This window comes from Moschus berezovskii, chromosome 19 (assembly GCF_049115385.1).
Source record: "Moschus berezovskii isolate FMDL1 chromosome 19, NW_MosBer_1.0, whole genome shotgun sequence".
In the NCBI taxonomy this organism is placed as follows: Eukaryota; Metazoa; Chordata; class Mammalia; order Artiodactyla; family Moschidae; genus Moschus; species Moschus berezovskii.
Genome location: NC_142478.1, coordinates 25,390,861 through 25,462,949, shown reverse-complemented (window position 1 = coordinate 25,462,949; position 72,089 = coordinate 25,390,861).

Here is a 72,089-nt window from a genome sequence, read left to right as displayed (position 1 = left end):
AATAGCTCAACTGGAATTCCATCACCACCACTAGCTTTGTTCGTAGTGATGCTTTCTAAGGCCCACTTGACTTCACATTCCAAGACGTCTGGCTCTAGGTCAGTGATCACGTTATTGTGACTATCTTGGTCGTGAAGATCTTTTTTGTACAATTCTTCTGTGTATTCTTGCCACCTCTTCTTCATATTTTCTGCTTCTGTTAGGCCCATACAATTTCTGTCCTTTATCGAGCCCATCTTTGCATGAAATGTTCCCTTGGAATCTCTAAATTTCTTGAAGAGATCTCTTGTTTTTCCTTTTCTGTTGTTTTCCTCTATTTCTTTGCATTGATCACTGAGGAAGGCTTTCTTATCTCTCCTTGCTATTCTTTGGAACTCTGCATTCAGATGCTTATATGTTTCCTTTTCTCCTTTGCTTTTCGCTTCTCTTCTTTTCACAGCTATTTGTAAGGCCTCCTCAGACAGCCATTTCGCTTTTTTGCATTTCTTTTCCATGGGGATGGTCTTGGTCCTTGTCTCCTGTACAATGTCACGAACCTCCGTCCAAAGTTCATCAGGCACTCTATCTATCAGATCTAGTCCCTTAAATCTATTCCTCACTTTGACTGTATAATCATAAGGGATTTGATTTAGGTCATATCTGAATGGTCTAGTGGTTTTCCCTACTTTCTTTAATTTAAGTCTGACTTTGGCAATAAGGAGTTCATGATCTGAGCCACAGTCAGCTCCTGGTCTTGTTATATATCATGTATATGTATGTATATATATACATATATATATATGTATACACACACACACACAGGAGTGCTTGTTGAATAAAAGCCACCCATTAAATATTAACTGAGTAAATTGCTAACTCAATGAATGGATAGATATGGCTCTCCTTGAAGCAAGTTTGTTACTCTAGGAAGTGTAGAAGCTTCACCATAAAAAACTAATTTAGAGCAAGATGTAATATATGAACATGGTAATCATGACAATTAAGGATTTAAACAAGACTCTACACCAGAATGTGCTAAACTCAAATATATATATTAATGTTTCATTATGCCCAGATTGTCAGGAAGAGGTAATAGGATTAGACTACCAAAAGTCAGAACACATTCTTACTCATAGTTCACCAAGAATATTCTTCAGATTTGAAGGATAGAGCAAATAGTAACTCACAGTTCTTGGTACATGTCCTTCCAATTGGTGCCATGGGTCTTACACAGTCATGCAGAAATTCTCTCCCAGGTCTCCTTGCCTTTTACTTTTCCAATCAGCTTTACCTTGTGTTTTAGTTTAATTACTGTGACGTTACCTGTTTTCCAGTATATATTGTTTTCCAGCTCACCTCCCAAGTTCATGTACTAGCAAGTCTGTTTTAGATGTTCATATTCTTCAATCTGGGAAAATCACACGATAAGCAATCTTTTATCCTGATAATGTTAATGGCTCCCACCTAAATTATTCCTTCTCTGTCATCAGTTTTAGCTGGGGTTTATTAACTTTTATCTATTTAACTATAATTGACAATTACCAGAATGCTTAACTTCCTGACACTTTGAAATATGTCCATGGATACTTCCATAGCAACAAAGCCTCAAAATATCTCCCTTGTCAGAATGGACATGAGAACTGGGTTTCAAAATCTGAAATTTTACCCATAGACCCATGCCCTCTGTATAGTCTTTCTGATATATGATAAGATTTGCCTATCAAGTCAACAAAAGGCTCAGTTCAGTTCAGTTCAGTTCATTTCAGTCGCTCAGTCGTGTCCGACTCTCCGCGACCCCATGAATCACAGCACGCCAGGCCTCCCTGTCCATCACCAACACCCAGAGTACACTCAAACTCATGTCCACAGAGTCGGTGATGCCATCCAGCCATCTCATTCTCCGTCGTCCCCTTCTCCTATAGCCCCCAACCTTTCCCAGCATCAGAGTCTTTTCCAGTGAGTCAACTCGTCGCATGAGGTGGCCAAAGTATTGCAGTTTCAGCTTCAGCATCAGTCCCTCCAATGAACATCCAGGATTGATCTCTAGAATGGACTGGTTGGATCTCTTTGCAGTATAAGGGACTCTCAAGAGTCTTCTCCAACACCACAGTTCAAAAACATCGATTCTTCGGCGATCAGCTTTCTTCACAGTCCAACTCTCACATCCATACATGACCACGGGAAAAACCATTGCCTTGACTAGATGGACCTGTGTTGGCAAAGTAATGTCTCTGCTTTTTAATATACTATCAAGGTTGGTCATAACTTTCCTTCCAAGTATCAAGCAAAAGGCTCAGGTACCATCAAATGTGTTACCTAGATTTTATTATTGATTTATCAGTCAGTCAGTTGAGTCAGTCAGTTCAGTCACTCAGTCGTGTCCGATTCTTTGCGACCCCATGAATCACAGCACGCCAGGCCTCCCTGTCCATCACCAACTCCCGGAGTTCACTCAAACTCACATCCACAGAGTTGGTGATACCATACAGCCATCTCATTCTCTGTCGTCCCCTTCTCCTCCTGCCCCAATCCCTCCCAGCATCAGAGTCTTTTCCAGTGAGTCAACTCTTCACATGAGGTGGCCAAAGTATTGGAGCTTCAGCTTTAGCATCAATCCTTCTAATGAACACCCAGGACTGATCTCCTTTAGAATGGACTGGTTGGATCTCCAAAAGCATCAATTCTTCGGCACTCAGCTTTCTTCACAGTCCAACTCTCACATCCATACACGACCACTGGAAAAACCATAGCCTTGACTAGATGAACCTTGGTTGGCAAAGTAATGTCTCTGCTTTTTAATATGCTATCTAGGTTGGTCATAACTTTCCTTCCAAGGAGTAAGCGTCTTTTAATTTCCTGGCTGCAATCAGCATCTGCAGTGATTTTGGAGCCCCAAAAATAAAAGTCTGACACTGTTTCCACTGTTTCCCCATCTATTTCCCATGAAGTAATGGGACCAGATGCCATGATCTTAGTTTTCTGAATGTTGAGCTTAAGCCAACTTTTTCACTCTCCTCTTTCACTTTCATCAAGAGGCTTTTGAGTTCCTCTTCACTTTCTGCATAACAGTGGTGTCATCTGCATATCTGAGGTTATTGATATTTCTCTCGGCAATCTTGATTCCAGCCTGTGCTTCTTCCAGTTCAGCGTTCCTCATGATGTACTCTGCATATAAGTTAAATAAGCAGGGTTATAATATACAACCTTGACGTACTCCTTTTCCTATTTGGATCCAATCCGTTGTTCCATGTCCGGTTCTAACTGTTGATTCCTGACCTGCATACAGGTTTCTCAAGAGGCAGGTCAGGTGGTCTGGTATTCCCATCTCTTTCAGAATTTTCCAGTTTGTTATGATCCACACAGTCAAAGGCTTTGGCATAGTCAATGAAGCAGAAATAGATGTTTTTCTTGAACTCTCTTGCTTTTTCCATGATCCAGCAGATGTACACAACAAAAATAATACATACGTTATCAGAAGAAAAATTGCTTCTTATCAGTCTGACTAAGACTGTCTTAATTGATAATCTTCTGCATCCTGAATATATCAGATGGAAAAATCATATAGTTCTGCCATGGTTCTGCATCTATAATCTATATCAAGATGCAGCTGCTGTGACAAATTATCACAAACTGGGTGGCTTAAAAGCAACAGAAACACCGTATCTCACAGTTCTGAATGCAGAAGAACAAAATCAGTGTTAACGGGCCAAAATCAAGGTGTTGGCAGGACTGTGCTCATGTTGGAGGCTCTAGAGGAGAGACTGTTCTTGCCTCTTCTAACTTCTGCTGACAATCATTGGCTTATGGTCGCATCACTCCAGCCTCTACCTCCATCTTCACATCAACTTCTTCTCTGTTTGTGTGTATCTATATCTATGCTCTAGAACATTATACGGTTTTACATAATACTTAATAAATTGGGCATACTCTCTGTTTTTTCTAGAGTAGGATTTTTCTCTGTTTACAGAGTAGGATAAACTGCATAATTTTTGCTACTGTGCTATTCCTTCTTCTCTCAGTATCTCTAAAGCAATCTCTTGAGTTGAAACATTTATTTATCTTCACAGACCACCTAGTTTAGAGTTCTGGTAATCCTAAAATACTTGGGTGTGGCCTAAATAGCTGATGCTAGACTGCTGTCCATAACTTTCGCTTTGAAGGAAGTGACCTATTACCTGCAATGCCTTCTTTTACTACAAATGATGTCAGGAGAGTTATACCTACAGGATGTAACATTTATATCACTTTTGCTTAACCAAAATTTGCATTTTTATATACAAATGACATATATGGACCAATGACATAGCAACTCCATGCTATCTTATAGTCTCCATCTTGTGGTTTATCGAATTATTTATTACCTTCCATCTATCAAAGGATCTGCCATATCCTTAAAGATTTATTTATACTAGCTTACTTCAATGCTGAATCTGTGACCTTGATATTATTAAGGAAATAATAGAATTAGATAGATTTATATTGACAAATACTATGACACTTTTTCTATAGTAGTCTTCCTGATATATTATTTTACTAAGGCCTGGTAAGCATAAAGGATTTCAAAGATACTTTTTGTATTCTATTTCTTCAGCTGAGTGATGAGTAATTTAGTATTTATTTTATTTTTATTTTTTCCCTGTACATAGGCAGTGTATCTTATTTCATATGTATAATATCTGTCATAATTTAGTAAAATAAATTTAATAAACAGTTTTAAAAGGTACATTAACTAGCCTTATTGTCATAGGAAAAAGCCCAGCAATCTTGATGGACCCAACAGTCTCACCTTTATTAAACATTCCTGAGGATACAGAACTCTGTGGGGATTCTCAACACTGTCAGCTCTGACAGCTTAGACACTTTTTAACAGTAGTTCCTGTCAGATTTTTTTCCATGGCTTTTTCATCTTTTCCTGTGATGATTCTTTGTTTAAACTGTTTCTTTTATGCCTATTCTCTCATTTCTTTAAAAAAAATTCATGAAAATCAAGCTGAAGGAAAAGAGTAAACAATCACTGTTAGAAATGTGTGAAAAACTTCTATGTGTATCTCAGGTAGGGCAGAGGAACAGCTTTCATGGGCTGTTTTTTTCTATTTAATAATGTCTCAGTAATATGGATTTCTATTCATTTTAGTGGTCAAGTAACTATGAATAGAAAATCAATATTGCTGAGATCTAAATGTTCATTTTTGATGTGTTAATATTTCTAAACAAATATATTGGAAACTTTGAAAAGTTGAAAAAACTTATTGAATTTAGTTTAAAAACTATGAAAGATTTTAAATCATATCTCTCTTTTTCATAATGTTTAGGGGCATTTATCCAGAATTTTATTCTTGATAACATTTTGAGGTTAAGAAACAGTAAATACTATTCAAGAAATAATGTCTCTATTAGCAAAGAGAGGTAAACTCTTTTGAGAAGAATGCATCTGTGGCAGAAAAAGGGCTAGAGAAAATTTTATCAAAAAGTTTCCCTTCTAAAGAAGAAAAGAAACTGAGATACTATATAGCATTTTAAATAATTAAAAAAAAATTTTATGTGAAAGGAAATAAAAACTTTGCTTCTCTTTCAGCTTTTTGCTATATTTCTTACTCTTAATCTTTACAAAGATGAAGTATATGATATATGAATAAAGTTACTTTTATGTTTGTTGGAAGCTGTATCAGATTGAGATTTAGCATGGTATGATGAATTTTAATTAAAAGATTATAGTTGGGTGATCAGTTATGCTATTGAGGAATTATAGAATATGGACCAGTCTTTCTGGGTTAGGTCCTACTATCTCTACTTGCCAACTTACGAGTGGTAAGGAAATAAAAAATATGAAAATCATCTGTTCTTGTTTTCTTCATTTGTTAAATAATGATGATAATTGTTAATACTCTGTAACTGGAACAGGACTTACAGAGTCAATGAGATAATATATTTTCTTTTTACCTTTATAGAAATTCCACATGAAGTTAAAAAAAAAATTGTTACATTACGGATTAGAATTTACATAGAATTGAACAGAAATTTCCTAAAGTGTTGATCATTAAGTTTTTAATCAGTAATATTTATTTCTGCCAACACGTGCTCTTGAGTTAATATTACCTACAAAGAAGAGAAAATTTGATCTCCAGGTGTAAAAAGTCTTTTTCTATTTATGTAGAAAGTCTCTCTCTCTATATATATATATATACACACACACACATATAATGTAATACATAAATGGATGCACAGAATACTCTTGGCATTAAAATTTGATGAGATATTGTTAGTAAGAAATGTCTGAAGAGGCACCTTGTAGGGAGAGTGATATTGAAAAAAGGTTGAGAACCACAAGTGTAACACAAGACAAAGTAAAGAAATAGTAAATTTTTAGAACTGGATGTATAAAAGGTAAAACTTCTATTTTTATTAATTATTCAGTATAAACAATACACTAGTGAGTAAGATGAGTCTTCAGAATTCTGCACATTTTTCAAACAGAAGGGGACTGTTTTTTAATATCTATTCAATAGTGTATATACAGTGAAGAGCCTTAGAATAGAGAGTGTCTCCCTTCCAAACAAAGGACCAATACATTCGTTTCAAGTCCCTCCCCTGTCCTGCAGCCTACTGTATGTGCATGCGTCACCTGGTAATTTTGGTTTCATTCTGTAAGTATTGGGGCACAAAAATTGGTACCATTTAAGAGATGGCTGATTCTATAGCTATTGCTGTTACTTTGAGTAATAAAACCCTTTTTTCTTTGACACAGATGTCTCATGTCTTCTGCCAGCATCCATAATTTTGGGGCAAACTCATTAGCTTATATGTATAGTAAAATTTCAAACCTTTTAATTCTTAACAAGTTTAAGAATTAATTCTAGAAATTTGCTTTGAAATTGCCTGTAATGTGAAAAATCAAGTATATTTTGTTTCTTAAATGTATGTAATTTATTTTGTTAATATAGATCTTAGCATCATGTTGTTTTCCACTATTTTAGGTACAAGAAGAATTGATAGTTTGAACATTGCAGTCTTTGTATCACAGACCAATATTTTTAATACTTCAATTGTCTCATATTTGAAGAAAAATTTTAAACTAGTCTGTAACTTCTATGCAGGTTATCTCTGACATTCAGTTCAGTTCAGTCGCTCAATCGTGTCTGACTCTTTGCGACCCCATGAGTCACAGCATGCCAGGCCTCCCTGTCCATCACCAACTCCTGGAGTTCACTCAAACTCATCTCCACTGAGTCAGTAATGCCATCCAGCCATCTCATTCTCGGTCGTCCCCTTCTCCTCCTGCCCCCAATCCCTCCCAGCATCAGAGTCTTTTCCAGTGAGTCAACTCTTCACATGAGGTGGCCAGAGTATTGGAGCTTCAGCTTCAGCATCAGTCCTTCCAATGAACACCCAGGACTGATCTCCTTTAGAATGGACTGGTTGGATCTCCTTGCAGTCCAAGGGACTCTCAAGAGTCTTCTCCAACACCAGGATTGCTTAAAATTATTGTAAGGAATTGTTTTATTGTTTAACAATACATTATTCAGATATAACATCACACTTTTAAATATATTGGTGATTATTCCAGCTCATTGTGTATTTTATCACATACATGATTATTCTAGCAAACTGAAGTAAAAATTTTAAGTACTCTAATAATAATTTCTTATATATATGACTCAGTTCAGTTCAGTTCAGTCAGTCGTGTCCGACTCTTTGTGACCCCATGAACCACAGCACGCCATGTCTCCCTGTCCATTACCAACTCCCGGAGTTCACTCAAACTCATGTCCATAGAGTCAGTGATACAATCCAACCATCTCATCCTCTGTCATCCCCTTCTCCTCCTACCCTCAGTCTTTTCCAGCATCAGGGTCTTTTCAAATGAATCAGCTCTTCACATCAGGTGGACAAAGTATTGGAGTTTCAGCTTCAACATCAGTCCTTCTAATGAACACCCAGGACTGATCTCCTTTTAGGATGGACTGTTTGGATATCCTTGCAGTCCAAGGGACTATCAAGAGTCTTCTCTTCTCAAGAGTCTTCTCACCATTATTCAAAAGCATCAATTCTTCGGCATTCAGCTTTCTTTCCAACTCTCACATCCATACATGACTACTGGAAAAACCATAGCCTTGACTAGATGGACCTGTGTTGGCAAAGTAATGTCTCTGCTTTTTAATATGCTATCTAGGTTGGTCATAACTTTCCTTCCAAGGAGTAAGTGTCTTTTAATTTCATGGCTGCAATCACCATCTGTAGTGATTTTGGAGTCCCAAAAAATAAAGTCTGACACTGTTTCCACTGTTTCCCCATCTATTTGCCATGAAGTGATGGGACCAATGCCGTGATCTTAGTTTTCTTAATGTTGAGCTTTATATATGACTCAAATTGTTGAAAATATTTTCACATTTCCCTCACCCTAGGAAGAATTATACTTCAGGTTTACCGTCCCATCAGCTTTCTCCAGCTGCCTAATTGATAATCACCAAACTTAGATTTCTTCTGTCAAGAAAAATTTGGTTTATTGCTATAGGATTTTCTGCTGCAATGATCCCGCTTGTCTACACTTTTGTCAAATTCTGTAATAGTTATTCCCATGACAGGGTTCATAGGGGCTTTTCTATTAAGTTGAATTCAGAAGTCAAGTTTCCCCTAAGGATTACTGAATGCCAAGCTGACAAAATACCAGAGAGATTTTCTGGTTTTTTTGTCAGAGTCTTTTCACTCTGCTTCTTGCTTGCCCTTTTTTAAAACTCAGCAGAAAAAATAAATGTGATTTGAAATTGATATACAACTTCTAGCTGCATAAGCTTATTAAAAAAAAAAACTAATAGGATTTAGATTAAATTGGGGACTCAAAAAGACAATGTGTAGCTGAGGTAATAATGGGTGAATAACACATTTCTATTAGTTACTGTTTTTTTCTATTGTGTTCGGTTCAGTTCAGTCTCTCAGTCATGTCCTTTGTTATTCTCATGTAAAACATAACATTAAAATCCTTGCTTTCAAATAAGCATATAGTTACCATTTAAAATTAATCATTTCACTTATTGATATCTGTCTATAGAATGTTTCAAGGGTTTTACTACTAAAGACAGAGAGATATGCATCCAATTCAGCTCCTATATGGTAAATTGCTGCATTTTCTCGGAAAAATGCCATTGAACTTTCATCGTGGTCAGGACTGCACTTTTCCACTTCAGTCTCTTTCTACAGTTTCACCTCGTATTTCACGCCCTACCAAACCCTTACCTTTCCCTTTTTTCTCTCACAACTGCTTCTTCAGGGGTATGGGGTGGGGTAGATGGAAAATTTTATACCATAACTCTTTGTTTAGAAACAATGGATGCATATAAAGTGTGAAAGGGGATGCTTTAAACAAAAGTTCCTAGTGTGCTTAATTCTGGGGATTTCTTAAGAAAATCACACAGGGAATGTCTTCAAGTGGATACCTTGAAAACGTTGCTTAATGAGTGTAGTACATACTCCCTTCCATTTTCTCAAAAGAAAAAAAAAAAAATAAGGCAAAGGAAGTGAGATCTGGAATAGAAAGTTAGACCTGTATTCTCTGACTCAGCAGCAGAAGGGATCAAGGCATACCTTTGTGTCTTTCTTTCCACCTTGGAAGCCTGGTCTCACTGTCTGAAAGAAAATAGAATTGCAGTTTGTACCCAATCTTATAGTGACTGATTCAGGAATTTTGCAGAGAAGATTAGAGTAGGTGAAAGAATGAGGGAATTTAACTGAAAATTGACCACAAATGTTTTAGAGAAGCAAGGCAGGCAGAGTTTTCAGATTCAAGATTAGTGATTTTCACACATTTTATAAATTATATTAACAATAAGTAAGATTAAGACATTAAGTAAAATATAGACACACACACATAAAAATATCAAAGGAAACAAATTAAAAATGATAACTAACCTGAGTTGCATTCTTGAAAGTTCTTTTCTATTCACTTTAAATTTATAGAGTGATGAACTAAAGCAATATTTGTGGATTGCAAGTATATAATTGGAAAACCTTCTTCAGTGAAAAATGAGGGGCTCAGAGTTAAGATAATATGCCCGAAGACAGTGCTATTTCAAAGATATTGTAGGAAATACATTTTTAATGCTTAATGATGTTTATAAAATTCAATTTCTTTATTTATACACAAATTAGAATATTATAAAACTATTATACTTGTAAAATTATATTAAATATATTTAATATATCAAATTCTACTTGCTTTCTACATATTATAAAACATCTTGAATTTCTTACAGCTAAATCATAAAAATCATCTAGTTTTATACATCTAATTTTTACAGACAATATAAAGTCATTATTTTATGAAGAATATTTTAGTTCATATCAAGGAATAAATTATATATTTTAATAAGCTTGTATTTTTGAAAAGTTTCTTCATGATTGAGATACAATTAGAGATAAAAACCCTACACATTTACATATAAAGAATTTTATTATCTTTGAAAAATGATGAGCTTAAGTTACTTTTGCTCTTATTTAATTTTTCTGTTTTGTTCTCCAAGAACACCAATTTAGATTTAATGTATACTGTCAGTTGAAATTAAACAAACAAAAAATATCCTCCCTACACACAGGACTTTATCCCCAAAAGAAATTTCTAATTTTTGATAAATATTTTCAAAAACTAACCATTGGAATGGAACATTAACATTGTCTAATCTTTCTCTACAAAATCAAGTCATAAATACAACATTATTCTTATAGATCATAAAAAGAAATTGCAAAAGTTTATGAAGGACAATAAAGGAAAGTGGAAATGAGAGTGAAATAGGGAAATAATCATGATATTAAACTAATTTAGAGGTAAAAACTAAATTTTGCCCATATTTAATAGACTTCGTCAGAGAAAGACCCACTTCTGTTTACTAATAGTGTCTACAATAATGCCTTAAATAAATAGCTACTTAATAAATATATCAATTAAATTGTGAGATAAATAATGCTTAGTTACTATTTTTCAAACACCTTACTCATTAATGAAATTCATATTTAGAATACACAATTAATTTGGGATAACAATTTGTATTCTGAGCTATTGCAGTACTAGAAATACCAGCAGATACTGAAGAGATTAGGAAGAAAAGGGGGAAAGAATGGAAAGAAAAACTAAAAACCAAACAATTTTACAACACACAGAATGAATGAAAAAATATTTCTTTTCAGAATACATACTTTATTGCATTTCCTAATATTAACATCTACTTTTACATTATGATTATTTGTATCTTTTTAATGTTTTATCATCTTAGAATTTATGCTTTTTTAAGAGCATTTTGAACTTGTTCAGAATGTTTTCCTCCCACCTGCCCATTAGATGGTATCACAATGTTAAATTTATTACCAACTCATGAAATTAAAAGACGCTTACTCCTTGGAAGGAAAGTTATGACCAACCTAGATAGCATATTAAAAAGCAGAGACATTACTTTTCCAACAAAAGTCCATCTAGTCAAAGCTATGGTTTTTCCAGTGGTTATGTATGGATGTGACAGTTGGACTGTGAAGAAAGCTGAGTGCCAAAGAATTGATGCTTTTGAACTGTGGTGTTGGAGAAGACTCTTGAGAGCCCCTTGGACTGCAAGGAGATCCAACCAGTCTGTTCTAACGGAGATCAGTCCTGAGTGTTCATTGGAAGGACTGATGCTAAAGCTGAAACTCCAATACTTTGGCCACCTCATGCGAAGAGTTGACTCATTGGAAAAGACTCTGATGTTGGGAGGGATTAGGGGCAGGAGGAGAAGGGGATGACAGAGGATGAGATGGCTGGATGGCATCACTGACTCAATGGAGATGAGTTTGAGTGAACTCTGGGAGTTGGTGATGGACAGGGAGGCCTGGTGTGCTGCGATTCATGGGGTCGCAGAGTCGGATACCACTGAGTGACTGAACTGAACATTCAGTAGCTGTGAGCCTTGGCCCTCAGTTTTCGCATTTACACATAGGATTTTTGTGCGATAGAAATCACAAATGTCAGTGATTTAGTGCACTGTCCAGGTTGTTATAAAGTAGGCACCATGTAAACACTAGCTGCTTTTATAAAACTTAAAATCAAAGTAGTTTTTTAAAGGACCATAGGATACTGAAATTGAAAAAGACACACGCACCCCAATGTTCATTGCAGCACTATTTACAATAGCCAGGGTATTGAAGCAACTGAAATGTCCATTGACAAATGAGTGAACGAAGAAGATGTGAAATATATTCACAATAGAATATTACTCAGTCATCAAAAAAACAAGTTGGGTCATTTGTAGTGATGTGGATGAACCTAGAGTCTGTCATATATGAACAAAGTAAGTTAGAATGAGAAAAACAAATATTGTATATATGTGTAATCTAAAAAAAGAATGGCAAAGATTAATCCCATTTTTAGGGCAGGAATAGAGATGCAGACATAGAGAATGGACATGTGGACACAGTGGGGAGGAGAGGGTGAGATGAATTGGGAAATTAGGATTGACATATGTAAAACAGGTAGCTAGTGGGAAACAGCTTTATAGCACAGGGAGCTCAGCTTGGTGCTCTGTAATGACCTAGATTGGTGACATGGGGGTGGGAGGAAGGTCCAATAGGGAGGGTATGTATATATATATATATATATATATATATATCTGATTCACTACACTGTACAGACTAACACAACATTGTAAAGCAATTTTGCTCCAATTAAAAACAAAGATCATAGGATAAACACTGGGTCTTAGCACTACATTTCCTGATCCTGTGACTTTCACCAAGGTATTTAAACTTCTCTCACTCTCTCTCTCTTTTTAATTTCATTCTCAGTAAAAAGGGTTCCTTGAACATGCTCTGCCGGTCTCTCATTCATCTGATGAAAATTCAAGTAAACTTTTGTAACAGTGTTAATTTTACCATATCCTCGTAGAATGTAGAGAAACACAAAACCATTTTCTGAAGTCTTGTGGAGCAAAGACAAAATGCAATTCTTTAAGGACATGATGGGAGTACATACCAGACTGCGAAGCAGTTAACTTTGTTCATCAACAGATTCTGTTCAATTGCATCTTCCTGATCTCAGTTTTTCCATCAGTTTTTGTTTTCTTTCTTTCTTCTGAGTGGAATTATGTCTTTTTGCCTCTTGGAATTTTGAATAGAAATTTTATTCAACATTAGCAATGCTTTCATTCCCTTATGCAATCCGTATTTCAAAGAATGGTAATAGATTCTTTGGTATATTCAACATCATATTTCAGTGAAAAGGAATTGGCAGTCCTATGTCATAGACAGGCTTTCATATATTTTTTCACATTATTTTTATTTTAAGGTGGAAACTATTCTATTCAAAGACAAACATTGCTATCTATTGACTCTGTGTTGGATATGTGTTCTTATTTACATAATTTAGAAGGCGATGGCAAGCCACTCCAGTACTCTTGCCTGGAAAATCCCATGGATGGAGGAGCCTGGTAGCCTGCAGTCCATGGGGTCGCTAAGGGTCGGACACGACTGAGCGACTTCACTTTCACTTTTCACTTTTACACATTGGAGAAGGAAATGGCAACCCACTCCAGTGTTCTTGCCTGGAGAATCCCAGGGACGGGGGAGCCTGGTGGGCTTCCGCCTATGGGGTCACACAGAGTCGGACACGACTGAAGTGACTTAGCAGCAGTAGCAGCAGTATTTATGAATAAAGAACATCAGTGAGTTTATGAAATCTGAATTTTCTTAGGCTGATTTTGTTAAACGTATATAATTACCCGTGGCAATACTCTTGAGATATTAGCAAACTCGAAGAAATTTCAATTAAGAGTTTTTTTTATTGAAGTAAATAGAAATCTCAATGAAAAGAGAAAAGATTATTTTTATTATCACCAAAGCCAGTGTTTTATTACATTTATCCATATAAAAGTATTATTTTTTTATAGACATTTTAGGTTTGCAACAAAACTTAGGTACAGATATTCCTGTGGGCTTTCTAAGTGGCACTAGTGATAAAGTACCCACCTGCCAATGCAGGAAGCATAAGAGATGCAAGTTCAATCTCTGGGTCAGGAGGATCACCTAGAAGCTTGCCTGGAGAATCCCATGGACTGAGGAGCCTGATGGGCTACCGTCCACGGAGTCGCAAAGAGTTGGGCATGACTGAAGTGATTTAGCATGAGTGCATTCGCAGTTATTCCCATATACACACTGTCCCAATGCATGCATTCTTTATCCCATTATCAGTGGCTGGAATAACATATTTATGACAATTGATGAACCTACAGTGACACATCATAATTACTCAAAGTCCACAGTTTATTGTAGAGTTCACTCTTGAGGTTGTATATTGCTTACCAATTTTTGAAACCACACTGCTTCAAAAATTCAATTGAGCTTTTGTTGTTGTATTTCATATATTTCATAGTTCTAATTCTGACATAATTTTTAATATATTTTTTAAATTATTAATATTGATTGATTGATTGATTTCTGGCTGTGCTGGTTTTTTACTGCTGCACAGACTTTTCCCTAGTTGCAGTGAGCAGGGGATGCTCTCTAGTTTGGTGCACAGGAGTCTCCGTGTGCGGGCTTCAGTAGTTGCAGCACATGGGCTCAGTAGTTATGATTCCTGAGCTCTAGAGTGTAGGCTCAATATTGGCACATGGGCTTATTTGTTCCATGAAATGTGGAATCTTCCCAGATCAGGGATCAAACTGGTGTCTCCTGTGTTGCCAAGTGGATTCTTTACACTGAGATACCAGGAAAGCCCTTGACTTATAATTTGAGAATGAAGAAGCAGAAATGCTCACAACAGTCTTCAATATTATTAAATTCTGTTGATGTCTATGACACAGACACATTGTAAGTAATTTTTACTTCCAGTGTAAGTTTTACTTGATTTTAGGTTCAGCTGACAACTTGAAGTCTGCCAGAGATATGACATACACTTGCAAGTTCTGAAACTGACTGAAAATAAATTCCTAAAAGTTAAGAATAAAAGGTGTAGAATTTTCTCATCTCTCACTACTTCCTATTGTGAAAGTCACTCACAACATAATTGGCTATGTTTATTACACTTAATGTCTCAAACTATAATCTTAGGAAGCCTCAGTGCTGTAATACAAATGAAATTCCTTTTAAAATACATATATTTAAAACATTTATGATGTTTAATATATATTTTGGTATTTTTGAGTTTCTTTGTTGTGAGAGGCAAGAAAGTGAGTGAGTGGTTGTGAAAGATAAAATCAGTAAAATTATCTTAACAAGTCAGGTAAGTGAGTCCTTAAAATCTGAGTAGTAGGAATTGGGATATGAGTGGTACTAATGTGGCTCAGAGGTTAAAGCGTCTGCCTGCAATGCGAGAGACCTGGGTTTGATCCCTGGGTTGGGAAGATTCCCTGGAGAAGGAAATGGCAACCCGCTCCAGTATTCTTGCCTGGAGAATCCCATGGATGGATGAGCCTGGTGGGCCACAGTCCATGGGGTCGCAAAGAGTCGGACAAAACTGAGCAACTTCACTCACTTTAATGTTATCCAAAGATGAGAACCACCTTAACTTCCACATAAGATATACAGTGGCCACAGGATTGGAAAAGCTCGATTTTCATTCCAATCCCAAAGAAAGAAAATGCCAAAAGATGTTCAACTACTGCACAATTGAACTCATCTCACAGGCTAGCAAAGTAATGCTTAAAATTCTCCAAGCCAGGCTTCAGCAGTTCGTGAACCATGAACTTCCAGATGTTTAAACTGGACATAGAAAAGGCAGAGGAATGAGAGGTCAAATTGCCAACATCTGATCGATCATCAAAAAAGCAAGAGAGTTCCAGAAAAACATCAATTTCTGCTTTATTGACTATGCCAAAGCCTTTGACTATGTGGATCACAATAAACTGTGGAAAACTCTGAAAGAGATGGGAATACCAGACCACCTGACCTGCCTCTTGAGAAACACATACGCAGGTCAGGAAGCCATATTTAGAACTGGCCATGGAACAACAGACTGGTTCCAAATAGGAAAAGGAGTACATCAAGGTTGTATATTGTCACCCTGCTTATTTAACTTATATGCAGAGTACATCCTGTGAAATGCCAGAATGGATGAATCACAAGCTGGAATCAAGATTGCCGGGAGAAATATCAATAACCTCAGATATGCAGATGACACCAACCTAATGGCAGAAAGAGAAGGGGAACTAAAGAGTCTCTTGATGAAAGTGAAAGAGAAGAGTGAAAAAATTGGATTAAAACTCAACATTCAGAAAATGAAGATCATGGCATCTGGTCCCATCACTTCATGGCAAATAGACGGGGAAACAGTGACAGACTTCATTTTTGGGGACTCCAAAATTACTGCAGATGGTGACTGCAGCCATGAAATTAAAAAACACTTGGAAGAAACACTTGCTCCTTGGAAGAAAAACTATGACAAACCTAGACAAGCATATTAAAAAGGAGAGACATTACTTTTCCAAAAAAGGTCCCTCTAGTCAAAGCTATGGTTTTTCCACCAGTCATATATGGATGTGAGAGTTGGACTATAAAGAAAACTGAGTGCCGAAGAATTGATGCTTTTGAACTGTGGCGTTGGAGAAGACTTTTGAGAGTCCCTTGGACTTCAAGGAGATCCAACCAGTCCATCCTAAAGGAAATCAGTCCTGAATATCATTTGAAGGACTGATGCTGAAGCTGAAACTCCAATACTTTGGCCACCTGAGGTGAAGAACTGACTCATTGGAAAAGACCCTGATTCTGGGAAAGATTGAAGGCAGGAGGAGAAGGGGACGACAGAGGATGAGATGGTTGGATGGCATCACTGATGCTATGGACATGAGTTTGAGTAAACTCCGGGAGTTGTTGATGGACAGGGAAGCCTGGTGTGCTGCAGTCAATGAGGTCGCAAAGAGTCAGACATGACTGAGCTACTGAACTGAGTTGATTTCATTTAACAATAATTAATTATCTTATTGATAATAAAATAATAAACTCATTTTATTTTAATAAAAATTAATATATTATTTATGACAATTAGCTATATTTTCCCAAATATTTTCAGTGAGCAATGAGATATCATTGTGCCTTTTTTCAGATACCTTTACTGTCTCAGTTATTAGGAGACAACTACATCCTTACCTCTGGTTCTGCATTCAAACTATTGTGATATACATATCTATACTAATCATTTTTCTCAGGATACATTTCCGGAATATTGTGGAAGTTATAATAATGATCTTTTTTTTTTATTTTTTAAATTTATTTATTTTAATTGGAGGCTAATTACTTATATAATATATAAAATAAATTCATATTTTATTTAGAAATTTTTAAAATGTTCTATAGTTTCTAGAAAGCTCTACTCACATTCATGATAAAACCTGAGTGAAAAAAGCATATGTCTGTTCATGTGTTTGTGTGTGTGTTTATCTTGCAGTTTTAATAGTTTTGATCTTGAGGACCCCCTCAAAGGGCCTCAAGAACCCATAAGATGTCATCCAGACAAGACTTTGATAACCAAACCATAGTTATAAACATGTTTTAGAGTATTAATAATTTTACTAATCATAAGTATCAATGTTTTATCAATCACATAAATTGATTAAATTACAATTTAAAACACTTGGAAAACTCAAAATATGCTAATATTGAATTTTGGGAGGAATAATTTTGAACTGAACATAAAAAAAAATTGGTATGATTATGCTGAGTTTGTGGCTCAGCAATAAAGAATGCCTTCAATGCAGAAGACAAGAGTTTGATCCTCAGATCAGGAAGATCCCTTGGAGAAGGATATAGCAACCCACTCCAGTATTCTTGCCTAGAAAATTCCATGGACAGAGAAGCCTGGCTGGCTACAGTCTATGGGGTTCCAAAAAACTTGGACATGACTTAATGACTAAGCAATAACAACTGCTTCTATAGAAATTGACCTACATTTCCTTCTCTATCAAAAATTCCATTTCTATAATATGTAGAATCTGACCAAAGAATAGATCATTTCAATATGATATACTGACTTTAAAATATTACTGCTGACTTCACTTCATAGCATTTTAAATTTGTGTTGTTTAAATAGTAACTCTTTTATTAGTCAAATAAAAATGGAATGGCATGTATCACCTTTGAAATAATATAGACCTCAGTGCTCATGGTGGGTGACATAGCAGACCTCAAAATATACTTTTTATGTATATGAAAATTATAATTTCTGTTGGCAAAGAAATTTCATTCTTCCAACAATCTTTCTTTACATAATAATGATTTGAAAATAATGAAGAAATTATTGGGAAATATACATAAGGAGGAGTTTTTATTTCCTACTAAGCTATCATTTTTTCCTTTTTTTATATTCATAACAGATTAAGGCATGATTCATGAATAAAAGAATACCCTTAATAGAACTTGAACTGTTTTCAAGGTCAAACTATTCCTTTGGAATTTATAAACAGGAAATATTATAATATCAAACATGAAAGATATGTAACTCTAAGATACGGTATATTCATACTCATTGCTTATTCAGACAAATAGCAAAATGTTTTAATCAATTATAATTTTAATTTACCATTTAAAATTAAATGCCAGAGACAGCTAATATGGCCAATGTCTTCAAATCCTTATTTTTCATATAGTATTAAATATTGACTTCTTAATGCAAATTTTCCTGAGACTTCTGGTATTTAAAATTTTTCCTCTATCCATGAACTGTATCTCCTTATTTTATAGTCCAGTACAGACCTGCCCTGCAATAGCTTTTTAAGAATTTTCATGATACAATACAAGAAGCCAATGAAATGTTATCAGTGCTGAATACCTGCTCATTGGGAGATATGACAGTTCATTGGGAACTGTTCGTGGTGCCTTAACTTGCCAATATTAGCATTCTATTGGAGTAGCAAAGATGTCATGAATGAGGTCTGACATGATTTCTCACTGAAACATTATTAAGAAACCAGGCTGGTATCTTCTGATTTTGCAATTTTAAGAAAAAGAGAAGTTTTAATATGCTGAAGACTGTTGAATACGACCATCACTGAATTCTAGTCTATGTACCGTGATAGCAGTGAAACTGAAGAAAAACAAAATGTTTTTATCTTTAGGAGACAACTTATTTTAGCTGTGCTGTGCTTAGTCACTCAGTCATGTCCCACTCTTTGCTACCACATGGACTGCAGCCCTCCAGGCTCCTCTGACCATGGGGATTCTCCAGGCAAGTATACTGGAGTGGGTTGCCATGCCCTCCTCCAGGGTATCTTTCCAACCCAGGACTTGAACCGAGGTCTCCCGCATTGCTAGCTGATTCTTTACCATCTGAGCTACCAAGGAAGCCTTTATTTTAGCTAATTTAAGGAAATGAGATTAATTTTCTGGGGGTAAGACACAATAGTAAAATGTTCCATAGCTTTAAGTCAATCTGATTAATACATATGAAGCAAATTTAAATATCTGTTTTATTGGAAAGGAATATTGAGATTGTTTCCCCTTCCAAATATTAAGGTTTGAATTAAAATGCATAATTTTATTTTTTGATGTAATTTCCAATATGCCAAATACCATATTAAATTGTCAGGATTATAATAATAATATTGTATTATAGCAAAGGATTTGGGAAATAATTTGTAATGAAATATTTGTTTACCTAAGGAAAATCAGTGGTTCTATAATTAGAACCATAGACTAAGTCTACTTTCCCTTGTCTTTCATTATAGCTGCCTTTGATACTTATTTTCAGTTAATGACTATAAAGGAGAAAATTATTTCCATTTTGAATTACAGCAATTATATTTTTATGAAATCCAGTTCCTGCTCTAAACTTGAATTTACTCATATACAAAATGAAGGTGAAGTGTTTTTCCAATGTATTTTCAGAGTTTAGAATCATAGTCAATTTAATGAACATTGCCTAGTATGTTTTCAGTATACTATGAAAATACCAATATAATATTTTATTTAAATCATTTTAAATGAGATAAACAATATAGCATATATATTTGCATTACTAAATTTCATCCATAAAAAATCAGTAAATAGAAACCACACTTACACAGTGTTGGGAGTCCAGAAGGGGAGTTCTTCTGTCCAAAAACAAGAGCAGAGCTCAACAGGAAGAAGAAAGATTCTCCTTTCCTGGTAAGAACTCAGTCAATGACAAGCTGTGGACCTATTGTCTGCTGTACCTCCCAACTTCCTTTTCCGCTCTTAAGTATTTCTCTCCCTGACCTGCTTGGGACTTGCATGTGGTTTGCCATGGTCACAGACTTAAAATTGCAATTCTTTGCTCATCCAAAATAAAACCATCTTTGTTGGGGAAATAAATAGCTGGCAGTATATTTGTTTCAAGTCTAGAATTCCTAAAGAAATTAATAAAATAACTGGGATGCAGTTGAAAAAGAAGTTTTTGGTTTATCTTTGACTTTGGGTATTTCCTGGACCTAATGCATTCAGGGCTGTGTGAAAGTTTCTGAAATCTCTGTTCTTCGGCTTCTTGATTTACATAATGACAGTAGAATTTTATTCATAACTTGCTTTGAGAATTAGAAAAGATGAAACCATTGCACAGGGCAATGGGTGGTAGATGTTAAACATTCAATAAGCCTTGATAATAATAACAATACTGGCTGTTAATGGTGCTGTTAGGCAGCTACCTTTATCTTTTTCAACAAAAATATGCTCTGGATTGTACAGGACTGAATTCAATATTACTAGGGTTGTGATTATGAGTATGTCACAATTTTTTTGGGTCCCTGTTTCTCTGTGATAAAACTGGCAAACATCTTCCTCAAAAGAATATTTCAAAAACTTCTTGGTATTATAACTTGGAATGCCATGTCACACACCAAGAAACAAACATATATCGAATGTCTACTTTTTAAATGTGATTTGGGAAACTAGTGTTACAAGATTAGAAGCTAAAACTCCCATTATGAAAGTTTCACATTTTTATGAATATTGTAACATTCTAACAGGTGAATACAATAGTTTGTTACTTTCATTAGCAAAATCTTGAACAAATGCTAAGGAAGCACAGAATTTGGATTAGGCCTGCTCTGGTGCATGAGGGACAATTCGGTAAAGAAAGTGCCATTGTATCTGGGAATCAGAGAATGAAAAAGAGTTTAGCAGAAAATGAGTGGGCTACACAAACAAATGGGACTATGAACAATCACCTCACCATGAGAAATTCAGTATTTGAATGAAATTGAATGACTAACTTCCAAAGGCATTTTGGGGTCAGAAATTTTAAACACACATACATACAGCACAAACACAAAGACACACATGTACATTTATACAAATGAAATGCAAAATAACTAATGCAGATTGCCTTAATGCATGCTGTCACATATTTAGAAGTGTTTTTCTACTTTTGGCATGAGGAGTTTCCTAACAGCCCACTGACTCTCATACTGCACTTGTCTTTGCATCCTGATTCCATAGGAGGGTAGGTGTAGACTCAAACTGCAGTTAACTGATTGCCGAGCACAGCCTGCCCTGGTTAAGGAAATAATGAGTTTTATTTCATACATATCCATAAAAGCTTGAAATGAGGTAAGAATCTCCTAACTTTTTTCATTAAAAAACACATTTTCAAGTCCCCAAACTCCAGATTTATGGTAAACTTAACTTCAATCTTTCTTGACATAACTTCCTCTCCATCAGTTACTGTGAGAAGGTGAAGGTCTAACATAACCCTCGAGTTCAAGTGTGTCTGCACGTACACCCCATGTGAGTGCAAGCATATATGAGGGTAGGTTGGAAGTGGGGTGGGGAGAGCCCCACAGCTCATGGATATTTGGTCCATGGGTGTTTGGTAAGAGTTGGTTGATTTAGTCACTAAACTGTGTCTGACTCTTGCAACCCCGTGGACTGTAGTCTGCCTGGCCCCTCTGTCATTGGGATTCGCCAACCAAAAATACTGGAGTGGGTTGTTATTGCCTTCTCCAGGGAATCTTCCTGACTCACGAATCAAACTCACATCTCCTACAACGGGTATCAAATAATCGCACGTAGATTCTTTACCAACTGAACTATGAGGGAAGCTCTGTTTGGTAAGAGTGAGCATATACAAATAGTGATCTTGCCTCTAGAAGTTTCTGCCTATCACATTTAGGATGCAGAAATCTCTTTTGAATTTGCCAGTGTTCAATTTGGTTTTGACCTTTTAGTTCCCGCTGCCTCCCCAGAAATGATTTAGAAATCCAGACCAGAACCATGGTGAACAGATTTAAAAAAACAACAAAAAAAATGCATTTTTTTAAAAAGCATATGTAGGTTGCCACAAAACTCAGTAAATTGAGCATAATATACAAATTTCCCATATACTTCATCCTCTCCCCTCTCCCGATTCTTCTGTTACTAACATCTTGCATTAATTGGTACATTTGTTATAACTGATGAGCCAGGATTGATATAATATTAATAACTAAAGTTCATACATTGAGGTTTGTTCTTGGGTTGCATATTCTCTAAGGTTTTTTAACCTATAATGACCTGTGTCCACCATTACAGTATCATGCGGGACAGCTGCATGCCCTAAATGTTTTCTGAGCCTCATTTACTCACCCTTCCCTTCTTTCCTTGAAACCCTGGCAACCACTGATCTTTTTACTGTCTCCATTGCTTTGCCCGTCATACAGTTGGAAAATATAGTATGTAACCTTTTCTAACTAGTTTCTTTCACTTAGCAACAGGCATTAAACATTTTCTATGTTCTTTCAACATTTAATTACTCATTTTTTATCAGTAAATAAATCCCATAGTATGGATGAATATATATGCTTATCCACTTACCTACTGAAAGACATCTTGACTGATTCCAAATCTTGGAAATTATGAATTAAGCTGCTATAAATATCAGCATGCCGTGTTTCATGTGAAAATGTTTTCAGTTCATTTGGGTAGATACTAAGAAGCACGACTGGCCTGCCATTTACCAAATCTTCTAAACGCTTCAAATATTTTGATAGTGCACTGATAAGCATTCTTATTATTGGCCTGGGAAAATTAAGGGAGATTATTATACTATGTAGCATACTTAGTATATATTCTTACATAGCCTGATGTCCCATCCTTTTCTGGTATACCAAAACTTTGTGAATTATATATGCATAAAATAGCATCACTAATATATAGCATTTTACTAAGATTTATCATTTTAACTTCACGCATGCACAATTATTGCATAGCAATCCAAAACTTGAATTTCCTCTGGTACCAGGAATTGGAGAATGTATATTAATATTTCAGACTTTTGAATATAGTGTTCATTTTCTGATACCTACAACTTACTTTCAGAACATAGTCTGCTTTTGTTATCTTCAATTCTCACATTGCTTTTTTCTCTTTTTTTCAATTCATACGCCCTTTGGTTTAAAATTAAAAAGTCCTATGTTGTCCAAAGAGCTCCCCTATTTTCCCTTTACCCAATATTTGTATGAATCTCATAAACCAACAAAACTCTCTCAAGCTGCTGTCAAATAAGTTCTTCAGTACCTTCTCTGATACAGTTAGAGATATGATTGCTTGAGTTCTAATTGGCACCAATGGTGTCCCAAAGAGGAAAAGTATATTTCACTCTCAATACTGAATTTCTTTCCATATGCTACAAACAGTACTTCTTGAGTTTCTTCAAGATTTTGTGTATTTTATTCATACCAGGTCCCCAACACAGTGGGCTCTAGTAGGAGTCTGGGAAAGGGGGTAGCCCTTGAAATATTTTCCTAGTATTGTAGAGACAGAAAATCACTGTAGAGTGATGGAGCACAGAATGAAGCATGACAAAGGCTGATAGAGTTTTGCCAAGACAACATACTGGTCATAGAAAACAACCTCTTCCAACAACACAAGAGAAGACTCTACACATGGACATCACCAACTCTGAAATCAGAATAATTATATTTGCAGCCAAAGATGGAGAAGCCTATACAGTCAGCAAAAACAAGACTAGGAGCAGATTGTGGCTCAGATCATGAACTCTTTATTGCCAAATTCAGACTGAAATTGAAGAAAATGGGGAAAACCACTAAACCCCATTCAGGTACGACCTAAATCAAATGCCTTATGATTATACAGTGGAAGTGAGAAATAGATTTAAGGGATTAGATCTGATAGACAGAGTGCCTGATGAATTATGGACAGAAGTTTGTGACATTCTACAGGAGACTGGGATCAAGACCATCCCCAAGAAAAAAAAATGCAAAAAAGCAAAATGGCCATTGAGGAGGCCTTACAAGTAACTGAGAAAAGAAGAGAAGCAAAAAGCAAAGGAGAAAAGGAAAGATATACCCATTTGAACGCAGAGTTCCAAAGAAGAGCAAGGAGAGATAAGAAAACCTTCCTCAGCAATCAATGCAAAGAAGTAGAGGAAAATAATAGAATAGGAAAGTCTAGAGATGTCTTCAAGAAAATTAGAGATACAAAGGGAATATTTCATGCAAAGATGGGTTCAATAAAGAACAGAAATGGTATGGACCTGACAGAAGCAGAAGATATTAAGAAGAGGTGGCAAGAATATACAGAACTATACAAAAAAGATCTTCATGACCCAGTTAATCACGATGGTGTGATCACTCACCCAGAGCCAGACATCCAGGAATGTGAAGTCAAGTGGGCCTTAGGAAGCATCACTACGAACAAAAATAGTGGAGATGATGGAATCCCAGTTGAGCTATTTCAAATCCTGAAAGATGATGCTGTGTAAGTGCTGCACTCAATATGCCAGCAAATTTGGAAAACTCAGCAGTGGCCACAGGACTGGAAAAGGTCAGTTTTCATTCCAATCCCAAAGAAAGGCAATGCCAAAGAATGCTCAAACTACTGCACAGTTGTACTCATCTCACACGCTATTAAAGTAATGCTCAAAATTCTCCAAGCCAGGCTTCAACAGTACGTGAACCATACCTTCCAGATGTTCAAACTGATTTTAGGAAAGGCAGAGGAACCAGAGATCAAATTGCCAACATTCACTGGATCATTTACAAAGCAAGAGAGTTGCAGAAAAACATCTATTTCTGCTTTATTGACTATGCCAAAGCCTTTGACTGTGTGGATCACAATAAATGTGTAAAATTCTGAAAGAGATAGGAATCCCAGACCACCTGACCTGCCTCTTGAGAAACCTGTATGCAGGTCAAGAAGCAACAGTTAGAACTGGAGATGGAACAACAGATTGGTTCCAAATAGGAAAAGGATTACGTCAAGGCTGTATATTGTCACCCTTCTTATTTAACTTATATGCAGGGTGAAAGTAAAAGTGAAGTCGCCCAGTCATGTCCAACTCTTTGCGACCCCATAGACTATAGTCTACCAGTATCCTCTGTCCATGGGATTTTCCAGGTAATAGTACTGGAGTGGATTGCCATTTCCTTCTTCAGGGGATCTTCCCAACCCAGGGCTTAAACCCAGGTCTCCCGCATTGTAGACAGATGCTTTACCGTCTGAGCCACCAGGGAAGTCCTGGTGCAAAGTATGCAGAATACATCATGTGACATGCCAGGCTGGATGAAACACAAGCTGGAATTTAGATCGCCCAGAGAAATATCAATCACCTCAGATATGCAGATGACAGCACGCTTATGGCAGAAAGAGAAGGAGGAACTAAAAAGCCTCTTGATGAAAGTGAAAAAGAAGAGTGAAAAAGTTGGCTTAAAGCTCAACATTCAGAAAATAAGATCATGGCATCTGGTCCCATCATTTCATGGCAAATAGATGGGGAAACAGTGGAAACAGTGGCTGACTTTATCTTGGGGGCTCCAAAATCACTGCAGATGGTGATTGCAGCCATGAAAGTAAAAGATGCTTACTCCTTGGAAGGAAAGTTATGACCATCCTTGATAGTGTATTAAAAAGCAGACATTACTTTGCCAACAAAGGTCCGTCTAGTCAAGGCTGTGATTTTTCCAGTGGTCATGTATGGATGTGAGAGTTGGACTATAAAGAAAGCTGAGTGCTGAAGAATTGATGCTTTTGAACTGTGGTGTTGGAGAAGACTCTTGAGAGTCCCTTGGACTGCAAGGAGATCCAACCAGTCCATTTGAAAGGAGATCAGTCCTGGGTGTTCACGACTGACTGACTGAACTGAACTGAAATATATTTATTTGTCATAGTATTTTGGGTTTAATATAAATCATCTTTAATTGTTCTTATTGTACATTAGTCTCTTTCCTTTTGATTTCTTTGTTTCATTCAGTTCAGTTCAGTCGCTCAGTCGTGACCGATTCTTTGTGACCCCATGAATCACAGCACGCCAGGCCTCCCTGTCCATCACCAACTCCGGGAGTTCACTCAAACTAATGTCCACAGAGTCGGTGATGCCATCCAGCCATCTCATTCTCTGTCGTCCCCTTCTCCTCCCGCCCCCAATCCTTCCCAACATCAGAGTCTTTTCCAATGAGTCAACTCTTCACATGAGGTGGCCAAAGTATTGGAGTTTCAGCTTTAGCATCAGACTTTCCAATGAGCACCCAGGATTGATCTCCTTTAGAATGGACTGGTTGGATCTCCTTGCAGTCCAAGGGACTCTCAAGAGTCTTCTCCAGCACCACAGTTCAAAAGCATCAATTCTTCGGCGATCAGCTTTCTTCACAGTCCAACTCTCACATCTATACATGACCACTGGATAAACCATAGCTTTGACTAGACGGACCTTTGTTGACAAAGTAACGTCTCTGCTTTTTAATATGCTATCTAGGTTGGTCATAACTTTCCTTCCAAGGAGTAAGCGTCTTTTAATTTCACGGCTGCAATCAGCATCCGCAGTGATTTTGGAGCCCAAAAAGGTAAAGTCTGACACTGTTTCCACTGTTTCCCCATCTATTTGCCATGGAGTGATGGGACCAGATGACATGATCTTTGTTTTCTGAATGTTGAGATTCAAGCCAACCTTTTCACTCTCCTCTTTCACTTTCATCAAGAGGCTTTTGAGTTCCTCTTCACTTTCTGCCATAAGGGTGGTATCATCTGCATATCTGAGGTTATTGATCTTTCTCCAGGCAATCTTAATTCCAGCTTGTGTGTCTTCCAGCCCAGCGTTCCTCATGATGTACTCTGCATATAAGTTAAATAAGCAGGGTGACAATATACAACTTTGACGTACTCCTTTTTCTATTTGGAACCAGTCTGTTGTTCCATGTCCAGTTCTAACTGTTGCTTCCTGACCTGCATACAGGTTTCTCAAGAGGCAAGTCAGGTGGTCTGGGATTCTCATCTCTTTCAGAATGTTCCACAGTTTATTGTGAACCACACAGTCAAAGGCTTTGGCATAGTCAATGAAGCAGAAATATATGTTTTTCTGGAACTCTCTTGCTTTCTCCATGATCCCGCGGATGTTGGCAATTTGATCTCTAGTGCCTCTGCCTTTTCTAAAACCTGTTTGAACTTCTGGAAGTTCACGGTTCACGTATTGCTGAAGCCTGGTTTGGAGAATTTTGAGCATGACTTTAATAGCATGTGAGATGAGTACAACTGTGCAGTAGTTTGAGCATTCTTTGGCATTTCCTTTCTTTGGGATTGGAATGAAGACTGACCTTTTCCTGTCCTGTGGCCACTGCTGAGTTTTCCAAATTTGCTGGCATAGTGAATGCAGCACTTTCTCAGCATCATCTTTCAGGATTTGAAATAGCTCCACTGGAATTCCATCACCTCCACTAGTTTCATTAAGACTATGATTAAGAATTTTGAAATTCATATTTTCATTTTTCTGCCTGAAACAAAAATAATGCATAAGTTTTAAGATAACCTGTTTGTATACAGTCATCCTTTCTTGCAATTTTTTTCCTTTGAGTGACTAAATATCCCTTAAATGGGAGACTCATTCTGTCTGTTTCAATGAAATGAATAATTGGATCACTGTTTTTGCTTCAGTGTAATCAGTTCATCTTAGGACTAGGGACAGAAAACTGGTCTAGTTCCATTTGTTTCTTTCATCCTTGGGCCTTTCTGAATTTGTTTTAAGGGTATAACGTGACTTACATAGGCCACGTGCTGAGTGAATGTTTTACAGTGGATTTCCCTTCTCTACACTTCTGGTACGGTTGTAAATATTTTAATGGAAACCTGGGAAGAGGAATGTCAGGAGCATCAATTCTGGTAACCCCATAGTACAATGACCTGATCCACTCCTTTATTTTTATCTTCATTACACACATGCTAAATATTTCTTTAAAAATAAATAGCTATAAAAATCATTTCATCTTTCCAAAGATTTTGTTTTTACATTCTCATGAGAACAAAAACCTACTTTACATTTAATATCACTTTTGTATTGAAGACTTAATGAGATATTTTCTTTTCATAGATCAAAATCTTTCATGACATCAATCTGAGAGTGGTGCTTCTAAGTCTCTATTCACTCATATGATACAGACTCATTGCGAATGAAAAAAGAGAGCATAGAATGTAAGGGCTGGGTGAAAAGGAGAAAAGTGGACAAAAAATAGATACTTTAAGAGTGAGACATTTTTGAATTCTACTAAAAGTCTATTTTGTAATTTTTAATCTCCAGTAAAATGATTTATGATTAATTGACTGATCGTACAACGTACTGCTTTGGAATCAACATGCAGTAAACTATTGCACACTTTTTCCAAAAATCCAAAGATATATTATTTATAAGTAATTTGAAAATTCAGGAATGTTTTAAACATCTTAGCTTGAGAAATGTAAACAATAATTTATATTCTTGCTTATTACCTGAATCTGATAAAAATTCTGTATGTTTTTAAATAAATAGCATGGATAAAAGAAAACATGCAAAGTGAAACTTTAGAGTTACAAGTGGTGTCGTACAATGGAAAAGGACACAGCCATAGTATTGGGGTTTATAGTTATCTTCTGTCACTTACTATCTGTGAGACTTTGTTACTTCATGCTGTATTCCTGTTTCCTCATCTTTAGCATGATTAACAGTACCTACCACATAGGGGAAACTCTATGAAGATTCAGTGTGTCAATCCATGTAAAACCCTGAAAACTATGTCTGTCACAAAGTAAGAACTAGACCAATTTTCATTCTTTTCAATGGACACACTTTTTTTAAATGGCCAACATGTGTCTAGACCAATTGCATTTTATATTTGTTCTATGTAATGTGAAATTGGTTTATGACATATCTGTATAGCCAGTGCAGATTCATATTCAGACTGTGTAACCTATAGAATCAAATGAAGAAAAAAAAAAAAAAAACTCCACACATATTTATTCCAAAATCTTATTATCTGAGTTGCCATCCACACAAGATAAACTTGAATTTTACTTTGTATACTGTTTTATCTTATTTTATCTTTTGTTTGAAGCAACAAAAGTACTTCATAATTCTGTAATAAGTTGAGTACGGGGAGTAAAATGGGAGATGGATATATTAAAGGAAATTTGGATGTCTGAAGTATCTGGTTTCCAATGAGTCTCATTAGCTCATGTAGAGAAAAAAGGTGCCATGTGAACTAGTAGTTTGAAAAAGCAGTTGTAAGAACATTATCATAAAACAATTTTACATGGAATTCTCCAGGCAAGAATACTGACTGGGTTGCCATTCCCTTTTCCAGGGAATCTTCCCAACCCAGGGATTGAATCTGGGTCTCTGCATTGCTGGCAGATTCTTTACTGCCTGAGCCACCAGGGAAGCAATACAGCAATCTTCATGGCTACTTCTTTTTAGGTTTAAGAATTTTTAATCAAAAATCAGGCTAACATTCTCCTGTATAATCTTCTAAGGACCTTTTTTACTTATCACTTTTGAATATAAAATCATCTTAAAATGGATTAGAAGTCATTAGTCTTTTTCCACATATATACTCAAACTCCATAGCCACATGCCATGGTCCTTCAGGATTTCTTTCACCAGGCTATTCTTAGCAGTGGAGGTAGCCCTGAGGATTCTGCAGTTCAGCAAGTGTCCAGTAGGGGGATGAGATTCCACTACCTTTATTCCCTGTGCACTACGCTTTTTTTTTTTTTTAATGTTTATTTAATTTTTGACTGACAGGTATCAGCTGTGGCATGCAAAACATTCGATCTTTTTTGCGGCATACAGGATCCTAGTTCCCTGACCAGGAATCAAACCCTGCATTGGGAGTGTGGCGTCAGCCACTGGACCACCAGGGAAGTCCTTGTCATTGCTTTTTTTGTGGTGGAAATAATTAATATCTAGCTCTCAGGAATCTTGACGATTTTAATACAACACTGCCGTGTTCACTATACTGTGCATTAGCGCTCCAGAGCTTCTCAGCTGCACGTTTGAACCCTGAAACACCTCTCCTATTCCCCAGCTCCGAGTACCATCCTGGCAACCACCACTCCCCTTTCTAGTTTGGCTTCCTTAGACTCGCATGAAAGCTACAATCATGCAGTGTCTTTCCTTTGGAATAGTTCACTTAGCTTATGGCCTCCAGGGAAAAGCACGCTATCGGAAATGAAGGACACTCCTTCTCACGACTGAATATTTGATTGTACATCTGTATCTGTGATCTTTATCCATTTGATCTGTTACAGGCAGGTAGGTTTCTGTAACTTGACTAGTGTGAATAATGCTGCAACAAACCTGGGAGGGAAGACATCCCTTTGATATTTTCATTACTTTAGCATAAATACTCAGAAGTGGAATTGTGTGATCATATGGTAACTCCAATTTTTTTTTTTTTTTTTTGAGACCCCCTTATCTGTGGGCTTGGGAGTCACCTTTCAAGTTCATCCCCTCAAAGGCTTACAATGTTGACATTAGTGACTCCCAGTTCTGTCACCTTTTCTCCTTCCCCATGAAGTTTGGTGGTGAGAACTGGAAAGCTAGAGTTGTGGAGGAAGTAAAGGCTGTTCAGTTCAGTTCAGTCGCTCAGTCGTGTCCGACTCTTTGCGACCCCATGAATCACAGCACGCCAGGCCTCCCTGTTCATCACCAACTCCCGGAGTTCACTCAGACTCACGTCCTTCGAGTCGGTGATGCCATCCAGGCATCTCATTCTCTGTCGTCCCCTTCTCCTCCTGCCCCCAACCCCTCCCAGCATCAGAGTCTTTTCCAGTGAGTCAACTCTTCGCATGAGGTGGCCAAAGTATTGGAGTAAAGGCTGTAGCAGAGATAAATTCTACTGTCTCTTGACTAGTTCCTAAGGATCTTTTTAGAACTGGGATCACATCATCTCTTCCTGTCAGCTGTTGGTCTTAATTTCCATGTCAGAAGCTCTGCTCAGTCTGTGGTTATTTGAGTGAAAATGCAGTTACATTAATAAAGAAGATTCTTTCTCTTCCCTATAAACTTATTTATCTTTTGAATACTAAATCTCAGTACTACTGATGGGACATATTGAATTCTGAAATATTCTTTTACAATATTTCTATCAAAGAATGAAAAAGCAAAAACTATATTTGCAGAAATACAATGCATTTAAATTTTAAAGACATGTGATCCAAACCATAAAATAAACTGACTTTATATTGAATAGAATTATCGACTAAATTGCAGAAATTGTAGTATAGGACTAATCTTCCAAGTGCGTGAACAAATTTTTAAGAAGAATAGGAAGGAATAGTTCTTCCTAGTAAACTCTTATTAATGTTTCAGCCTTATACACCAGTTTGAGAATTTGTTCTTTATTATGTAACATCTATTCAAAATCATTCAATGAATCTTTCAGTTATTAATTGGGATTTGTTTTTGTGCTATGATAGCTCTTCTTGAAATGAAGTTATAGCACAGGCTATGTGAAAATTTACAAGGTGCTAATGAGCTTTCTTCAAACACCACAAACTATTTAAGTAACTTAATGCTGTTGCTATTTTTGCAGTGTCAGAGGAGTTTTCACACTAATGTGAGGCAGCCACATAATTTATTTCTCTGTTTTCAAACTTTAAAGTACAAATGGAAAACATAAGCATAAAGTCAAAGAGAATGACAAAATTTATTTCTTTCAAATGTTTATGTTAAAAATATTTTTAATCCAGGGAAATATAATACAATAATATTACTGATTATAATCTTTAATCTGAAAACTTTTATGACACATTTGAGATAGGCATGTGTAAAGGGATATTAACACATTTAAATCTAATATTTAATTTCTACTGATTTTGGTTTTATACACTATATTGAGATTTGATACATGTATATATTTATACAAAAAACTGCTCTGTATTGGCTGTTCTCATTCATTCACACTTGAAGGTCAATTTTTGTCTTTGATGGAGACGTAAGCATTGGGTTACTATTAGTTTTCTATTTTCTTAAGGAACCCTGGGACTTGAGAGCTAAGTTTAATTTTCAGTCACAAGCAGAGCTAAAGGCCAGGAGAGAAAGGCAATTTCACAGGATAAGTGGAGGCTGGGTTCTTAGTCTAGCACTAACAATGGGCTCTGGAGATTATGGGAGATTTACCCATACTGTTCTTAACCTAACCATTGGGAGAATGGGACATGGAGGGGAAGACAACACTTCTATTAATAATATCTACTTCATTGAGTGAAGAAGGTAACCAGTACAAAATTTCAAACCTACACACAATTAAATTCTCACAAAGGAAATAATTGAAATCAGTTTAACACTGATCTTTCCATGACTGAGTTTCTAAAGTCATATTCAACTTGCATGGTAGTTTATTTAATACTTCTTGAGAACAAGCCCTGGGGCCTGCCAGACTCAAGACTTAATTCCAGTTTCAATGCTTACTAACTGCAGGTTCTTGAACAATTTCCTCATACTCTCTAAACCTCAGGTTTCTCATTTCTGAGATGCAAATGCTAGTAATGCATATTTCCTAAGATGGTTTCTAGGCTTAAATTAATTAATAAAATATAAGTATTTAGCTCAGTGGCTGACACAGATATCAATTTCAATAAATTTATATACTTTATTGCTTTTGATAAATAATATGATGTATGGCCTAAATCAAATGAGTAATAATATCAACATTACAAAATTATAGTGATCTTTTATTGCATGAGAGTTGGACTATAAAGAAAGCTGAGCGCCAAAGAATTGATCTGTGGTATTGGAGAAGACTCTTGAAAGCCCCTTGGACTGCAAGGAGATCCAACCAGTTCATCCTAAAGGAGATCAGTCCTGGGTGTTCATTGGAAGGACGGATGTTGAAGCTGAAACTCCAATACTTTGGACACCTGATGAAAAGAGCTGACTCATTGGAAAAACCCTCATGCTGGGAAAGATTGAGGGCAGGAGGAGAAGGGGATGACAGAGGATGAGATGGTTGAATGGCATCACCAACTCAATGGACATAGTTTGGGTAAACTCCGGGAGTTGGTGATGGACAGGGAGGCCTGGCGTGCTATGGTTCATGGGGTTGCAATGAGTCGGACATGACTGAGCGACTGAACTGAACTGAATACGATTTGAGAAAATTTCAGTATTTTATATAAGTTAAATTCTTTTAATAACTCTAGATAGAGATGAATAAAGTGGTGCTTACAGAGCCTAAATAACTGAAGTCTTCAAACCAGCAAAAAAACCTAACTCATGACTGATGCTTAAAACAGATCTGAGCCTTAATAATTGTAGATCGCAATTAATGTGTTCGTATTAGCAAGAACAAGTGCTAGGTTCTACCTTAAATTATCATTTTTAAGTCTTTGAAACTGCAGCTGCTTTATTTTTAAGTAAAGCAAATCCAGATCAGGTTTGGAGACACTGAGCACACTAATTTGCTTCTGATTTTAAAACCACAATTGCAAACACATGTACCTTGTACATTTCTGTTAGGGTTTTGGACATGTACCGCAGGCTAGCACTTTGCCTTGACATTGCTCCTCTGCAAGCAGATGGCAAATTCCTTGCTAACTTTCAATTAAGTCTTTTTTTTTTTTCTAGAAGCATTTAAAGTATTAAGCATCCAGAAATTTTGGACATGTGCAATATTATGGAGACAGGAGAATAAATTTTTGATAGTCTGGAGTAACCGGATAATTCCTGGACTGACAACATATTTCCTCTAAGGTTTCACGTTCACTTTCTCATTGTTTCTTTCACTTAGGCTGGATCCTCATAAAGACAGCTCTAATCTATAGTGTAGATTTTGTCTGCTAGCCTAACTCTGGTTTCATAGCTGCAAATGGCTAATGAAAAACTTATTTAAATATTTTATTTAATACTTCAAAAGGAACATTTGTGTTTCCTTCAACAGAATATTATTATACAAAATAAAAAGACATGCACTGTTAACTTTGAAGATTGAGTTTGGAAGTTAACACTTTATTTGATTTTAGCCAAAAATTCTCTTTGTATATAAGGTGCATGAATTTCAATTCAGTAACTATATAAGTAGGAATAACAGGGAAAATTAAGGATGTTACCTCAATATCATATACTCAGAAAATCTCTATATCTTCTACTAGCTTAATATTTTTCTTTGCAGTTATTTTTACTGATAAGAACTGATTATAAAAATGTTCATATCATAAGAGGGCTTCAAGGTTATTGAGCTGAGTATCTTTGTACTACAGGTTCAAAAAATAAAGACTAAGAACATTAATAGAAATTTCCAAAATGACACAGATAATGGAAGAACTTAAACCTTGATCTAATTAAGGTTAAGTTCTATTTCCATCCCACATGAATTGTCCTTACTAATTGCCAATTATGTAAACAACATTATAGTATATGGTGATATTAAGGCCACCTCATAATTTATCTTCAGCGTGACTTGTATGATCATTTGTAGTGTTTTTTGACTTCTTGGACCTTTGCATATGAATCAAATGTTTTTCTCTCATAGGCATGATCCTGTATGAGTTTTAGAAATCAATCCAATTGTTGGGTTTATGGCCAGTACCTGTGTGTAGCAGTTCTGGGTTACCTGGTGAATTTCTCCATTCCAAAACTCTGATTGGTTGGCCCTGAGGATATTTACTTTGAAGGAAAAATTGTAGTCATGTTCAGATCACTATTGATATTACTAGATGGATTCCTCTCACCTGACCAATTAACTCTGACCCTGGCCATAGATTTAAATTTTCTTTTAGGGTCATTCATACTCAATCAAAAACTGTAACCTCATCTATTGAAAGGAAAACTCCCACAGTTACAGGATGGCTCTTAATGGTTAACACTAGGCTATGGTCATTTAAGTTTAAAATCTCTGCTGTGTTGAAAACAAATCATGCAAAGCATAATCAGTCTAGTAAGGCTAAGAAACTAGGATGTGTGCTTTATGGACAATGCCAATATATAATTTCCTTGAAAGACAAGGATTGGTGCAGAATAGACTAAGTAGATGACCTGAGATATTACAGGGCTGCACCTAAGGGAAGTTTTTGGCTTAATTCTTACTTATGACTTTACTAATACTGCTCGCTAAGTTATTTGTATTTCACATCTTTTATAAAAATTGTTTCTTACATTATTAAATATGTGACTGAACCACTGATAAAATAACATATAGTTCCATATGAGAACAATGGTTGTTAATAGTGTAACTCTAGATATGAGAAGAACCAACAAGAGGGAGTATTTTCCTGGACCATAAGAGGCTAATATAGACAGGTGGTCCAGAGATTTTTGGATGCTGTTTTATGGCCTAGTCCAGTAACATCACACTGAATAGCCTCCCCGCAAAATCTTTGCCAGACCTGGGAATGAGCATTCTCAGCACCATGTAGTAAAATGGTCATGAAATGCACCCCCCAAACCATGGTCAAATTTATTACCATTAAGGGGCCCTGCCAACAGGAAACTGGCACTTGCCACCTATCTTTACACATTTTAAATCATGGCCACTGCAGCTGCTAACCTCCAACACCCCCTGAAAGGAGTTCAGGGTGGAAAACAGATATGAGGCACTTTGTGCTCTGGAAAAAACTGGAAGAACAGGCCTTCAGAGAGCTAGATATTTTCAGGTTTTACAAGTCCCAACTCCTGCATCTTCTCATCATGAATGGTGACATCTGCTTTGGCTGTTAAGGAGAATATTACAATTAAAAGTCAAAATAGAGTAACTATGGTGCCTCATATAAGGAAATAACTAGGTGACACTATGGGTATAATTTCAGACTTGTCCTTGTATTGCTAACAACTTGAGTTTTCTGAGCTGTGTTAGATTTGGATGCCCCCTTGCCTGGAGAATCCCAGGGACGGGGGAGCCTGGTGGGCTGCCGTCTATGGGGTCGCACAGAGTTGGACACGACTGAAGCGACGCAGCAGCAGCAGCAGACATTCTCAAAACAATGTCTTCTGGCAGCTAGTAATTGCAATCTTACTCTTTATAAAACTAAGCAACTGGCTACCTGGCTACAAGTCTCCCCGAAGTGCCAGGTCCAGACTGGATTTCAAGCTTATTCTTCTGAAAAGAAATGAGATTTATTTTGTCTATAAAACTTCCAGTTGTCACTCCTCCAACTCTTCTAATAGATTTGTAGCATCAAAATCGCAGACCAAGGGACTGAAGTTTTAATCATGCAAGGATTAGACACAGGACTTGGAATTCAGAAATACTTTCAATTCCGTATCTATTCTCCAAATTGAGGCAGCGCTATGCCCCATTTTAACAGGAATTTGCCAGAGCAATAGTTACTCAGTTCCCTGAATTAAAACTGAGCAGGACTCTGCGGGGCTTTGGTGTCTGTGTCCCTTGTTTCTTATTTGTAGAATACAGACTTCATTCAGCTTCCTTGACCTTCCCTGAGTTCCAAAGGGCAGATTCAAACTGTTGCTAATCAGGGAAGGGAGGAAATACAAAAGCAGGGGAGGATCAATCAAGTGGTAGGTAGTACAGCCTTGGGGCAGGATCATGGTTCTTACTCAAGGAATATATATATAACAATATCTTTGAGTTCTTTTGCCGGACTGGGGCCCCACCCAGGTGGAGGGTGGTAATTTCAGTCTGAGCAGAAGATTCCTAGAGCACTGCCTTGTTGTCTCACCACCAGTAAATAAGAAGAAAGTTACACAACTTGCAACCCTCAGCCCAAATTTTGCCTTCCTTTTCTGGGCCCATTGATGACCACCCTTTTGGCTCCTGTCTCTTTTATCTCTGACAGGCTCCAATAGTTTCAGGCTAAATTGCTGTTACTAGGAGGGTGACTGCTGGTTTCTATCGCTGGGTTAGGAAGATCTCCTGGAGGAGGCCATGGCAACCCACTCCAGTATTCTTGTCTGAAGAATCCCCATGAAAGAGGAGCCTGGTGGGCTGCATTCCATGTGATCGCAGAGTCGGACACAACTGAAGGGGCTTAGCACACAGCACACACAATCTATTGTCTTCTACAGACTGTAAAACATAGTAACATTCTATTTTGGGTCTCTGTTTACTAGAAATAATTGGGCAAAAAGGAAATGACAGCAGATAATTCAGGAGAGGATGTAAATCAAACCTATGCAGAACTGAATAAGGAAGTATGTACGTTCACACACACCCACACCCACACACACAGTCATTCAATAAACATTTTTGTATATATTTGTACAGATCTATACAGATACACACCTGCACCTGAAAAATTATGTGGACTGTGATAGAAGATTTGGTGTCAAAACTACTAGGATATATACAATACTAATATTTATTTAAGATCCATTATTGCTGACCCTTCTCAGTAGAAGAATGTTTCATTGTGGAAAGAGATTTTTGCTTCTGACCAAGATGGAAGCTAAAAAAAAAATACTCCATAGGGCAGAGCTGGAATGCACTCATGCTTCAGTGCCCTCAGTTCTAATATCAGATCCTTTTCAAATTCTACTTTATGGTATTCCTACTTCATTTCTATCCTCAAGTAACTGCAATATGTACCATGACCATTAATCTATTAACTGTGTTGTCAAACATTTTGGAGAGAGTTTTAATTTATTTTGAAATATTTCAGATATATAAAATGTATAAAGAATATAAAAATACTTATCTCCACTATTAGCAAATAAAAGTGAAAGTGTTAGTTGCTTAGTTGTGTCTGAGTCTTTGCAACCTCACAGAGCCTGCCAGGCTCCTCTGTCCATGGAATTCTCCAGGAAAGAGTACTAAAGTGGGAGGCCATTCCCTTTTCTAAGGGATCTTCCCAATCCAGGGATGGAACCTGTATCTCTTGCGCTGCAGGCAGATTCTTTATCATCTGAGCCACCAGGGAAGTTCCTATTAGCAAATAACACTTAAGAGTTAAATATTTACCAACGGTATTCCTCTTCCACACAGAGGTGCTTAAAATTCTGAATTCATGTTTATTATCCTCTTGAATTTCTGTATATTTTACTAAATGTATCTGCACCCTGAACCACTGTGAACAAACTAGAACTATTCATATCAACATAAATGAGTCCTAAAAACATATGTTTATGTAAAAAAAAGAAAGTAGTTTAAAAAAATACAGTATATAAATAGTAATCATATAAAACTTTGCTTAATTTTGTATCTATGTATAAACATTTTATATCTCCCTATGTCTTTCCTAGTTTAGATCTACTTCATGTGCCTGACTAAACAGTACACCATATTTTATTTAATAAAAACTCTCCTCCCTGCTTACACTCACTTATAGATAGAATCATGTGAACTTGTTTCTATGACCTAGCATGAGTGAGCAATGAACCCAATTACTGTCTTTATTATTTCAAATCCCTTAGATGGGACTATTATTGTTTCTTCCTGTCTCCTGACATCGAATATTGTGCCATAGCATCTAAGAGCTTTATTTACCAAGATACACATTACTTCTCAGTGTTTGGATTTGTGTGTGTGTGTGTACAAGTGTTTGCATGCTAATGTCATTCACACCAGTTATTCACTTTCTCTTCTTGCTGCTGACATTTTATCACTACTTGGCAGAAATATGTATATGTCTTTTAAATCTCAATCATCCCTCTGTTATACAATGCTATATGTTGAATATCTGCTCACCAATAGCTTTTCTCTCTGGATATATTTTACCTAAGAATCACAACTTCTGATATATATAAAATAAATATATTTCTCTGTTCAATGAGCCACTTAAAGCTTTAACACAAAGATCTTCATAAGATCTGGGAGACTGTTTGAATATAACCTTATTAAGCTGGGTTGCTGCTGTTTCTCTTCCTCTGATTTTGTCACAAAAAGCAATTGTTTTGCATGCTTGTGTTATAAAAACAGAACTAGCACACAGAATAAAACTGATAATGGAATTAATTATTTTGTGCAAAAATAGGAAACAGCAATAATCCAAAGAAGAAGAAAGAGTACCACTGAATAGTTGTTTCTAAAAACTCTAAGACTTCCCATTAGAATTAAATAATATAATATCCAAAGTTATCTCTAACCCTTATCAAAAGTCCCGGTCTCTTGTGAGAGCAAAAACAATCACATCAGACACATATATTGAGGAAATGTAATGAAGAGCTGTGAAACTTAATTGAAGTGCTCTTGGCCATTAGGGTCAGGTCTTCTGTAGATTAGAGACACAAGCTATTAGGCCTCACTCTTACTATTGCTATTTAATGTCAGTTTATTATAGGTGAGTGCATGTTCCCCTGCTCCATTTAAATTGGTCAAAATCATATTTTGAAATGTGTAAATACAGAATCAACCTTGGGGAAATTTGCTAACCATATTAAAGAATCAAATTTATAAGTAAGAAAATTTGCATTTTACTGGTACTTATGGACACAATCTTAACATTTCTCATTATTATCTATATTTACATTTAAATAAGAAATAAAGAGACTAAATTGTTTACTAACATATTTTGAAAAATATATATTTTAATAAATGCTTTAGTTAGAAAATAATTTCATTAATAATAAATTATTTCACTAGAATAAATTATATTTGCCTTCAGCCTGTCTATATTTAAAATATTTCAAAGCCTCATGGGGTAGGGGTTTGAGGAGTACAAACTATTATGTACCAAATAAGCTATAAGGATATGTTGTTCAATGCAGGAAATGTGGCCAGTATTTTATAATAACTATAAGTGGACCATAGCCTTTAAAATTGTGATTCACTATACTATATATCTGTAACTTACATAATGTTGTACATTAACTATATTTCAATAGAAAAAATTTCAAATCCTCATCATTTATCTTAAAGTTACACACATAGAAACACACAACAGACAGTACCTGTTTGGGCCTATATAATAAAATTTTTTTCTTTTTCTTTCAGTTGAATCATTTTGTCTCTCTTCTTTGACCTGAAGTAATAGTTTTCCTTTTGATAATTCATCCATCCAGTCATTCTAGTTGCAGGAGTGTCACAGACGCCTTTATGAACAAGTAGGTGGAGGTCAGAACTTCACACCAGCAGAGCAGGTAGACAATGCATCTCTCACTGCATCTCTCCACTGAGATAAGACCTTGACCTTGCTAAGTAGTACTCACTAGATATATATGAAGAAATGTAAGATAAAATACATAATAATTGAGTAGAGAAGAAATGATAAAATGAATGAGGCGCATGTAAACAAATACGATAGTCATATATGAATGCTACTATCTTCCAAACATAAAAGGACTAGATGAAATTAAAAAGTTATGAATTATTGACCTTACTGGTAATATATAATTGTCCAAAAATAAAATGGGTGTTTAATAGTTCCAATAGTTTTCAAGTAACAATTCTGGATGTTTATTAACACTTGCCCCCATTCCACAAACACACACAAACCTATGCCATCACATTGATTTTTTCTTTGAAAAACAATATTTTGGTATCAACTCTGAATATTTTTGAGGCAACTTATAAAGAGAAAATTGAGTTATGTGTAATGTTAATGATATGATTGACCATATAAAAAAATAAGATCAAGGAATCAATGTTATTCCACAGAAATCATTAGTATTGCCTTAGGCCTTTCCTTTGCTTTTATATAATTTTTATCAGTAACTTAAACATTTAATCAATGTAAAGATAACAAATATTTAATATTCTGGATGAAAGAATCTTAGTCCAAAATGACCCTGATAGATCTGAACACTAATTAATATGACATGTTTATATTCAAAAGAAATAATTATATTGCCTTGTTAGCAAAGGCTAATAGATGAGGTCATAAAACAACTGAGAGCAATAATTTAAATAAAATATATAATTAATTAAATAAAATCTATAATAAGTTCACAAAATTTACCATTTCACAAGGACCATTAGATATAAAAAGACAAACTGAAACTAAGAACAGAGTCTCTCTCTAAATAAAGGTATTTTTATTGTACTTGAAAATTTTATTACCAAAAAATGGGTTAGTATCCTGATGTATTTGTTCAGTTCAGTTCAGTCGCTCAGTTGTGTCCGACTCTCTGCGACCCCATGAATCACAGCACGCCAGGCCTCCTTGTCCATCACCAACTCCCGGAGTTCACTCAAACTCATGTCCACAGAGTCGGTGATGTCATCCAGCCATCTCATTCTCGGTCGTCCCCTTCTCCTCCCGCCCACAACCTTTCCTAGCATCAGAGTCTTTTCCAGTGAGTCAACTCTTTGCATGAGGTGGCCAAAGTATTGCAGTTTCAGCTTTAGCATCAGTCCTTCCAATGAGCACCCAGTTCTGATCTCCTTTAGAATGGACTGGTTGGATCTCCTTGCAGTACAAGGGACTCTCAAGAGTCTTCTCCAACACCATAGTTCAAAAGCATCAATTCTTCAGCGGTCAGCTTTCTTCACAGTCCAACTCTCACATCCATACATGACCACTGGAAAAACCATAGCCTTGACTAGACGGACCTTGGTTGGCAAAGTAATGTCTCTGCTTTTTAATATATTATCAAGGTTGGTCATAACTTTCCTTCCAAGGAGTAAGCGTCTTTTAATTTCATGGCTGCAATCAGCACCTGCAGTGATTTTGGAGCCCCCAAAAATAAAGTCTGACACTGTTTCCACTGTTTTTCCATCTATTTCCCATGAAGTATTGGGACCAGATGCCATGATCTTTGTTGTATTTGTAGACACTGAAAATAATTTATCCAAGGAAAATGAAAAAATGAAGGTGATAGTACAAATAAGCAAGGAAATAAACATAAGTAAAAGGAATAAATGCAACATTTGTTCTTTAAAAAAAATAGCAAAAAAATCTTTAGCGAGACTGAGCAAGAAACAAAGAGAAAGAGACACACACAAAAGATATCAGTGATTAGACATCACAGATATCTGCATGTGAAAACAACTATTATATTAACTTTTGAGGATTCTGATAAAAAACCAACATTTCTATTAAAATGTTACTTGCATGCAAATCACAAAAAAACCTGGATTCATCTAAAATTCTAAATAAATTAAAGTATTCATAATGAAACTCACAAGGAAAACAAAGGCCCAGGTGAAAATTAAAATGAAGTGCTACAAGATACTCCTAAAACATATCATTTCAACGGTAATCAAAGTTTTCAAGATCATGTATAAGAGAGGATACTCTCCAGTTCATTCAGTGGTCGTAGTTTACTTTTATACCAAAAAGAGATAGAAACTATATCAAGGAGCATAACAGTCCCTTTATTCCTTAACAAAGAACATAACTTCTTTAACACTACTAATGCTACATTCCAACAGAATAAGTAATAATTAAGTCAACATGAAAATTTGATTTTATCCTTGGAATCAGTTCAGTTCAGTCGCTCAGTTGTGTCCGACTCTTTGCGACCCCATGAATCACAGCACGCCAGGCCTCCCTGTCTGTCACCAACTCCCGGAGTTCACTCAAACTCATGTCTATCAAGTCGGTGATGCCATCCAGCCATCTCATTCTCTGTCGTCCCCTTCTCCTCCTGCCCCCAATCCTTCCCAGCAAAGGTAAATAAATGAAATCTATTGTTGCTGTTCAGTCACTCAGTTGTGTCTGACTCTGTGATCTCATGGACTGCAGCACACATGGTTTCCCTGTCCTTCACTATCTCCTGGAATTTGCTCAAACTCGTGTCCTTTGAATCAGTGATACCATCCAACCATCTCATCCTCTTTCATCTGCTTCTCCTCCTGCCTTCAATCTTTCCCAGCAGTAGGGTCTTCAATGACTCGCTCTTTGCATTAGGAGGCCAAAGTATTAGAGCTTCAGCATCAGTCATTCTGATGAATATTCAGGGATAATTTCCTTTACGATTGACTGGTTTGATCTCTTCACTGTCCAAGGGACTCTCAAGAGTCTTCCGCAACACCACAGTTTGAAAGCATCAATTCTCTGGCACTCAGCCTTCCGTATGGTCCAACTCTCACATCCGTACATGACTAATCATAAAAACATAGCTTTGACTACACAGACATTTATTGACAACGTGATGCCTCTGCTTTTGAATATGCTGTCTACGTTTGCCATAGCTTTTCCTCTAAGGAGCAAGAGTCTTTTAATTTCATGGCTGTAGTCACCGTCCACAGTGATTTTGAAGCCCAAGAAAGTAAAATCTGTCACTGTTTCCATTGTTTTCCCATCTATTTGCCATGAAGTGATGGGGCTGGATGTCATGGTTTCAGTTTTTTGAATGTCGAGTTTTAAGCTAGCTTTTTCACTCTCATCTTTCACATTATTCAGTTTGGTTCAGTTCAGTTGCTCAGGCATGTCGAACTCTTTGTGACCCCATGAACTGCAGCACGCCAGGCCTCCCTGTCCATCACCAACTCCCGGAGTTTGCTCAAACTCATGTCCATTGAGTCAGTGATGCAATCCAACCATCTCATCCTCTGTTGTCTTCTTCTCCTCCTGCCTTCAATCTTTCCCAACATTAGGGTCTTTTCAAATGAGTCAGCTCTTCACATCAGGTAGCCAAAGTATTAGAGTTTCAGCTTCACCATCAGTCCTTCCAATGAATATTCAGGACTGACTTCCTTTAGGATTGACTGGTTGGATCTCCTTGTAGTCCAAGGGACTCTCAAGAATCTTCTCCAACACCATAGTTCAAAAACATCAATTCTTCCATGCTCAACTTTCTTTATAGTCCAACTCTCACATCCATACATGACCAATGGAAAAAATTATAGCCTTGACTAGACGTACTTTTGTTGGCAAAGTAACATCTCTGCTCTTCAATATGCTGTCCAGGTTGGTCATAACTTTTCTCCCAAGGAGTAAGCGTGTTTTAGTTTCATGGCTGCAGTCACCACCTGCAGTGATTTTGGAGCCCCCCAAAATAAAGTCTGCCACTGTTTTCACTGTTTCTTCATCTATTTGCCATGAACTGATGGGACCGGATGTCATGATCTTAGTTTTCTGAATGTTGAGCTTTAAGTCAACTTTTTCACTCTCCTCTTTCACTTTCATCAAGAGCCTCTTTAGTTCTCGCCACTCCAATACCACGCAGCCACCTTCACCTCATTCAAGAGGTTCTTTTTTTATTTCTTCTTCACTTTCTGTCATTAGGGTAGTGTCATCTGCATATCTGAAGTAATGGATATTTCTCCCAACTTGGGAATCTTGATTCTCAATCTTGATTCCAGCTTGAGTTTCATCCAGCCTGGCATTTTGCATGATGTACTCTGCATAAATTAAATAAGCAGGGTGACATTATACAGACTTGATGCTTGATGTACTCCTTTCCCAATTTGAACCAGTCCATTGTCCCATGTCTGGTTCTAGCTGTTGCTTATTGAGTTGCATACAGGTTTCTTAGGAAGCAGGTATTGTGCCTCCTAAGGTGGTCTGCTATTCCCATCTCTTAAAGAATTTCCACAGTTTGTTGTGATCCACACAGTCAAAGGCTGCAGCATAGTCAATGAAGCAGCAATAGATGTTTTTCTGGAATTTCTTTTCTTTATCTGTGATCAAACAGATGTTGGCAATTTGATCATTGAAAAAGCCAGGGAATGAAATCTATAAATACCATTTAATGCATCAACAGAGTAAACATAATAAAGAGCATACATGGCAGATTCAGAATAAGTATTGTCAAAGTCAGATGTGTCTTCCTAGTATTAAGAAAATCTTTAAAAATCTGAGAAACAAAGAAAACTTCTGTAACATGATGAAGATTATCTTCAAAACTCATATGGCACAACATCAATCTTGAAAAATTAGGAAATCATGGGAAAATACTTTAAAATAATAAGTTATACAAGGTTTTCCACAAACACCCTTTCATAAAGACTGTACTCATCTGCCTAATTAGAACAATGAAAAAACAAAATATATTAATGACATAAAAATTGGAAAAAGACAAAAAAGAATCATAATTTTTCCAAGGTAATATGATGTGTTATTGTAGAAAACTCAAAAGAATCTGTAGGTACACTAATAGAAAATGGGTCAATAATCTGAATAGACATTTTTTTCAAAGAAGAAATGTAAATGGACAATAAGCACATTTTAAGAAATGCTCACCAACACTAATCATTAGAGCAATCCAAATTAAAACCACAGTGACATATTACCTCACACCTGTCAAAATAGCTAGCATCTAAATGTCCATGAATAACAAATATTGCTGAGGATATACGGAAAGGAGAACCCTAGTACACTGTTGGTGGGACTGTGAATTGGTGCTGCCACAATGGAAAAGCTGTATGGATGCTCCTCAATTAATTAAAATAGAACTACCACATGATCCAGGAATTAAGCTGCTGGGTATTTATCCAAAGAAATGACAATACTACTTTGAAAAGGCACATGCACTCCAATGTTCATAGCAGCATTATTTACAGTAGACAATATATGGAAGCAACATAATTTCCCATCAACAGATGAGTGGATAAAGATGATCAGAGATATATACACAATGAAGTTTATTCAGTCATAAATGATGAAATTCTGCTATTTGCAAATATGGGTTGACCTACAGAATATTATGCTAAGTGAAATAAGTCAGACAGAGAAAGACAAATACTGTGTATTAGCACGTATATGTAGAATCTAAAAAATAAAGCAAATGAATGTATGTAACAAGACAGAAAGACTCATAGATAACAGAGAATGAACTAGTGGTTACCAGTCAGGAGAGGAAAGGAGGGAGGAGTAAGACAGGGTTATGGACTAAAGAGACACAAGCTGCTGCTGCTGCTGCTGCTAAGTCACTTCAGTCGTGTCCGACTCTGTGTGACCCCATAGATGGAAGCCCACAAGGCTCCCCCGTCCCTGGGATTCTCCAGGCAAGAACACTGGAGTGGGTTGCCATTTCCTCCTCCAATGTGTGAAAGTGAAAAGTGAAAGTGAAGTTGCTCAGTCGTGTCCGACCCTTAGCGACCCCATGGACTGCAGCCTACCAGGCTCCTCCATCCATGGGATTTTCTAGGCAACGATACTGGAGTGGCTTGCCATTGCCTTCTCCGGAGACACAAGCTACTAACTATAAAATAAATAAGCAAGAAGAATATATTTTACATCAAGCACAAGGAAGTATATTGCACAAGTTTTCAGTTATTATTTCTTCAAATAAGTTCTTTATCATCTGTCTGTTCTTTTTCTTCATAGTGTGGATATTGTTCCAGAAGTCTTTTAAATTATCCTCATTTTTATAATTCTTGTCCCTTTTATCTGTTCAACTTAACTGATTTCCTCTATACTGTCTTTCAAGTTGCTGATCTGTTTATCTAACCTAATCTATTGTTGACTAGTGTATTTCTTTTTTCACTCTTGTATTCTTCATCTTTAGCTCTTTATATTTTAATTCTGTTAAAATCCTCACTGTGGTCATTCATTCTTGACCCAAGTTCATTGAACATCTTTATGATCATTACCATGAACATTTTATCAGATGGATTGCTTATGTCTACTGTGTTTAGTTTGTCTGGGTTTTGTCTTGTTCCTTTGTTTGGAACATATTTCTGTCTCATTTTGTCTCATTCTTTGCGTTAATTTCTGTGTATTAGGTAAGTCTGTTATATTTTCTGATCTTGGAAAAATGACTTTATGTCAGCGAGGTCCAATGGGACCCAACAACAAGCTCACCATTGTTCACTGCAGGTTCTCCATATATCAGCTATATGGATCTTTCTATTGTATCAGAGTTCACCACTGTGGGCACACTGGTTAGTCATTTGGCTACTGGGCCATGCCCCATACAGTGACTATCAGTTCACATATGGTCAGGTTCAGTTCTTGGTACAAGTGGCTGCAGAGCCCTGGGGGTAGGTGGTGAGACTGGAGCTGGTTCTGGCCCACTGGTGAGTGGGTAAGCCTCTGGAGTAAACAGGCTAGAGAGGGGAGTCCAAAATTATGCTCACCAGAACCAGCATCCTCATTGTAGAATGAGATCCCCAAAATGGCTGTTGCCAGCAACTCCATCCCAAGGGAATTGCCGTTGCTTCCTGACTTTCCAGGAGTCTCTGCAAGGTCAGAAAGTCAGTCTCACAAGGTTTCTTTCAAATTTCTGCCTCTGTGCTGGGCCTCAGAGTGTGGGAGATTTTGTGCACCTTTTATGAGTGGAGTGTCTGTTTCCAACAGCTCTCTGGTTTGGCCATACACAAGCCCCACCTGCCTTCAAAGTGATAGATTCTGGTGGCTCATTTTTCCAGTGCAGAACCTCTGGGTTAGGAGCCTGATGTGGCACTTGCACCCCTCACACTTTGCAACTGTGATTATCCTCCTATTTTGGAGTCGCCTACCCAGGAGGTAAGTCTTGAATATATTGCATTTCCACCCCTCCTACCCACCTCCTTGTGGTTTCTTCTTTATATGTGTATTTGTGGGAAATCTTTTCTGTTAGGTTTGGGTCACTCTCACAGACTGTTTCTTTATAAATAGTTGTCATTTGGTGTGCTGTGGGTAGAGGTGAGTTCAGGGCCTTCCTACTCTTCCATCTTGGCCACATTTGAGACAGATTAGCTTTGAGTATATGTCTATTTCACACCAATGCTAACCATAAATGATGGATTCGAACACTTGTGAGAGTAAATATTTAGTTTGGTAAATTAACACATTGTATAATGACTGTCACAATATCTATGCAACTTTTGAGACATCTATGATAGGAAGTCAAGCAAAGCAATAAGACATCTCAAAGTGTTAACAGCATGTTACAATGGGGATTCTGGGCCATACTATATATGAGTGTTATCCTGACCAAGCATATAAGGAAAGTTATGACCAACCTAGATAGCATATTAAAAAGCAGAGACATTATTTTACCAACCAAGGTCCGTCTAGTCAAGGCTATGGTTTTTCCATTGGTCATGTATGGATGTGAGAGTTGGACTGTGAAGAAAGCTGATCACCGTAGAATTGATGCATTTGAACTGTGGTGCTGGAGAAGACTCTTGAGAGTCCCTTGGACCACAAGGAGATCCAACCAGTCCATTCTAAAGGAGATCAGTCCTGGGTGTTCATTGGAAGGACTGATGCTAAAGCTGAAACTCCAATGCTTTAGCCACCTCATGCAAAGAGTTGTATCACTGGAAAAGACTCTGATGCTGGGAGGGATTGGGGGCAGGAGGAGAAAGGGATGACAGAGAATGAGATGGCTGGATGGCATTACTGACTAGATGGACATGAGTTTGAGTGAACTCCGGGAGTTGGTGATGGACAGGGAGGCCTGGCGTGCTGTGATTCATGGGGTCACAAAGAGCCGGACACAACTGAGCGTCTGAACTGAACTGAACTGAATTGAGATAGTCCATAAGTCAGCAGTTTCTGGGACAGCACTGCAGTCCTTTTGAAGACAGTGTACTGTTCCCATCTTGTTTAACCCATCCGGGTCAGATGATCAAGCAATGAATTAATTTTGGTTGTAAAAAATGTAAGGCTGAAGCTCACTTCTTTTGATCATTATGTAAACTAGGGACAATATATACCCACCATTGCTGAGTTGAGTTACTCAGGCTATGGAAATAAAGAGACTAGAAGGGTTAGACTAATGATTAAAGTTATTTTCTTATTTATTAATAAGTTTCCCTATTTGCAAGCCTATATGAGTTTGAGTGAACTCTTGGAGTTGGTGATGGACAGGGAGGCCTGGCGTACTGTGATTCATGGGGTCGCGGAGAGTCGGACACGACTGAGCGACTGAACTGAACTGAAGAAGCAGTTGGTTCCCTTCACTAAAGACGTTAAGTAGCAAATAAAAGAATATAATCATAATTCAGAAAAACAAGGCAGAGTTAGATACTTCTTTAACATACAGCCATTCAATGTTAAACAAAATCTTTTTAAAGCTTTTAAGATACTGGATCATCCTTAACATTGTATCTAGTTTTGCATTAGTCTATGCTATGAACTCTTTGGAGAAAAAGACTATTGGAAAACAAATAAGCAGTTAAATAAACATAAATCAATAATTAGATTTTGAAACTTCCTAAAGACCTTTAATTTTTACCAACATAGAAGGAATACAGGAGAGAGTAGCAATTTTAAATACCATAAATCACTTTGGGGTTTTTAATAATGTCTATGAGAAAATAATTCAATTTAAGGTGCTAACATCTGAAAAAAATCAAGTTCATTTATATGTGAAGTGAGTAACAACATTTGCATTTATAAACTGTCACTATTTACTGTACTTTCCATGCTTTATGACACTCCACAACTCTTAAATTTATTTTACCAGCTATTACATTCATAAAAATATAAATATTTACAATTTAGACAAGTCAATCTCTGTTATAATACTAGTCAACAACATTTCTTATTCATTTCTATTGACTGAAAAGTAAACACAGGAATTGAAATAGAAAAATATATCTGTTATGATAAAGAAAAGAGTTTAATAAAACAATCTCATTGAGAATTTTTCTTAAACTGATTAGTTACTCCAAGATCTTCATTCAGTGATAAATTCCTTTTTCAGCTCACAGAAAGAAGTCAAATAATTTACCTGAGTAAAGAAAGTGCTTTTGAGTTCAAAAATAGTGCTTTAAAATAGTTTTCCTTACTTGAATTATTGTGCCTTCTAAAAAGGAGACAAATTTCTGATACTTTTTCTTTCTTAAACAGGGATTTATAATAATTATTATTTACAGAATCATGACAATTACCACAAACCTTTCTCTGTAACCCCAAATGCATATATTGTTTCATAGCTTTCACATCTTCAATAACACATAAATAGCATGCTGCTGCTGCTGCTAAGTCGCTTCAGTGCTGTCCGACTCTGTGCGACCCCATAAACGGCAGCCCACCAGGCTCCCCTGTCCCTGGGATTCTCCAGGCAAGAACACTGGAGTGGGTTGCCATTTCCTTCTCCAATGCACGAAAGTGAAAGTGAAAGGGAAGTCGCTCAGCGTGTCAGACTCTTTGCGACCCATGGACTGTAGCCTACCAGGCTCCTCTGTCCATGGGATTTTTCAAGCAAGAATACTGGAGTGGGTTGCCTTTTCCTTCTCCAGGGGATTTTCCCAACCCAGGGATCGAACCCAGGTCTCTCGAATTGTAGGCACACGCTTTTACCGTCTGAGCCACCAGGGAAGTCCCATATTTCATTAATCATGTATTTTATCCTGTGGGTTCGATAGTCTATTCAATAGTTTGATTAAATCAGCTATAATTTCCTGGAGTAGAGGAATCTATATTTTGTTTTCCCAGTATTTATTTCAATTATGGAAGACAAATATATAGTAAATTGTTTTAAATAAATGAATAAAGAGTAATTAGTGTCCAATTGAAATAAATCAATTAAAAAAAAAAGAAGTACACATATATAAGTAAATGTAAAGACAGAAATGTGGTAAATCATATCTAACATAAGCCATATATTATTGAAATGCATATTTTTTGTTTTCCTATATTGTTGCAAAAAGATAGAAATAAAACCTATCTTAAATGAAAACTTTTAATGAATTTCTACACCTTTTAAAGGAAATTATTTTTATTTTTTGATTCCTTTAAAAATATTTGTATTCCTAACATACTCTTGAGAGTCCCTTGTACTGCAAGGAGATCCAACCAGTCCATTCTAAAGGAGATCAGTCCTGGGTGTTTATTGGAAGGACTGATGCTAAAGCTGAAACTGCAATATTTTGGCCACCTCATGCGATGAGTTGACTCACTGGAAAAGACTAATGCTGGGAAGGATTGGGGGTGGGAGGAGAAGGGGATGACAGAGAATGAGATGGCTGGATGGTATCACCGACTCGATGGACATGAGTTTGAGTGAACTCCGGGAGTTGGTGATGGACAGGGAGGCCTGGCGTGCTGTGATTCATGGGGTCACAAAGAGTCAGACATGACTGAGCGACTGAACTGAACTGAACTGAACATACATGCTGCTTAAATAGAAGAAAATTGATTTTCTAAATATATGCTTTGTAATTAAAAGTGTATGTCTTTGTATATGTATGACTGAGTTTCTTCACTATTCACCTGAAACTATTATAACATTATTAATTGGCCATACCTCAATACAAAATAAATAGTTTTTCTTTTAAAGAAAATCAATGTGTAGGTAGAAAATATTCTTTCATTAGAAGTTATACTTTTTAATTTATAGAACTTCTCATTTGAAAAATAAAATTTAAAATACAGTGAAGTGATGAGTTTAATTATAAATCAATGAGATTTAAACTCTTTTTATGTTAAAAAACTGTACATTCATTCATTCCATAACTGATTCATGCAAATAAATATAATATATATTAAATGTAACTCTACAGATTTTCCTACTAGTGCACATAAGTTATCAGGTTTGAATAAAAGGCATCATATTATTTTTAAATAATTTAAACATGGTTTTCATATTTCCATTAATTTCAAAATACAATAATACTATATTTAAAAGTTCATTGAAACTTGTAAAAAAGTGAATGGTAAGTCACCTTTTAATTACTTTCCTCAAAGACAATAAGCTCTTCATTAGCTATGAGGTTTTGGTGTATGTAAAGCACTATAGATTCATTTAAATTTTTATGAAACGTTAAATAGGCTTCCATAAAACTTTTATGATAATTCAGCCAGAGTCAACATTTGCTTCTTTATCTCCCCACATAATGCAGCTCTATGGTAAATTAGTTTGCTCAGTAATATTTGAAGATAAACTGGGACTACACTAGAAATATTCATTGAGCTACTGGTTTTGATCATCCATCTTTTCATCTATTGGTTTGTCTTTAAACAATCAGTGTTTATAGTGAATTTATAATGTATTTAGTAAATTTCTAGCATGTACCAGCAATTATCCACCCAGGCACTGAAAAAGGTTGGGGAATAAAAGTGATAAACTTTGTCATATTAAATGCTAGATTTTGAGGAAGGAGAAAAACACATACCCATAGACTCATAAACACACATCTAAAAAACAAAATCAATAAAGAAGTGATATTCCTATAATGATAAGCACAATAATAGGGTTGAGGAAGTCAAGTAGTAGGTGGTCTCTATTAAAGAGAGCAAAGAAAGTTCTCGGATATGATGACATTTACACTCACACAGGAAAAATGAGAAGATAATAGTCATGCAAAGAGGAAAGGAAAGAAAGAAGAACTTTAAAAAGGGAAAAGGCAGTGCACGAGTTCTAAAGCAGAAATGAGCAGGGCATATATAAGGAACAGAAAGAAGACCAGAGTGGCTGAAGCATAAGGCGGAACAAGAGCTAAGTTCAGAGAAGCTAGGTAACATAAGCTAAACCAAACTACTACATGCGTAAGCACAAACTTAAAGACTGTCTTGCAATTATATAGAAATACAATGAGGTAAAATGCATCTCAAATAGAAGCAAGATCTCATGTGCAAGATCACATTAATAGACTTGAACAGAGTATTGTTTGTAATAAATATACCCCTTACATGTGTAATGTGTCCACACAATAGACTTCTATTCCTTATTTAGGGATCCAGATCAAGACAGAGGCAAGTTGATGGAAGTGCTCTGGTCCTTATAGTAATTCAGCTGTAAGATATCAGAGACACGAGTCCTCCATGATTGCCCTTGGCAATAACACTCAGCTAGCAGAGGGCACAAACAGTCATGAGTGGAAGATATTTTTTTTACAGGCCAAGGGTAGGAGAGGCACGAGTTACTTACATTCACCTTAGAATAGAACACAATCACTTGACCACACATAACAAGAAGGGAGGACAGGAAATATGATCTAGAAAGATGTAGAAATGATGATGTTTAATAGACCTTGATACATGCTGTATTTCTATATTTTGGACATAGCACTCATCCAAATCAGAGGTAATTTGTCTTCATCATTATTTTGGGAGTAGGCAGGACATGGAATACTCTTTAAAACTAGATATAAGATGTTCTTTAGTGGATACTTATAGTTTATATAGCTTTTTAAACCTTTTTATATAGCTAATATAGTTATATCGTTTATACAGCTATTTTAGATCTACCGTATAGCCCATGGAAGGCTTCCCAGGTGGCACAGTGGGAAAGAATTCACCCACCAACACAGGAGACATAGACATAGATTGGATCCCTGGGTTGGGAAGGATCCCCTGGAGTAAGAAATGGAAATCCACTCCAGTATTTTTGCCTGGGAAATTCCATGGACAGAGGAGCTAGACAGGCTATAGTCCATGGGGTCACAAAGAGTCAGACACAATTGAGTGACTTGAGCACAAAGCACATGGAACTCTGCTCAATGATATGTGGCAGCTTGGATGGAAGTTGTTAATTAGCTATACCCCAATATAAAAATCTCTTTTTTTCTAAAGCACTATTTTAAATATTTCTTATCTAATAAATACTTAAGTACTATACTTTTGGTAATAGAGAAATGTAGGCTTGGTAGAAAGACATGGTTATTTTTGTTCAGAAATTATAACAACATTTATCTTGAAATCGGATTTATCAAGAAGAAATACTCACACACTGAAATGACTTCCCTGGAGTTTTGATGCTAACTTGATTAAATCTGCATGTACAAAAGAAATATGTACTTAAAATAAAGCTTGACATGATCTTCAGTAACTACTTTGTACCACCTATGAGTATAAATTGAACCAGCCATCAATTCTTGAGAAGTTCTTGATTATATTTATTCATTGTCTGATTTTAATGCATATGAATGAACCTCCTATCAGCATTTCAGAGAGTCAGTGCCCTAGGCTCTCATTTGGGAATACATTATTTTGTATTGTTCTTCAGTCCCAATAGATATACTGGATTAGAGAAATTATCTTGGTCAAATGGTTTGGATGATGTCCAATCTAGCCACTCCTCTAGATATTTTCTGTTTATCCCTAAAAGCCAGACCACACAGACATAAGTTTACTGAGCTTTATTTTAATATTAAGTCCTTGCCCCCTGTCTAAAGAAATTGCACTATCTAGCCATTTGAAATCTGTGACTGCATTATCTGTACTAAAACTATAGAAAAAGCTATCATTCTGGGCTCCTTAGATAGAGTCCTTGATGAAGCTTTAAGCTTGTTTTGTTTTTGGTAGAAGTATGCAAGTTATAATTAACTTCTAAGGAAGTAATGTTCTTTTCCTTTCACTTGATGATAGCTCTACAAGGGATCAGGTTTCATCCTATCAACTGGACTACTATAAAGATGAGTACACAATCAGAAGCTCAGTTATGGAGTATTAGTGTGGTCTTACTTTCCTTCTCTCCTTAGGATATAGGTAGATATATCTATGAAAGAAAAAGTGAAAATGTTAGCTGCTCAATCATGTCCAACTCTTCGTACCCCATGTACCCGTAGTTTGCCAAGCTCCTCTGTATATGGAATTCTCCAGGCAAGCACACTTGAGTGGGTAGTCATTCCCTTTTCCAGTGGATCTTCCTGACCCAGGATCAGACCCTGGTCTCCTGGCAGGTTCTTTACTGTCTGAGCCACCAGGGAAGCCCATACATACATCTTTATCTATCTATCTGTCTATCTATCTGTGGGTGTGTGCTCAGTTGCTTCAGTCCTGTCCAACTCTTTGTGACCCTAAAAACTGCAGTCTGCAAAGTTCCTTTGCAAGGAAATTCTCCAGGCAAGATTACTGGAGTCGTTTGCCATTTCCTCCCCATGGGATCCTGCATCTCTTATGTCTCCTGCATTAGCAGGCAGGTTTTTTACCACTAGTGCCACCTGGGAAGCCCATATATATTTTTTAATGTATATTATCTATCTATCTATACATATAGATAACATATATATAGTATATATAATATATATTATTTATAAATATATTTTTCTACTGATACTTTGATTTCTATTTCACCCTTTTCAGTATTGTTTTATATATATATATATATATACATATATACGTATTGTATTTCAGGGCTTCCCTGAAAATACATTTATTCATAAGTATATACTTGTGTACATATACATATATGTATATATTTTTTCTATTGATACTTTGTTTTGGTTTCTATTTCATTCTTTTTCAGTATTGTTACCTGTCTCGATGCTTTTGGGGAAAGATGAGCATCTGCACAAATAAAAATGATACATCTAAAGATTCACTAAAGCAATTGTTACAGGTGATTATTCAGCAAGACTGCTCACAAGTTTCTCCTCATTCCTGAACGAGGAATGAGGTGTAGTCAACACCACTGCCTACATGACTGGGCACTTCAGGACTTACTTTATGTGGTATATATAAGTTCCATTTCCATATGACTCTATATGTTTAAAAAGGACTTAAGCAATTTTCTGGAATGGCTCAGAAGGCTGTCTCTTATTGTAATTGTACTGCAATGCCTAGGACATCCTCTCTTGCATTAATGTATAATGCATGTACATAAGTATGATCTTTGATTTAAACAAGAAGCACTTCTGAGGTCCAAGCATCTTAAAACATAAGACAGAACAGACAACTTAGGAAAGCTGAGAAAAACATTTGATTGTAGAGCCATAAATAGGGAACTCAAACTATTTTTTCATCAAGTTCTTTTAACAGTAACAAAATGCAGACTATTCTGCCTTTCTCTTTCTTGGGTCAGTCTCCTGTCAAACTCTTAAAGACAAAAAATTTCTGAAAGCAGTCTAAAACTAATGAACAATGGAAATCTCAAGTACCTGCTAAGGAAACAATGGATGGGAGTATTAAGTACCAATTAGCTAAAATCACTGCAGATGCTGATTGCAGCCATGAAATTAAAAGACGCTTGCTCCTTGGAAGGAAAGTTATGACCAACCTTGATAGTATATTAAAAAGCAGAGACATTACTTTGCCAACCAAGGTCCGTCTAGTCAAGGCAATGGTTTTTCCCGTGGTCATGTATGGATGTGAGAGTTGGACTGTGAAGAAGGCTGATCGCCGAAGAATCGATGCTTTTGAACTGTGGTGTTGGAGAAGACTCTTGAGAGTCCCTTATACTGCAAGGAGATCCAACCAGTCCATTCTAAAGGAGATCAACCCTGGATGTTCATTGGAGGGACTGATGCTAAAGCTGAAACTGCAATACTTTGGCCACCTCATGCAACGAGTTGACTCACTGGAAAAGACTGTGATGCTGGGAAAGGTTGGGGGCGGGAGGAGAAGGGGACGACGGAGAATGAGATGGCTGGATGGCATCACCGACTCTGTGGACATGAATTTGAGTGTACTCCGGGGGTTGGTGATGGACAGGGAGGCCTGGCGTGCTGTGATTCATGGGGTCGCGGAGAGTCGGACACGACTGAGCGACTGAACTGAACTGAACTGAACTGAGCTTGAACAGGAGGCAAATATGAGTCACAGTATCTGTATACTACTTGACATTTTACAAGTTGCTTTCTCATACAGTATTTCATTTGATATTCAGAGAAAAGAAAACAATAATAAAAACAAATGAAGGAATAAGCAAAGAAACATTGTAGTGAAGAAAGAAAAGTACTGTTATCCTTTCACAACTGCAGAATTTGAAGTTCAGAAAGGTTAAATGACTGCTTAGAGTTTCATGGTTAGTTAACAACGCTGTGCTAGGTTAGAGTTAATAGATCACCTTATTCAAGATCTGTGCATTCTTTCATAAGTGACTTGTTAATTATTTTACCAATTCTCCATGCCAGAACACATAAGAAAGATTGAATCTATCCAGACGTACTCTGAAAATTTTAATAAATAGTGTCAGAATTGTGCAGCAGTGCTGATTTCAGGTCAGATTAAAGAAGCAATTTTCTTAGAAGTCTCTATATTTTTTTCACTGAAAGGTTAAAACTATCAATATTGGTAACAGTTACAGTACAAAGTGAACTTTGATTGTGGTCTTGAAAATTGAATTATCTAGCTTCATAGATTCCATATTTGGAAATAACTACAATTTCAAATATTCACTATATAATTCTATCTGGCTTCAGTAAGGCTGTACATAAAACTCTGTATACCTAACTCATCGTGAAGCATGTCAAATGCAATGAGCAGTAGAGCATAGCTGGGTTGTGGAAACCTCTCCCTTTTTCTCTGCTTCAGTGCTCCTTGTCTTGACCCAGGAAAGATATACCAGCATTTTATCATCACAGTTAAACTATCAAACAATACAAGTTATATCACTAAGAAGTTGAGGGAGAAAGGAAGCTACTGTTATATTGTTTTATAAGTCTAATTCATTTTTTTAAGAAATTAAAATATTTAGAAATATTAAATGAGCAAGAGTGAATTTTCCCTTGTGACAAGTTGATCTCTGTTGGGAAGATTTAATTAAAACAAAACCTACTCCCAAATCAGAAAACCTCTCCACAAAGATAGAAGAGAAAGAACACAGTTTTATTATTAAATAGGCATTAAAGCAGAATGCTATGTATATCACATACAACCCAGTAAGAGACTGCAGTGATAGCAGTCTCACCCTTTGCATAGCCAAGCAGATATGACCCGTTACACATGTATTCTCAAGACAAATAATAACTAGTCCTCAAGCAAGTGGACTTGTTGGAACCATTTACCACAGGAAATTTATTCTAGATTCATCTGGTTTTCGGTGGGCCACCTGTGTTTATTAATTGTTTTAATCCAAAGGGAAATGAACTTCTACCATCTTTTCAATAAGAGGAAAATTTGCATCTTGAAGCAAGGCACCCATTGAAGTTAGGCTCCTACTCTTCAAAAAAAAACCTGGGAGATAGAGGTCCTTTCTTCTTTAATGATTGTAATTTCAAAGAGATGATTTCTAGGCCCTTGAGAAAGATATTTCAGGGCACTAAACTTGGCAAGAGGCTTATTTAGCTTTCAAAAAGATATTCACATACTTCAAAGAGACAAAAAGAACTGGAACATCCCTAGCAGTTCAGTGGTTGACTCCATGCTTCCATTGGAGGGAGCAAGGGTTTGATTTCTGGTTGAGGATGATCCAGCGTGCTGTGGAATGACCAAAAATACAAAAAGAGAGAGAGAGAGACAAAAAGGGAGCAAAGTCTCTTCCCTTATTTTCAACAGGGAAAACTGAGCCTTTTTAAATATTTTTTTCCTATTTGCCTTGATATTCCATGTAGATTATGAACCTATAGAGAGAGACTGAGTTTTCAACACATTCCTTACTAAATAATGCAAAGTGGTGAAAACTCATTTTTAGGGCACTTTTCTGAAAGACTACATTCTTGGAAATACATTATTTATATTAACTATTAATTTCTATTAGTAACAACTAGTAACTAATACGGTGAAGGCAATGGCAGGCCACTCCAGTACTCTTGCCTAGAAAATAGCATGGACAGGGGAGCCTGGTGGGCTGCAGTCCATGGGGTCGCTGCTAGTCGGACACGACTGAGCGACTTCACTTTGACTTTTCACTTTCACACATTGGAGAAAGAAATGGCAACCAACTCCAGTGTTCTTGCCTGGAGAATCCCAGGGACGGCGGAGCCTGGTCAGCTGCTGTCTATGGGGTCACATGGAGTCGGACACGACTGAAGCGACTTAGCAGCAGCAGCAGCAGTAACTAATAGCTATTCAAAATCTGATGAGGGTAGGGCAAAGGAGGTGACATCCACAGTATGAGTGATCTTTCTTTCAGGTAAATGGAAGCATTATGTACTGCTGCTCTTTTATTTCTAAATAATATGCTTTCCTCTGAGACTCTTCCTTAAAGATCATATTTTAGCCTATTATGCTGTCTAGAAGATCTGATTTCCCTATTATCCTTTGAAACCTCGCAATTTGTTTACATATGTATGCATATGCATTTAGCAATCATGAAAGAAATTCTATGCTTCTTCATTCATTTCCAAGAAAGGAGGAGGGAGACTTACACTGAGCTTAAAGTATTATGCACAAACATTATAGATATTCACATTATTTTTAAATTGAATACTTTTTTTTGCTTTAAATTTCTAATTTGGATATGTTTGAAAAATTAAAAGTACTGAAGTATAAATTGGTTATATCATAACTAAGTTAAATTCACTATGTACTAAAATGTTTAGATTTTAATAAAACCTGTGGGAGCAAGATAATAGCTTAAGAAGACCTATATTAGTTAGACTTTAAAGATATCTCAGATTCTTCATGTGTTTCTGTGAAATTAATGTGTGTATATATACCTATGTATGTGAAATTCATGTATGTGTACGTATGTGTAGATGTGTTATACATATATTATTGTTTGTGATACCCTCAGTTATTTCAGTGTAGCATTTTACTACTTTACAAAAGACAATGTATTTGAGGCTTTGCTTTTCAGATAACTTTTAGGGTCTTGACTACAATAATTATTGGCTGCATGACTTTGAACAAGTCAAGCTCTATGTCTCAGCTTCCTCATGTCTGAAATAAAAGTACTTTCCTCATCAGTAGTTATAAGGGCGTAATGAGTCAGTATACATAGACACTGTTGGTGCCATGAGGTGGAAATTTGTGGATTCCTATTCTCGTTTCTACTTTGCAGGTAACCACTAAAGTGGTTTGGGTGCATGGTCCGTATCTCTACATCTAAAGCTTTCTCCTCTCCTTTAAACAACAAAACAGAATGAAACAAAAAACCAAAACTGGTTTTTAAGTAGCTATGATTTAGAATCCTATCTCCTTTGGTCCAAAGACAATATGAAACAAATATATTTTATTATATAATATAACTGAACTATCTTATAAATTGTAGATACCTGCTCTGCATACAAAGAAAGAAACAGAAGATATATTAAGAATATCATTTCATGTGTTCTTAATTTAAAATAAGATGTCTACTTAAAGAAAAACACACAACAGTTGTGAGTTCACATTTTACACAGGGTCTTGCTGCTGCTGCTGCTGCTAAGTCACTTCAGTCATGTCCGACTCTGTGCGACCCCACAGATGGCAGCCCACCAGGCTCCCCCATCCCTAGGATTCTCAAGGCAAGAACACTGGAGTGGGTTGCCATTTCCTTCTTCAATGCATGAAAGTGAAAAGTGAAAGTGAAGTCGCTCAGTTGTATCCGACATTTCGCAACCCCATGGACTGCAGCCTACCAGGCTCCTCCGTCCATGGGATTTTCTAGGCAAGAGTACTGTAGTGGGTTGCCATTGCCTTCTCCATACAGGGTCTTACTGAGGACTAAAACTAAGGAGACAGCCACTCAGTAACTCTGAGTAAACTACTGTGAAGAGGTAGGGAGGAGCCAGTATATATTTGATTTTGGGTGGCTGGGAAATACATGTAGTCAAGCACATATCTTGATGAAATATTACTGCTAATCACAAAGAACAGATATCTCAAATTAATGACTTTAATATTTTTCTCTATATGGGAAGATACAAGAATTCACTGAAATTCTTCCTGAGACACACATCTAACTATCTAGGCTCTCACTTATCCAAAGCACAAAGTGTCTTATCCTGTTTTTTTCATCCAGGATTCCTTTCAGGATGCAATCTGTTTGCCGGCGACTGCAGTAGGTTGCAACTAAATCTTTGTATAACTGGTGGATGAGTGATGCTCTTTTTTATTTTTCCACAGATAGTTTTAAAACAGTTTTGACTATAGAACATTTTAATCATATAAATTCTTATGCAGACACCTCAAATTTAGGAGGGACAGGACAAGCCCATTTACCACTTTCAGTATGCCTCATATACAAATACATAGAGACCAACAAATACATAGAGACCAACTTTTTATGAAATGCTAGGGTATCCATTGTTCTAATACAGTTAAAAATTCGTGCTTTGGATAAACTGTTGTTGTTGTTCAGTCACTAAGTCACGTCTTACTCTTTGTGATCCCATGGCCTGCAGCATGCCTCTGTCCTCCACTGTCTCCCAGAGTTTGCTCAAACTCATGTCCATTGAGTCAATGATGTTATCTAACCATCTCATCCTCTTTCACTCCCTTCTCCTTTTCCCTTCAATCTTTACAAGCATCAGAGTCTTTTCCAATAAGTTGGCTCTTCGCATTGGTGGCCAAAGTACGGGACCTTCAGCATCAATCCTTCCAATGAATATTCACAGTTGATTTCCTTTAGGATTGACTGGTTTGATCTCCTTGCAACCCAAGGAACTCTCAAGAGTCTTCTCCAGGACCACAATTCAAAGGCATCAATTCTTCGGTGCTCAGCCTACTTTAAGGTCCAACTCTCACATTCCTATGTGACTACTGGAAAAAGCATAGCTTTAACTATATGAACCTTTGTCAGGACAGTGATGTCTCTGCTTCTATCTAGGCTTGTCATAGTTTTTCTTTCAAGGAGCAAGTTTCTTTTAATTTCATGGCTGCAGTCACCACAGTGATCAACTGAAAGGATTACTAATCATTTACCCATCTAATCTTCTTTTTTAAATAATCTCTTCTTGATTTTTGTAGCCACCAAAAAATGACCATAGCTTTAACAGTTATTTTAAGAGTAACATCAGTATCGTAAGATAGGGACAATTACATACTCAGGAAAATAACCCCTCAAGGGAGTCAAACAATCAGTGTGTCATGTTTTGTTGAAATGATGCCAAACAGAGGGAGTGTACCATAAAATATCAGAAGTATAAAATAAGGATTCTACCAGCAATTTGTTCTGGTTTGTTAGAAGTAAACTCCATCAAGTAAGTAACATTTGTTTTAAGCAAGAGTCCCTGTGCCTTAATATAGATTTGCAACACACATGAAATACTCTAATGGGAAATTCTGGCAAGTGAGATCTCTTGATTCCTCTAATTCTTTCTGATCCCAGGTTTTCATCTTTTAATATGGCCTATGTCCTCAAATATTCATTAGGCTTCTCTGTAGTCTCAGTTTTGATGTAATATTATCTAACTTAAGAGTTTATTATGAAGATATTTAGAATCACTCTGTAAATATAAAATGGTACATAAAACAAGTTAGTTTGATATAATATGAAATTTATAAAAGTAACAAATTTAAGAGTGTCTACAACTAAGGACAAATATGAAGACTATATGATGTTTTTCTTATAAACCAAAATCAGTGAAAGTCATTGGACAATTTTGTAGCAGCAACAGTCAGATAAAATATTCTTGAAACAGCCAGAGATGTCATATTTATTTTAAATTCAAGTGACATTACCTTTCTGGCAGAAGATAGCGTCTCTGATGTAACTTCAGGGTCTTAACATAATGGCTAACCACTAGATAGATTAGGCTTATATAGAGGATGACAGATGATGACTGAGTCTCACATACTGGAAGTTTTCAGTCACACTACACACATGACTGATTTTGTATTACACCATGCATATAGATAGTAACTGTAGATTTTTAATATAAAAGATATAAGTATATGATAAGTTCTACTTTTTTCTTGTATCATAGGTAGAGATATAAAATTCCTTAATGTTAATTTTAATAATGCCTCACATTGTGAAGTGATATATCACATGATGGTACAGAAAAGGGCTGAGACAGAAGATAAATTGGTTTTGATTTTAAAATTGTCTTTCAGGCCAACCTAAACTTCCCTTAAGTCATTGCTCAGTGATCAGTGAACTGATTTAATAAATGTTCATCACCTTATCCTTCAAATCTTGAAGCATCTGCTACAAACAATATCTTCAAGCATGGATAGAGTTTAATAAATTTTAAACTGTCCCCAAATTTAAGAAAAAACAAAGTTTTCAATGTGTTTTGCATGTTCCGATTTTAGGCTATTATGAAACATATCAAGTGGTTTCTGTGTGTGTGTGTGTGTTTCTGTTGAGATGGGGATAGATACAATATGAAATAATTTTCTGGGGCAAAATGATCAATCTATCAGCCTACTTCATTTTGCAGTGTATATCTTATTGTCTTGGTTTGATAAAATTATCTACATATATATCTATATAGATTTAAGATATATGTTAAATCTTATAATACAATCAAATTAAGCAACATGATGTAAAATATAAGTCAATAACCTTAGTTTGTTAACATTCATTGACTATTCAATTTACACTATCATGTAAATCCTATGTGGAGAATCTTTTCAAAATATTGGTAATTATTCTCTTTGTCCTTTTTGCTTTAACTACTTCAGTATTTTAAGATCCAATAATCTGAAAATAATATTCTTAAAATTTCTGAACAAATAAGACTTTGAGGGTGAATTGCAATGTCAGAGGTATAAAATGTTGAATGTTGAACTATCTTGAAATTTTTGGCCAGGAGTTCATTCAGTGTACGTAATCAATCAGCAAGGTAAACACGGGATGGAATAGAGAAAGCTAAGGAGAAATTGCTTTCTCTCTAGCTGTAAGCCTAAGGTCAACACTCACCACCAAAGGATTTTTTATTCTTCACAGAACACTGTACAGAAACTCTGGCCTTGGGATTTCCAGAAGGGCATTAGATACAAGACTCTGAGAAAGAAATTGAAAAACCAAGCTAAGAATTTTAAAAAATACAAAGCACAAAACAACCTGGGGATAATTAATACTCAAACCACTATTTAGCTTTCAGAAGAGTGCTAAGCATACTGCAGATTCCCATACTGATTCACAAAATATGTTGGTGACCAAAAACTAAATATTAAGTAGTTGGCATACTGAAACTAATTATTTATTTTCTCACTGGCTTTCTGTGTAATCATAGACAACTTATTAGGGTGTCAATAATCCCATACATACATTTTAAAACTTAAAAACAAAAACAAGAAATGTAATCTTATACCTAAAATATTTTTAAGAACAACTTAAATAACAGCTTTATTAAATAATACCACAAGATTAAAAGTCAAGAAAATTTCAGTCAAATAAAAAAGTTTAACTACTTATTGCTATACAATAATGAAAAAAGCTAAAGGTTTAGAATGCTTTTTAAAAATCATATCTTACCCAGCTTTACAATTAAACACATAAACAGCCATAGGATCAGTTACAAAAATGCAATCAACTTTCTTTGCATATCATTTAAACAGTATTTTACTACTTAAAACTCAATCTTTGTCAAAATCTAAGAAGAAATATTTGGCTCAAGATAAAGTGCCAGAGCACACACAATAGTTGAGAAAAAAGAAGCAATGAACACTCCTTCAAACAACCTATTTTTAACAGCTGGAAATACTGAAATCAGGAAGTCAATTTTTGCTTTCTGAAATATGAAATCCACAGTTTAAAAATTAAATTTGAACTATTATTATTTTGCATTTCCAACAAATGGGTAATCATTTATTTGGATAACATCTAGTGTATTTTATTTGAAGCCTCATATATCAAGAGTTCATACAGTCAATTTACAGAAGTGTGTGTATATTAAATTAAGTATTTTTAATTAGTAGCACAGTACTATTATTGTGTAAAGTACAAAAATATAAACATTCACATGAGAAATTATACATATATATATATGTGAAGAATTCTGAGGGGAAAAATGTAACATAGTTTAGGAAAAGGAGCAATCAATGTTATATTTAATAAATTAAAAAGATGATATAGAAGAATGGATTGGCTGAGAGAAAAAAGATTGGTAAAATGTGACATTACATGGACAAAAGTAAAAAGTTAGCTTAATTACAATGTGTATTTCAAATAATGAGAGAATTGTTTAGATGGTTTTTCATGAAGACCCTCTGAAAGAATATAGTTGGAAATTGCATCAATCAAGTATTTAGTTTCCTAGGGCGGCCTTAACAAATTACCACAAACCAGAAATCAACCCTGAATATTCACTAGAAGGACCGATGCTGAAGTTCCAATACTTTGGCCACCTGATACGAAGAGCTGACTCATCGAAAAAGACCCTGATGCTGGGAAACACTGAAGGCAGGAGGAGAAGCAGATGACAGAGGATGACATGGTTGGAGGTATCACTGACTCAATGGACATGAGTTTGAGCAAGCTTTGGGAGATGGTGAAGGACACAGAAGACTGGTGTGCTGCAGTCCAGGGGTTTGCAAAGAGTTGGACATGAGTGAGGGACTGAACAGCAACAAGGTGGCTTAAAAGAACCACACTGACTGTCTCACAGTTGGCATCTAGAAATTAAGGTGCTGCAATGTAGATTCCTTTTGATGCTCCCAGAAAAAGATTTTCTGATAAGATTTTCTCCTAAATTCTGACAATTATTCAAACTTCCTGGCATTCCTTGACTTGTAGAACAGTCAGTTCAGTTCAGTTGCTCAGTCGTGTCCGACTCTTTGTGACCCCATGGACTGTAACATGCTAGGCCTCCCTGTCCATAACCAACTCCTGGAGTTTACTCAGACTCACACACATTGAGTCAGTGATGCCATCCAACCATCTCATCCTCTGTCTTCCCCTTTCTCCTTCCACGTTCAATCTTTCCAGCATCAGGGTTTCCTCCAATGAGTCAGTTCTTCGCATCAGGTGGCCAAAGTACTAGAGTTTCAACTACAGCATCAGTCCTTTCAGTGAATAATTAGAACTGATTTCCTTTAGGATAGACTTATTGGATCTGCTTGCAGTCCAAGGGACTCTCAAGAGTCTTCTCCAACATGACAGTTCAAAAGCATCAATTCTTTGGTGCTTAGCTCTCTTTACAGTCCAACTCTCACATCCATATACGACTACTGGAAAAACCATAGCTTTGACTAGATGGACCTTTGTGGACAAAGTAATGTCTCTGTTTTTGATATGCTGTCTCAGTTTAGTTCAGTTCCTTAGTCGTGTCCGACTCTTTGCGACCCCATGAATCACATCACACCAGGCCTCCCTGTCCACACCAACTCCTGGAGTTCACTCAAACTCATGTCCACTGAGTTGATGATGCCATTCAGCCATCTCATTCTCTGTCATCCCTTTCTCCTCCTGCCCCCAATCCCTCCCAGCATCAGAGTCTTTTCCAGTGAGTCAATGTGTCGCATGAGGTGGCCAAAGTATTGGAGCTTCAGCTTTAGCATCAGTCCTTCCGATGAACACCCAGGACTGATCTTTAGAATGAACTGGTTGGATCTCCTTGCAGTCCAAGGGACTCTCAAGAGTCTTCTCCAGCACCACAGTTCAAAAGCATCAATTCTTCGGCGATCAGCTTTTCTCACAGTTCAACTCTCACATCCATACATGACCATGGGAAAAACCATAGCCTTGACTAGATGGACCTTGGTTGGCACAGTTATGTCTCTGCTTTTTGATATGCTATCTAGGTTGGTCATAACTTTCCTTCCAAGGAGTAAGCGTCTTTTAATTTCATAGCTGCAATCAGCATCTGCAGTGATTTTGGAGCCCCAAAAAATAAAGTCTGACACTGTTTCCACTATTTCCCCATCTATTTGCGATGAAGTGATGGGAACAGATGCCATGATCTTAGTTTTCTGAATGTTGAGTTTTAAACCAACTTTTTCACTCTCCTCTCACTTTCAACAAGAGGCTTTTTAGTTCCTCTTCACCTATAAGGGTTGTGTCATCTGCATATCTGAGGTCATTAATATTTCTCCCAGCAATCTTGATTCCAGCTTGCTCTTCTTCCAGCTCAGCGTTCCTCATGATGTATTCTGCATATAAGATAAATAAGCAGGGTTACAATATACAGCCTTGGCGTACTCCTTTTCCTGTTTGGAACCAGTCTGTTGTTCCATGTCCAGTTCTAACTGTTGCTTCCTGACCTACATATAGGTTTCTCAAGAGGCAGGTCATGTGGTCTGTTATTCCCATCTCTTTCAGAATGTTCCACAGTTTATTGTGATCCACACAGTCAAATGCTTTGGCATAGTCAATAAAGCAGAAATAGATGGTTTTCTGGAACTCTCTTGCTTTTTCCATGATCCAGCGGATGTTAGCAATTTGATCTCTGGTTCCTCTGCCTCTTCTAAAACCTGCTTGAACATCTGGAAATTCACAGTTCATGTATTGCTGAAGCTTGGCTTGGAGAATTTTGAGCATGACTTTACTAGCATGTGAAATGAGTGCAATTGTGCAGTAATTTGAGCATTCTTTGGCATTTCCTTTCTTTGGGATTGGAATGAAAACTGACCTTTTCCAGTCCTGTGGCCATTGCTGAGTTTTCCAAATTTGCTGACACATTGAGTGCAGCACTTTCACAGCATCCTCTTTCAGGATTTAAAAGAGCTCAACGGGAATTCCATCACATCCACTAGCTTTGTTCATAGTGATGCTTTCTAAGGCCCACTTGACTTCACATTCCAACATGTCTGGCTCTAGGTCAGTGATCACAGCATTGTGATTATCTTGGTCATGAAGATCTTTTTTGTACAGTTCTTCTGTGTATTCTTGCCACCTCTTCTTAATATCTTCTGCTTCTGTTAGGTCCATACCATTTCTGTCCTTTATTGAGCCCATCATTGCATGAAATGTTCCCTTGGTATCTCTAATTTTCTTGAAGAGATCTCTAGTCTTTCCTCTTCTGTTGTTTTCCTCTATTTCTTTGCATTGATCGCTGAAGAAGGCTTTCTTATCTCTCCTTGCTATTCTTTGAAACTCTGAATTCAGATGCTTATATCTTTCCTTTTCTCCTTTGCTTTTTGCTTCTCTTCCTTTTACAGCTATTTGTAAGGCCTCCCCAGACAGCCATTTTGCTTTTTTTGCATTTCGTCTCCATGGGGATGGTCTTGATCCCTGTCTCGTGTACAATGTCACAAAACACCATGCATAGTTCATCAGACACTCTTTCTATCAGATCTAGTCCTTTAAATCTATTTTTCACTTCCACTGTATAATCATAAGGGATTTGATTTAGGTCATATCTGAATGGTCTAGTGATTTTCCCTACTTTCTTAAATTTCAGTCTGAATTTGGCAATAAGGTGTTCATGATCAGAGCCATAGTCAGCTCCCGGTCTTGTTTTTGCTAACTGTATAGAGCTTCTCCATCTTTGGCTACAAAGAATACAGTCAATCTGATTTCGGTGTTGACCATCTGGTGATGTCCATGTGTAGAGTCTTCTCTTGTGTTGTTGGAAGAGGGTGTTTGCTATGACTAGTGCGTTCTCTTGGAAAAACTCTATTAGCCTTTGCCCTGCTTCATTCCGTGCTCCAAGGCCAAATTTGCCTGTTACTCCAGGTGTTTCTTGACTTCCTACTTTTGCATTCCCGTCCCCTATAATGAAAAGGACATCTTTTTCGGGTGTTAGTTCTAAAAGGTCTTGTAGGTCTTCATAGAACCATTCAACTTCGGCTTCTTCAGCGTTACTGGTTGGGTCATAGACTTGGATTACTGTAATATTGAATGGTTTGCCTTGGAAACGAACAGAGATCATTCTGTCATTTTTAAGATTGTATATAACTACTGCATTTGAGATGCTTTTGTTGACTATGATGGCTACTCCATTTCTTCTAAGGGATTCCTGCCCACAGTAGTAGATATAATGGTCATCTGCATTAAATTCACCCATTCAGTCCATTTTAGTTCACTGATTCCTAGAATGTTGAAGTTCACTCTTGACATCTCCTGTTTGACCACTTCCAATTTGCCTTGATTCATGGACCTAACATTCCAGGTTCCTTATCAATATTGCTCTTTATAGCATTAGACCTTTTTTCTATCACTAGTCACATCCACAACTGGGTATTGTTTTTGCTTTGACTTCATCCCTTCATTCTTTCTGGATTTATTTCTCCACTGATCTCCTGAGCATGGCCCTATTCAGGAGAACAAGACCCAGCTTCCCCCTAAGTCAGTCTCTCCCATCATGAAGCTACCATAAGCCTCTTATTGTTTTCTGTCAGGAGGCAGACAGACAGAAAACCACAATCATAGAAAAATAACCAATCTGCTCACATGGGTCAAAGCATTGTCTAACTGAATGAAACAAGCCAATCCATGTAGGGCCACCAAAGACGCACGGATCATGGTGGAGAGTTCTGACAAAATGCAGTCCACTGGAGAAGGGAATGGTAAAACACTTCAGTATTCTTCCCTTGAGAACCCCATTAACAGTATGAAAAGGCAAAAAGATAGGACACTGAAAGGTGAACTCCCCAGGTCCGTGGTGCCCAATATGCTACTGTAGATCAGTGGAGAATTAAATTCAGAAAGAATGAAGAGAGGGAGCCAAAGCAAAAACAACACCCAGTTATGGATGCGACAAGTGATGGAAGCAAAATCCGATGCTGTAAAGAGCAATATTGTGTAGCAACCTGGAATGTTAGGTCCTTGAATCAAGGCAAATTGGAAGTGGTCAAACAGGGACAGCAAGAGTGAACATCAGCATTTTAGGAATCAGAGAACTAAAATGGACTGAATGGGTGAATTTAACTCAGATGACCATTATATCTACTACTGTGGGCAGGAATCCCTTCAAAGAAATGGAGTAGCCATCATAGTCAACAAAAGAGTCCAAAATGCAGTACTCGGATGCAATCTCAAAAATGAGAATGATCTCTGTTCATCTCCAAGGCAAACCATTCAATAAATATCACAGTAATCCAAGTCTATACCCTGACTAATAATGCTGAAGAAGCTGAGGTTGAATGGTTCTATGAAGACCCACAAGACCTTCTAGAACTAACACCCCGAAAATTTTTCTTTTCATTATAGGGACTGGAATGCAGAAGTAGGAAGTCAAGAAATACCTGGAGTAACAGGCAAATTTTGCCTTGGAGTACGGAATGAAGCAGGGCAAAGGCTAATAGGGTTTTGCCAAGAGAATGCACTGGTCATAGCAAACACCCTCTTCCAACAACACAAGAGAAGACTACACATGGACATCATCACATGGTCAACACCGAAATCAGATTGATTATATTCTTTGTAGCCAAAGATGGAGAAGCTCTATACAGTTAGCAAAAACAAGACCAGGAGCTGACTGTGGTTTAGATCATGAACTCCTCCTTACTGCCGAATTCAGACTTAAATTGACAGAAGTAGGGAAAACCACTAGACCATTTAGGTATGACGTAAATCAAACCCCTTATAATTATACAGTGGAAGTGACAAATAGATTTAAGGGATTAGATCTGATAGAATGAGTGCCAGACACCTCAAGAAACAAGAAAAAAGTCAACTAAATAACCTAACTCTACATCTAAAGAAACTAGAAAAGGAAGAAATGAAGAACCCCAGGGTTAGCAGAAGGAAAGAAATCGTAAAAATTAGGGCAGAGATAAATGCAAAAGAAACAAAAGAGACCATAGCAAAAATCAACAAAGCCAAAAGCTAGTTCTTTGAGAAGGTAAATAAAATTGACAAACCACTAGCCAGACTCTTCAAGAAACAAAGGGAGAAGAACCAAATCAATAAAATTAGAAATGAAAATGGAGAGATCGCAACCGACAACACAGAAATACAAAGGATTATTAGAGGATACTATCAGCAATTATATGGCAATAAAATGAGTAACTTGGAAGAAATGGACAAATTCCTAGAAAAGTACACCTTGTCTAAACTGAACCAGGAAGAAATAGAAAATCTGAACAGACCCATCACAAGCACAGAACTAGAGGAAGTAATCGGAAATCTTCCAGCAAACAAAAGCCCAGGTCCAGACGGCTTCACAGTTGAATTCTACCAAAAATTGAGAGAAGAGCTAACACCTATTCTACTCAAACTCTTCCAGAAAATTGCTGAGGAAGGAAAACTTCCAAACTCATTCTATGAGGCCACCATCACCCTAATAACAAAACCTGGTAAAGATCCCACGAAAAAAGAAAACTACAGGCCAATATCACTGATGAACATAGATGCAAAAATCCTTAACAAAATTCTAGCAATCAGAATCAACAACACATTAAGAAGATCATACATCATGAACAAGTGGGCTTTATCCCAGGAATGCAAGGATTCTTCAATATCCACAAATCAATCAACGTAATAAACCACATTAACAAACTGAAAAATAAAAATCATATGATTATCTTAATAGATGCAGAGAAAGCCTTTGACGAAATACAATATCCATTTATGATAAAAACTCTCCAGAAAGTGGGAATAGAAGGGACATATCTCAACATAATAAAAGCTATATATGAAAAGCTCACAGCAAACATTATCCTCAATGTGAAAAACTGAAAACATTTCCCCTAAAGTCAGGAACAAGACAAGGGTGCCCACTCTCACCACTACTATTCAACATAGTTCTAGAAGTTTTGGCTACAGCAATCAGAGCAGAAAAAGACATAAAAGGAATACAAATTGGAAAAGAAGAAGTAAAACTTTCACTGTTCGCTGATGACATGATCCTCTACACAGAAAACCCTAAAGACTCTACCAGAAAACTACTAGAACTAATCAATGAATACAGTAAAGTTGCAGGATATAAAATCAACACACAGAAATCCCTTGCATTCCTATACACTAATAATGAGAAAATAGAAAGAGAAATTAAGGAAACTATTCCATTCACTGTTGCAATGAAAAGAATTAAATAATTAGGAATATATCTACCTAAGGAAACAAAAGACTTGTACATAGAAAACTATAAAACATTTGTGAAAGTAATCAAAGAGGACACTAATAGATGGAGAAATATACCATGTTCGTGGATTGGAAGAATAAATATTGTGAAAATGAGTATACTACCCAAAGTAATTTATACATTCAATGCAATCCCTATCAAGCTACCAATGATATTTTTCACAGAACTAGAACAAATAATCTCACAATTTGTATGGAAATAGAAAAAACCTCGAATAGACAAAGCAATCTTGAAGAAGAAGAATGGAACTGGAGGAATCAACCTGCCAGACTTCAGGCTCTACTACAAAGCTACAGTCATCAAGACAGTATGGTACTGGCATAAAGACAGAAATATAGATCAATGGAACAAAATAGAAAACCCAGAGATAAATCCACGCACCTATGGACACCTTATCTTCGACAAAGGAGGCAAGAATATAAAATGGACAAAACACAGTCTCTTTAACAAGTGGTGCTAGGAAAACTGGTCAGCCACGTGTAAAAGAATGAAACTAGAACACTTCCTAACACCATACACCAAAATAAACTCAAAATGGATTAGAGAGCTAAATGTAAGACCAGATTTTATAAAACTCCTAGAGGAGAACGTAGGCAAAACACTCTCTGACATAAATCACAGCAGGATCCTCCAAGACCCACCTCCCAGAATATTGGAAATAAAAGCAAAAATAAACAAATGGGATCTAATTAAAATCAAAAGCTTCTGCACAACAAAGGAAACTATAAGCAAGGTGAAAAGACAGCCTTCAGAATAGGAGAAAATAATAGCAAATGAAGCAACTGACAAAGGATTAATCTCCAAAATATACAAGCAGCTCCT